The sequence below is a fragment of the Coturnix japonica genome, chromosome 2 (genome assembly GCF_054131305.1).
Source record: "Coturnix japonica strain WE chromosome 2, WE-NBRP24, whole genome shotgun sequence".
Lineage (NCBI taxonomy): Eukaryota > Metazoa > Chordata > Aves > Galliformes > Phasianidae > Coturnix > Coturnix japonica.
The window spans coordinates 26,602,586-26,674,674 of record NC_140664.1 but is presented as its reverse complement, the minus strand read 5'-3'; the positions used below and the strand labels follow the sequence as shown (position 1 = coordinate 26,674,674).

The 72,089-nt window shown below is 33.7% G+C and overlaps 1 long non-coding RNA gene across 5 annotated transcripts; it reads left to right on the top strand.

The window, feature by feature from the left end:
* The first annotated feature begins 34,944 nt into the window (after window positions 1-34,944).
* LOC116652975 (uncharacterized) lies at window positions 34,945-69,249 on the top strand. Of its 5 annotated transcripts, XR_014942508.1 has the most exons (8): window positions 34,945-35,050; window positions 39,048-39,197; window positions 46,655-46,797; window positions 51,054-51,162; window positions 55,895-56,061; window positions 57,167-57,266; window positions 58,630-58,907; window positions 59,027-59,718. It is a non-coding gene; the product is annotated as an uncharacterized LOC116652975 (long non-coding RNA). The 5 variants fall into 5 exon arrangements; XR_014942510.1 differs by lacking the exons at window positions 39,048-39,197; window positions 46,655-46,797; window positions 51,054-51,162; window positions 57,167-57,266; window positions 59,027-59,718 and adding exons at window positions 63,585-63,711; window positions 68,538-69,249 and having other exon boundaries at window positions 58,630-58,822; XR_014942509.1 differs by lacking the exons at window positions 39,048-39,197; window positions 46,655-46,797; window positions 51,054-51,162 and having other exon boundaries at window positions 59,027-60,162.
* Window positions 69,250-72,089: the final 2,840 nt, after the last annotated feature.

Sequence of the window (72,089 nt, the reverse complement as noted above, 5' to 3'; positions counted from 1 at the left end):
GAACTCTGAAAACACTGGTATGAAGTAAAATAAATAATTTCAGAAAAGCTTTTAAGCCCTATGTACATGTATCTTTTCTTCTACTCCCCTTTTTGTGCATATTTGTGTGTAGATTCATGTGTAGTTTCACTTCCATCTCTAGAGCTCTATAGTCTCAGTGAATTTGCATTCAATTATAATTCTTATTTTGTTTTCATATTATTGAGGCAATGTCCAAGGATATATCTGAAGATTCTTAATTAGAGATAAGCGTAGTCAGTCTTAGTTTTGTACCCAACTAGTAAGTTATCATCAGAGTTCAGTGTCTTGAACTCTGTGAATACTTCTCTCCAAGTTCCTTTCCAGTGAAGTTTTACAGCGTTCCTTCTAATGAATTGTAAAATGCCATTTAAAACATTCAAGATCCAAGTACCCAAAATTATAAAGTTTACCCTAATGTCCTGGAAGGGAATTGGACTTTTTTTTTTTTTTTTTTTTTTTTTAAATAAAACAAATTGCACAATGAATATTACTTATCTTAGCATCACTGCAAGAAATAAATAAGTGCCTTTCTGGGATTGTTCAGTGTGTGACTGTAAAATCTACAGAAGTAATAGCAAACGATTCTTGTTAACAAACATGCTCTTGCATGTTCATGAATGGCTGTACATTGTTTATCATTGGACTGCGGCTGTAAGATCTTTTGATTCAAAATCTAGAAAACAGCACGATATAAAGCAGTGTAGTAGATGAGAAATGCCCAGCAGTGCCCTGAGAACTGTAGTATTAAAGTGAATTTCACAGAAAACTATCAAGAGTTAATTTCAGACTTGCAGTGCATCTTGCCACCAACACATTTCTCTTTAATGGCTGTAGCTGTTCAGAAGCTAACAAGCCCTGCATGATGCTAGTTCTCTGTAGCTAATATTGCACAGACATATAGACATGGTAGAGGCACAGATAATTCTGAATATGAAAATAGTAAATCTTTTTTACTGTCATAGGATAGTAAACCACTAGATATCTTCGCAATATGGTGTCTCTACCTGATTCAGAAGTAATTCACCTGCATTAGAAATAGTGTGGCCAGCAGGACTAGTGAAATGATTGTCCTCTTGTATGTGGCACTGTTGAGACTGCACCTTGAATCCTATGTTGAATTTGGAGCCCCTGACTTGAAGAAGGATAGTGATTTGCTTAAGCATGTTCAAAGAAGCTGCTGAAAGGACTAGAAAACAAATGTTAGTAAGAGCAGCTCAGGAAATTGAGGAAAATGAGGCTCAGGGGAGGCCTCATCACTGTCCACAACGATGTGAAAGACAGCTGCAGCAAAGAGAGCGTCAGTCTCCTTTCTCAGGCGAAATTTGATAGGATTTGAAGGAATATTCTCAAGTTATGCTAAGGGAGACTTAGATTGGACATTAGGGAGAATTTGTTCGTGGATAGGGTAGTCAGCCTTTGCAATGGGCTGCCCAGGGAATTGGTAGATTTGCTTTTCCTAGAAGTAATTAAGAGATGTGTGAATATGACACTAACAGACATTGTTTAGTGAAGGAGTTCAGTAGTCAGATTAATGGTTAGAATGATGATCTAGAAGATCTTTTCCAACCTAGAAGATTCTATGATTCTACACACCACACTTCTCTTTCCTCTCCTTCTCATTCCTCACTGTGTTCCAGTATTATTAAATTTTAACAGAAGTGGGCCATTTTTGAAAAATACACAATCCAAAATTTTTGGCAGCACCTAAGTGTTTTTATCAATGACCAAATGCCACCTGCCATGGGTAAAACTATAATTGCGCATACTTGATTTTTATGACTTAATATAATGGCCAGTTAAACATTACCCAGTTAACTACAAAATAACTACAGATAACTATAGTTATCAGATATGTAGAAATGTTTGAGCGGTTTGAAATGTGGCTAACAGAATTGGACAGACTGTCATTGTAGTTTAAGCTTCTGGGATACTGATGATGCTTTCAGGCTTTGGCTATCTGTTACTCAGAAACTACATATTCCTTTTGCTGATTAGGTTTTATATGCTGAGGAATCTTCCTAATGGATTGGCAGGCATGTATCTGTTTGCATCCCTTTTACATTAAGGTTTGTTTCTATTTTGTACTATATACCCTGATTGTTTTGTTTGTTTGTTTATTTGTTTTTAGGAGGTTTACTTTCCCTAGCATTGAGGAAACAGAAGCACTGGAACATGTTATGGGTAACTGCAAAAACAGTTAGTAACCCAAACTTGGAAAGCCCTGGGCTGCTTCTGTTTGCAGGTTAAATCAAGCATGAAGTCATAGGAGCAAGAATCGTCTTTTCCCTGCACTGAGATATCAGAGTAGGAAGGAATTGGGCTGGTGCAGAAACTGGAAAAATCAAAGCAGCTGAGTTCCCCTAGGGTGCTCTTTTCATTATCATCCAGTGAGTAGCTCTGGCTAGAAATAATGCTGCTCATCTACTGTGCTTCCTCCTCCTGGCTATAATGAATCAGTTTGCCAGTGTGATGCATACACCTTGACTTTGGTACTAGTCCACTATCATAGCTACCTATTTCCTTCTAACACGAGAGAAGGGCATGTTCATCTAGAGTAGAAGTCTGAATGAAAGCACCATTTCTTGCCATCCTGGCAATGTGCCTTTGATTTCACACTGCTTTTAAACATGCACTTGGAGTCTAGTGATTGAAATAAGCTAGTGGTTGGTTCAGACATCTGACTGGCATTCTCACCTCCTTTACTCTTGCAAGATCTCGCTCTGTTTCTATAGAATTTATTACTACTCATAATTTCTGTTTCCCTCTCATTTCTTTCCCACATGGAATTATATCTTTTAACTTATTATCCTAGCTGATAGCAACCTTATTGCTGATGGCTTCACAATTGCCTATATATCTCGAGTATTTTTGTTATATATCTATTTATATCTATGCACCTGTATATTTTCTTGGTTAATCATCTCTGGCATTTTTGTTGGTGGTTTGGATTGGGTTGTTTGTTTTGTTAGTGTGTAGAACAGTAAGTTTTTCTGGTTAAGCTATCTGTGCATTTATATCTTAATTTTCAAAAGGAAGTCTTTCTTACTATAAAGAGAGTTAGATAAATAAGCTAAGAACGCAAAAAATCTCCCTATCATTGCAAACCAATTCCCCCATGTATATCATGTAAGACACAAAACCCGCCTTCTGTCACCACTACCTTGTTGTATCTAGTAATATTATCAAGCGGTTATAAAGGTTGTTGTTTAAAATATTATCAGCAATCTACTCCTAATTATGTAGGACTAGTGTAGTACATACAGTCTGAATGCAGTTCAATACACACAGTATACAGTGGAATGTAGAAGCAGAAAGGAACAGAAGAGGAGATATTGGGCACCCTATTTGCTTTAATTGCCTGGAAAAGATGAAGGACTTGACAATGTTCCACTGGAGGTGACTGAGATGTATCTTTATGATACCTGCTTGTAAATCTTGACATTTAGGTTAAGCCTAGTGATAACCTGTTGAGATATGTCATTCTCAAGTATCATTAGCCTGTACTAAGACTCAAGATTTCATTAGACTCTGTTTGCAGTTCTGTTACACTTGGCAAATAATCCTTTTAAACTAATAGAGATCCTTCAAATGAACCAAGATTCACCAGTTCCTATCAATATATATATGTATTATATATATAATATTAATATAATATAATTATAATATAATATTAATATATATATATAAAATAATTGAAAAAGAAAGAGCAGGATTTTCTAAAAAGGAAATGTCTAGAAAGAGGTTGATAAATATTGCTGTTGTTGTTTTAAATTAATTATTTTACTTCATCTATGTTAGCAACAGTCTAAACATACATTAGCAAAAAAAAAATAAATTAATAGTACAAGCCATTGTGCAGTTAATGTCTACTTAACTTAAAGGTAACAAATGCTGGAAAAAAAAAAAGTTTATCGCAGAAAATACAATTCCATGTCACTAGCAAATGCAGTGAAGAGAGGATTATATAAATCACGGTTCAGACTACCTTTATATGGAGTGGAGAGAGTAACAGAGCTCTTAGCTCTGTTGGTTAATGAATTTGTAAAATTTGTACAAGAATGCCAAATAAAAACTTGTGGCAGCATCTGGAAAATTTGCAATCATAACCATACAGGAACGTTATACTTCAGGAAAGAAATCAAATCAATTAAAGATTAGTCAATAGCATATAAATAATGTTTGTGGTAGTAACATTCATGTGAACATAAAGCAGAAATTGCTCAATAGCTTTTATATGTTAATTTGGCATTTAAAGAATTTTAAATTAGATTTAAATTTAGTATGAGTTTATTAGTTGATTAGAGTTGCATTTTTCAACAAATACATAGCAAAAGGGAAAAGTAGATTTTATTTTTAGCTTATAAGCTACTGAAAACTTTGGAAGGTATGTGACAGGTCTCTTGTCTAGTTCATAATCAAGATATGAATATGAAAATACAATGATGGGGTTTGCAGTAAACTATGGATTTTATTAACAGTGCTATGTTGTAGTCTGTATATACATATGTGAAACTGGAGTTGAGTTCCTGAGATCTATACGCTATACAAAATAATTTGAGAGAGACTGTCTTCAGACTACTTTGGTGAACAAACCCATTTCTGAAAACTTTTGTAAGGCATAGGAGGCACTCAGACCAAAAAGGTTTCTGAAACATCAGTGAAATCTTAGCCAAGCTTAGCCTGCTAAAAATGCAGATGAATATGTGACAGTTTAAGGAGGGAGACTGACACAGCTGTGAGGGTCAGCTAGATACTGAAGTACCTGGCAGGAAGAGTTTTAGAGAGCAAAATATGACAGCTAAGTAGTTCCTTTCTTTGTCTCTTCTGGCTGCTTAATAGCAACCCAAGGTCTTCCTCTCCTGTGTGTAAATTTTTCCAGTGTTGAAAAAGCCATTTGCAGGTCACAGTATTCATCCAGCATTGTAGGTGCTGTCTGTAGCTCTTTAATCCAGGCAAGCATTGCCCTATCTTTTTTCCTTGTCATTAGCTAGCATTATTAGTTGTCAACATGCTCTCTTCTTGTGATGTAGCACAAACATTCACATTCTTTGAACTTGAACATTCTCTCTGACTTTATTTTACAGATATTTACAATGAAGACTCTATTACACTTAAAATACACTTAAATCACCTATAGAAATTTTATTTGTGTAAATGCTTCCTGGAAAGTATTTATTTTAAACAGAGCCAATTAATTCAGGTAGTAAGTGTGTATACATTCATACAAATTGAGTTTATTTGTAAAAGTTGAACTGGTATATTTAAAAAATATTTTACCTAATGTAGTTCTGAAAATTATTGAACTTACTTTTTTGTATTCCTGATTTTAAGAAAGATTCACCCTCCTCAACATTTTTAATCGTTTTTAATGATAACTCCCATCTCTTTAGAAAAATAATTATTAAACATCATTGTTGACATTTGCAGTCTGTAGAAAATTCCAGAGTACCGAAGCACAGCTGTCCAGTCTGTTTTCTTGCTACATCGGATCTCATTTTCACCCTTGCAGCTGCTTGCAAACAATCCCAAAATTGGGCAATGTATTATTTTTGTGTTTGTTTTGTAAGGGAACTACCCAGCTGTAATGTTCTGTTACCTCTTTCAAAGTCTTCTAAAATAAAGTCTCTAAATCACAGCTACATGCATCATACTTCTCTAGAATGAAGCAGCTTGTCCCTAGCAATTATCAGATTATGACAGTTCATTTTTCAGTGCCCATTTCTATCAGTTTTGTGAACAGGGTTTTCTTCTCCACTGCCTTGATGCTATACTTTTTAAACTCATCATATTTTGTTATCTTCAGGTACTTGCAGAATGAGAACCTGCTTGAAAATTTCTCTGCGTGGTTTGCTATCCCTTTTGAATGACCACAGCTCCTTCATCTTGAGCACCGTCTTCTATTTCATTGCAGACCCACATGCTCTGGGCGTGGTGACCTCTTTAAATATCTCACCTATAAACCTTTCATTCTAGTGAATGCTGCATACTGTGGCAATTTGTCTGTTGGGATCATCAGACCTGCTCTGGAGGTTCACATATGCTCTCTTCAGATGTCTTCATCCAGGAAATGCCACATCTTATTCTGCTCACAGATCATAAGATTCCTCTTTGGTTTAGGTCCCTAATCCCTCAGACTGAGAGTCTCTTTTAACTTGTAAGAATAATACTGAAAGGGGGAAAAAAAGACAATAAAACTGAATGTAATGACAGCCAATCATTCAGTAACTCTCCCCTCCCCCCCTTACTCCTCCTTTACCCACTTACAATCAGCACCAGCTGTAGTGCAATTAAACTCAGCAGGTGTTCAGAGGAATTACATTTTATCACCACCATCCTTTCTCCTCCTTTGCTCCCCCTTCTTTTTTCCCCATTCCCACGAGACCCAACTGCTTTTCTTTATAGGTCTATAAAAAATAGTCCAAGTCAAATATATAATGGCACTAAAGTAAGCAAAGAATTAGTAAAAGAAGGTGAAGATATATTGAAGAAAATATGCTCACAGTCATGGGGAATGTTTGGGAAAAAAAAAATCATTAATATTTATTGCAGTGATAATTATAAACTCTTTAGACCACCTTTGCTCTCTTTTTGTTCTGTGTACAGCTCTTAACTTGGTTGTTCAAGTTTCTGAACATCCTTGCCTGGACTCTAATAATGGAATTCATCATGTGTTTGTGGAAAGCATGATAGTGACTTTGTGTAGGCTGCTCAGATGCTTAAAATCACCTATGCGTGCAAGTGCTTTAATGATACTGCTTAGCACCTTTCATAATCAGATGTTAAATAAACAATCTTATAAATTAATGCGAATTCTAACTCTGAAATGTTTAAATGAAAAACCTTCCCTTTTAATATTTCTGAGTAGTTCTATTTGTCTTTGAAAAACTAAGACAAAACTTCTTAATAGAAGGAAGAAAATAAATGCTTCCTCTCTAGTGCTTCTTTTGCTGATTGTTGCATAGTGTTTCCTCACATTCCTGTTTTAGTTTTTCTTTCATCAATCTTCAGTGTGATTTCTAGCTGATGTTTCTATTTGTATTCACTCAGTTTAGCAATGTCCTGACTCACTGTAAAGATATTTTCAAGGCAGATGAGAGTGGAGTTGATATTCTGTTATTAAAATATCAATACCTCAGCATGAAAGTTCATGCTCTGAAAAAAACCACACATCTTCCTTCAGGTCTTACTGTGTGTTACTTGAAAATTATGAGGATTTATAAGTACAGTTATCATTTTGAAAAATTCTGGATTTTGCTAACCACATTATGGAAATAATTATTTTTAATTAGCTATTTTAAATAATTTCAGAATTCCAAATTTCATTTTATACTTTTTGACTTTTCAAATGCTGTTGTCACTGCAGTATTTTTATGTTGTGATGTTACCACCTAGGAGTCTAATAAAAATCAAAATCTGAAACTCTGGCTAGTAGAAAATTTCTGGGATGAAAAACAGAATAGAATTAGGTAGTAGGATCAAATGCTGCATCACATAGTACAATTGTTTCGTTGTCTGTAGCCATATCTTCCCCTGAATTAAGTATTGTAGTAATGCACAATAACAGCCCTAAGATTTCAAATAGTTTATGAGCACATATTTTCAAAAAGTTTATAACTATTTTTAAAAATGTTAAAAGCATCTAGAAACTTGAGATTTTTTCATTCAAGTGGAGTTTAACTACATGCAGAGAACTCATTTATAGTTTATAATTTAATTTTAAATACGGCACCAAAAAGAGACCTCTTCAAAGGACTAAGTGCACAGGTTCAACACTGCTAGCAGAGTGAGTAGGTAGAAGTCCTATATGAAAGTTAATCATGTGTTTAAAACTGTAAAAATGCATGTACAGGTGGATTAACATTTCACAGCTGCATCTAGCTGCTATATTTCTCAGCTTCACTTAAGCTTGACTTAATATCCTTTTATCATCACTTTTTAAAACAATTCTCTAAGTATTAAAGCAGGAAACATAAGAGTAAAGAAATTGAGAGCTGTACTGATGCCTGTGTCCAGAATTAGCAGGACTGGAATCTCTGGAGGTAACAAAGCTTTTTAACAGATGAAAAAGAATGAAATAGTGAAGTTTGACACATTATATGGATTGGGTAGTATAGGGATATTTGACCTTACGCTACAGGACCAATTTACTCTAGAATTCATAATTGTTTCTCAAATCATAAAAGCTAAGTAATCATGGGTTCAATTCAGAATTTTACAAAGCAATGTATCGTTCACTCAGTCGCCTTCTTTTTCATTTATTTTTTTTTTTTTTCTCATTCTTTAGCCCCAGTCTGCCTCTTTTTCTCCCTCTAAGAATTCCGTAAATCTATTGGTTTGGCAGTCCTTTTCCTCCTTGTGGAGCTGAAATGATTCTAAGACCTACTTTATTGTAAAGTTTTCAGTTTGTTTTGGAGGATTTGAAAAGATAGACATTTCACCACACTGCTCACAGTAGTTTGACCTTTTAGAGTGGAATTAATAGAGTGGAAAAAGGTAATAGGACATAATTTACTTGCCAAAAAATATGACTCGTACCTATCAGTGGAGTCATATTAAATTCACCAAATACAGTCTATTCTTCAGTATTGTGTAAATAACTTCCTGGATATGTAGTTTCTTCTTTTACCCCATATCCCACTGGCTGAATAGTTCTCAGGCTTATGAAATTCAAGTTTCATTAAAGGGATATGAATTGCTGCTCCTCATTCCTCCCTAATATAAGAGGGCATTATAAAATGTGGAGAAGTAAAATGGCTCCAATAGATTTGATTTTTTTTAGATTAACCAACAGCACTGTTATTGGGGCACCTAATGAAAATTAATTAGCAAGGAAAATGAAATCTCTGCCTTTACTTTTCAGGAGTGTTGCTTGGGGAAAGGCAAATACAACTTTTCTTCTTAATATACATATTTCCATATGTATATTCCACACTTTCCATAAAAACATTGCATCAGGCATTCTGGAGTGGAATGTGTTAATTTCTGTTCAGCTAGTGGATGCTGCAAGCCAAAGATGTCAACGTGATCCTGCTGCTGTCTATTAAGTAATTAAACAAAGTATGGGATTTTGATTCCAAGAAGATTTTGGTCTGCCTCACAGAATATCCTGTAGAAATGGTCATCATTGAGTAAAAGGTTTTTTAATTATTTATGGAGAAAAAGAAAAAAAAAAAAAAGTCTGTGAACTATTTTAAAAATGAAGTACTTGAAAAAAATGCTCTTATTTCAACAATTTCTTGATTTTCTTTGCTGATAAAAATCTTTGTAAAAGAAAATAATTTAATTCTGTAGCTAAGACAGTGCTATGTACAGTTCTGGACTCATTGTTTCAAGAATAGTACTGTGGAATTAGAGAAAGTACATGGACGGGCAACTAAAACAATTTCATGGAGAAGCTACCTTATGATAAGAATAAAAAGGCTTGGATTTCAGATTTGTCATGGAGAAGACTTGGAACCAAGTGTGAGTTGTAACTGAGGGGTACACAATTGTAGAAGTACTGAACAAGCTGAATTCAAAACTGTTATTCCTGAATTCTTGCAACATGAATACTGAGCACTAAATTAAACTACTAGTTGAACAGTTTCAGAGTTAATAGGAAGTATATATGAAACTTGTAGGATTTACGTTCATAGGGTTTGGTAGAGGCAGTAGAAAATCAGTCAGTTCAAAAAGGAATTTAGAGAAATCCATAGACATCAAGTCCATAAATAGGTATTAAAAGCACTGAGTAGAGATGTACGCTTTTACACCTCTAACACAGTAATTGTGGGTTCTGGTGAAGAAGATGGACTGAAGAAAGTGTCTAGTCTCATGCATTCTCCCTATATAGCTTCTCATATTATCACTGTTGGAAACTGAAAACTGGGCTTGATGGCGTGACCCTTGAGGGCTTTTTCTTATGTTCCTATCAGTGTCTTATGTATGATTGCAAAAGCTGGAAGAGCTTGAGGTAATGCCATCTTGAGTGACTGAGAGGTATCTATGAGAAGCAAAAACTTCCATCTTCAGGTGCTTTCTTAATTCAAAAGTGAACATTTCTGCCTGTAATAGCTGCAATGTACCTACAGACTAGTAGCATTTTTCTTTTTGAAACGCAGTTTTCTGCTGTCAGCTAAAAATTTACACACTAAGCCTCTTTTAAGGTACAAATAACACAGTTCTGCATGACATGTTTGAAAGTTACACTGACTTGAAATTATTAGTAAGAATAAAAAGTTTGGACTTGATTAGTATTTTTTGTTTGTTTGTTTGTTCTGTTTTCTTAAAGGGGAAAAATAATGGTTGATACTAGCTACTCAGCATTGCTTGCCAAGCAAGCAAAGCATCACTTTGATAACGGACCGTAAGGATGGATTGGATTGAACACAGGGACAAGACATAAATGTGCACTAAGAATTAAACAGTAGAGTCCAATTTTAATATTATCACACAAGACACTTTAAAAACATTCACTGTGTGTATCTAACAGAAACAACTACAATATCCTTTTTCCAACAGTGAGGGCATACCACAAAATTCTGTGCCTGTTTAAGCAAAATATTAGAAGATCTGGAACAGAGAGTACTGTCAAGTATCTAATCAAATGATGGGTCTTTATTACTGTTCACTGAGGTAGTCTGAGTAGCACAGATTTTCTGGCTAAATATTTGTGTGTATTAAGATTTCCATGGAAATATGCCAAAATGATTGTTCCTTCTTCAGACACTGGCAAGCCTCCTAGTGACCCATCATTCACATTTTTTGTGCCCTCACTTCGTGTGTTATTATTAATAATTAGATTGCTTACTTCTGTGTCCCCTATTTCTTTCACAGAAACTATTCAAGAAAAGAAAGACAATAGTCTACCAAGCCATTTCCTTTTCTTTTCTGATTCCCAAAGTCTGACCTGTGGAAAGGTTATTGTTTTATAGAGGTTATTTGGAGTAAAGGTCTCTGTCTCATAATCTTGCCTGGACTGCAATTCCTTGGCTACTACTGCTGCTTTGTGTCTGCCTCCTATATATTTGTGTTGTCTTTCTTACCACTCCATTCTTGTACAGACTGTATACGCAGCACTGCATACATTTACATAATGTCCAAAAATATTTACTCTGTTAAAATATCTAGCAAACACTTCTGTAGTGTAGGAACAACCTCCTAGAATGCTTTCTAGGCCATTCTTGTCTCTAATCTACTTGAGAGGAGTCTAGGTGATCATTTACTTTGTCACTTGAAAAGGAAGTATTATTTTTCTCCCCTCCGACTTAAAGAGGTACTTCTAGACATTTTACCCAGTCAGCTTGCATGCATCTTTGGAACGATCTATTAGTCCTCCTCTGATTCAGATTAGAGTCAATTTGGTGCAGAATCTACTAGCTATGGTAATAAGGAAGCAAGTAACCAGAGAATATGTACAGTATAAATGTTCCTCTCCTCTATCTAAATCCATCGATATTTATCTGAGACATCTGTTATTGAAAATGGCATTGCTGGCCATATTGGCCAACAATACAATCTACTCATTGTATTTTTTAAGTGTAATTTACATTACTGTTAGAAGTAGTGTTTATGTCTAGTTTGTACTGTTTTGTTTTTTTAAAACTTTTAAATAATCTCTTCTGTAAATTTAATTCCATGATTTTTCAGATCAGTTTCTTCCATTAGGTTTTTGTTTGTTTGTTTGATTGATTGGTTGATTAATTTGTTTAAATGCATAACAATCATGCGTCCTTGGGTAGCCATCATTTTCCAGCTCAAAAAATTAAACAATCTTTATGTCTCTTGTTGAGGGACAAAATGCCCTCAACTATAACAGAAATAAAAAGTAGATATGTTAAAATAAATAAATAAATAAATAAATAAAATCATTTTACTGATAAATACTTTAACATTCATTCCTAATGAGCCACTTTTTAATCATTATTTCTCTATGTACAACTCACACAGTTTCTGCTTTCATTTTTATTCAGTCGCTAAACTGTAAATACAGAAACAATTTGTCTTTAATTCTGAATTTTCAATTCTGCTGTCTGCTAGTTTTAGTGCATCAATGTACAATTAGAAATCACAGCAAATTCTGCCAATTTTAGCTGAAAACATCCATTTTGTGTTGGTTGTTCAACAGAATTATCAGCTGGTGGGCGCAGCATGCTTTCAGTGGTGCCTGCATGTTCCACAGGTGGGAAACAAAACCAGGATATCACCAGGTGAAATGGCAGTAAAATAAGAGTAACAGGTTTAGTGATGATCATCAGCTGGATCAAACACTAAGGAGCTACAGTGACTTCTGAAACAAGATTCAGCTTGAGAATATGAGAAGCTTGAAGGTTTGTAGCAGGAAGGAGAAGAGGATAAGTAGAAATAACAGGGCAGTGGCAGAATTGATGCGTCCCTACAAGATATGGACATCTGGCACCAGGAGCTCTGCCTGGGCTGGGAGGCATTTTTTCCTGCTCCACAAGCACCAATACGTAAGGATATTAGGAAATTCATATCTGTATGAATTCTGTAGTATTGTGGTGTATCTGTTGTAGTGCTGATACTGATTCTAATATGTAGTTCAATGACTGGCAGTTAATTACATGTCAATAAGCCACTTTGATCCTTATTTGGTTGAAATTATATTAACTGAACAGATTTTCCCAATAACATATGCTATATGCATAGAGTGTTCAGTCAGTGTATATGCAAAGTCTAAACAACATCAGTATGCACAATCAGATTATTTTTTTGGAATTAAATTAAGCCACATTGGATAATCTAAATGCAACAAAAAAGTATTTATGGATTTAGGCATACAATCAAAAGTCATTGAGTTACCACCCATCAAGCAAGTAATTGAGCACTGGCAACTTTAAATTCATCTCTTTGTCACTCAAGAGCAATTTTAAATCAACTCACAAAGTGAAATGCAACATGTAATTCAAATTTTTATCATACATATTTAGTTGAAATGACATTTCCACTCATATCTGGAAAAACAACAACAACAAACAAACACAAAAGGAAATCATTTTAATGATTTTATTATTTAATGATAATGTAAAGATTTAACAGAAAAAACTATTTGTCATGAAAAGGATCTGTATTCCATTAGACTTTGACCATTAATGATCATTAAAGCCAACATCAATTTTTAATTAACCTTATTAGTAAACATTTGAATTTTGTTTATATGAATGTACTAAGTTAATCTGTTTAAGAATCTTTGTAAGAAAAGCTATGACTTTTAGAATGCTTTGGCGCTGTCTGATAAGGCAGACAACTCTGAACACACTAATTTCCCAACTCGTATCTGAAGATGGCAAAACTAACAACTTGATACCTACCTATTTTATGAGACCTCTAGCCTAGATCTGTAGAGAGACTTTGTCCCAGCATCACAGAATCATAGAATCTTTAGACTTGGAAAAAAACATTAGAGGTCATCTAGTCCAGCTCCCTTGAAATGAATAAGGACACACACAGCTAGATCAGGCTGACTTTTTTTTCCAGTCACCAAGGAATGATTATATTTTTAATATATTTTTAAAGAATATTTCTCTTTGATTTTACTTAGAGAGTTCTACTTTTTAATAAGGCTTGCAAGAAGACTTTTTAAAGGTTTATAATTAGATGAACTCCCAAATGAGTCTCTCCCCAAAAATAATTAATTGTAAGGACTTAGGAGGAAATAACCTTGTCATTGCTGACTTCTTTTGTTGCAAAATTTCATTATTTACATTTCATTAGTTGAGAATTTAAAAAGTGCCTTCTATTTCTATAAAGTGATGTTTGAAGTCAGGCTTCTGTCAAACTGAGCTGTGAAAATCAGATTTGTCATACATCTCAAACACTGTTACTATCATCAGATGATAACTTTTAGGATAAGATGTTAAAAATACTGGGTTCTTTTTAGTACTTTACTAAAGGCAGGAAAAGATGAAGTTATTTTAGCTAAAATCTGTTTCTAGGTCTTAAAAACAAACAAATAAAACCAAAAAACAAAAAACCATTCAACTAATCATTTAAACTTAAAAACACTATAAACTGCAAGCCTGAGATACCCTCCTCCCCACACACAAAACCCCTTAAAGTTTCAGATATAAGAAAAATATGAATTGTCCAGTGTATTGCTATTGTGAATAGTAGTAGTACAATATTAAAACTCTAGTGGAAATTGTTTGCTGGATAGAAGTAACCATAAAATTATCAAAAAGGTAATAATACCTTATATCCAATCGAAGTCTCCGCTCTTTTAGTTGAAACTATTTCTCTTTGTCCATTCATAGCAGACTTTGCTAAAACGTCTGTCCCATTCTTTCTTACATCCCCACTTTAGATACTGGAAGACTGTTCTCAGGTCTCTCCAAAGCTTTCTCTTCACCAGGCTGGACAACCTGAGCTCTCTCAACCTGTACTTCTGGAGAAGGTACTCCATCCCTTGGAACATTTTTGTTGTTCTCTCTCAGAGTGCTCCAACAGGTCTATGTCCCTCCTGTACTGAGGACTTCACACCTGGATTCAGTACACTAGGTGAAGTCTCACCAGAACAGTGCAGAGGGGCAGGATCAACTCCCTCACCCAATAGACCCTGCTTCTTGTGATAAAGTCCAGGGTATGGTTGGCTTCCTGGGCTGCAAGGGCACACTGCTGTCTTATCTCAAGCTTATCATTCACATGTACTCACTTTTGTCAGGGCTGCGCTCAATCCTTTCGCTCTTCAGGCTGTACTGATAGTGGGGGTTGCCCCAACACAGTCACAAGACCTGTTGAGCAATGTTAGACCCACTGCTCAAGCCTGTGTAGATCACTCTGGATAGCATCCAATTCCTCAAGCATGTTAACTGCAAGCATAAGACATGGCGAGGAAAGGGTTGTGGAAAATCAGCAACAGACTTTATAAGTAGACAAAATGTTGAGGAGAAAGATTAATTGTCTACTTGCTGAAATGAGAAAGATGATAGTAAAAAATGCTGGAAACTACAACGGCTTCATTGCAAAAAAATAACCTCTTACAGGATCAGGGGAAAAGTGTGAGGGGAAAGGAGCTGCAAAGAAGTGTTATGAACTGACTACAGCTCATTATCCACCATCCCTGTGCCGCTTGTTGAGTGAGATCTAGAAGAGTCAGGAGTGAAGATGAGCCTAGGAAGAAGGGGCAAGGAGACAGGGAGAAAGCCTTCATTCTTCTCTCTTTATTTCTACTCTATTTTTAATTGCCAATAAATTGAATTAATCTTCCCCAAGTCAAGTCTGCTTTCCCCTTGATGATAATTAGTGAACAATCTTCCTGTACTTAGCCCAGGGGAGCTTTTTCCCCTTGTCTTGCTGAGGAGAGAGAGAGTGGCTTGGAGGACACTTGACAGCCAGCTGAGGTTAACCCACTGCACCTGGGGAACAGATAAAGTTGTTTATGAGTAGAATATTTCAACTAAATTATACAGTTAATCTTGTAAGTCTCTACTTAGCTCCTCCATATTTTGCACCTTTAAAGAACCTCATGTAAAAAGGTCCTGAATTTCCAAAATTCAGCACAGGCTGTTTAAAATTTGTTGTTGTTTTTAAAGCTATATAATTGAGAAACTATATAATTGGTTTTCTAGTATTAAAACTTTCGTTATCTTTTCTGTGCTTTGTGTGGACATTGTCCTGAATGCATTTCTCTATATTAATTAATTATCTTTTTTTTTGAGAGAGCATGTGCACATTTTTAATTTTTTTCTATAGAATTGTTTCTCCTGTATACAAGTATATGTGATAACATCCACTCTTACTGATGTTCTTTAAGAAACCTTGGAAATGAAAAAAAGATTTTCCTTTGTAGGGGAATCATTTGTATTTTTCCTACGTGCTTTATTACAGAATATAATCATGCCAGCTTTATGTAATTATTTATTTAGTACACTACACAATGGTTTATCTAGTTGTGAACATATCACAAAATCACAGAACTTTTGGGGTTAGAAGATACCTCTGGAGATCATCCAGTCCAGCTCCCCTTCAGGTTTCTTTGAGTAGCTTGCACAGGAAGATACCCAGGCAAGTTTTAGTAACTCCACAGGAGACTCTATAGCTTCTCTGTGTAGCTTGCTCCAGCACACTCTAACCCTCAAAGGAAACAAGTTCTTGTTCACATTTGTATGGAATTTTCTGTGCTTCAGTATGTTCGCATTGCATCTTGCCCTTTTGCTCGGCACCACTGAATAGGAGCCTGTAACCCATTTGTTATTAATTAATTAATATATATTAATCAATTTGATGTTTAGAAGAAAAATTGTTATTTTATTTTTTTTCTTTTTATTACCTTTCATTTCTTCAAAGTACAACACTTGAATACTATCAAGATTTATTTTGGGGAAAAAAGAAAGTTAACTTTTTTGCAATATTTCAATATTTTAACTTCACTTTTAATTTCACTATTTTAATTTCACTTAAGTTCTAAACCAGTTGGTGTTCAAGCAATATGTTTTTGTACTGCAAATAGAAGCAAAAAATAAATTCTAAATACCAGAGTTCGTCATCTTAAAAAAAAATTTAAAAAAATATAAAATGGAATGTATGGCTCACATAAGTAATTTTAAACAGAAGCATTTTGCAGGTGCAGATATTTATTTTTCCTTAAAAGTTAATTAAGTCACAAGAAGCACTGTTTAAAAATAATTAAAAAATTCTAAAGCAATTGAAAAAGACCCATTGATCCTTTAGACCTCACTAATTAAATGTCTTCATTTTTAACCACTGAATATTTAAAAAGGCTTAGGTCAGTAAACTGAACAAAAAGAGGCAAAATCTAGAGTTACATGCATAAACAGCATCGTAAATACAATGAACAAAAATATCAACTAAACAAAGCAGAGAAAGCGAACTGAATCAGGAATCAGAGATTTATGTAGAAAAGGTATTATATACCATTTTTTGCTATTTAAAAATTTGTTAAGACATGGTGATACACCATGGTCATTAGGAGATTTTGATCCTAATAAAAGGGTACACAATATCATAGAAAAATTAAGATTTAAAGTTAAGAGAATTGACTTGGGTAGGTTTTTTGTTTGTTTTCTCTATTAGCAGAGTTTTTATATACAGAAAATTCTTGCTCCCAAATTAGCAAATATTTTGTCATTATATTTTATTGTTCACATATACGAGCCTGCAAAATATCTTCAACATTTGAAGAGAAAGCTAATCTGAAAATCGATGCTGGTATGCATTAAAATAGAGGTAATAACAAATGAATGACTACAATGTCCTTTCTTAGAAATGGTGGATGATGTTGTTGTTCTTTGTCCACTATTTTGGCATGTTCTGTAAAGTGTTCTTAAGCAATGAACTACCTTAGGATGTGATAGAGTTTGATACTTTTATATACTGTCCAAGCTAATTGTCCTGGCAGTAAAGATGGAAAATTTACTGGAGAAACTAATCTTAGCATAACTACTCATGGGCATCGGCTGTTATGTGCTTTACCTTATAATGATACCACAGAATAGTAGTTTCCCAAATAAAGTGGACTACAAATCTACAATAGATTCAAACATGCAGTTAGAGCTTTTAGGGAACAAATAGTCATGATGAATTAATTTTGTTTGTTTTTATTTTTTGTTTGTTTTTCAAGACTCTTATTCATTTTTGTATATGGAAAAATATAAAGAAAACATTTAAGACAAGAAAAAAAAAAAAAAAAAAGACCACTGGAAATAAACTACATGTTGTCCCAAATTACTCAGAAAGAATAGGACATGTTATCATTGATGCACATGGTCTCCAAGGAAGGAAATGTAGCTGTCAATAATGTCTGTTACAAATTCATCCATTGTTTACAGAGCATAATGTTACAAAAATGGAGTTTGAGTTACAAAACTAATTTTTTGTGAGGAAAAAAGAAGTGGGAGGTATGAGTTATACTGTCAAAAATTATATCGCAGTCATTTCTCACTTAAGAGATGGAAACACATACATGCACAAAAGCAGATTTAAAACTACCTTAAAGTTACACTGTTACTGGAGCCTTGAAAACTGTGTTTTAGAGTTCTGGTTAATAAAGCATGAGTTCTACAAAAATAAGTACAAGTTCTGGATGTAGATATCTAATATCAATTTCTAAGGATGCAAGAACATATATTTTTTAAATTATCCCAAGCCCCAAAATTGTTAACAAAAGGTAATAAGGACACTCCTTCCTGTAGTATACAGAACATCTGAAACGAGATGGGAATTTGGAATTACTGAACAAGAACAAGAAGCATAATTTTCACTTAAAAGTACTGGGGCCATTTCATTATTTATTATTTATATTACAGATGTTTAATTGCAATAAAATCTCTTCTAAATTCCAAATACAATAGTTCTTGTTACAAAAATACTTAGCACTTGTGTATTTTGTAGAATAGTTTTATTTCATACTGTAATTAATTGCCACAAATAAAATTAAAAAATTGATTTATTTTTTTTTTCTGTTGTGTATGTATTCATTGGAAGATAAAGATTTTCAAAATACAAAGAAAATTAAATATGTAGTATATATATTGCAGATATCAAATGTATTATGTGCACATAACAAATATATGTATTCATTATGAATCCTTATTTAATTTTACATTCAAGATAGATCTAAATAGTGGGACTTTTAACGCAGCTGCTATTATTTGATCCAAAAATATTATAAGCATTTGAGTTCTAGTTTAGAAACTATCACTGTTAGAAAAAGTTAAATGGTTGATTAATTCTTTTAAAAATTTTTATGCTTGGAAGCACAAAGGGGTGGAAAATATTGAATAAAGTGAACTAATTCCTCACTATTTCATATCTTGCATCCTATAGTACAACAAATCAGCTGAAAACTTGCATCTAGTCACTGTACACCTTCTACTATTTTTCTCCAAGATGTAGGTGATATTGTTAATAGTTCTTCTAACATTAAGATTTTTACTATTAGCTAAGTTCTGTAGTCTGGCTATGAAATTGCAATTACTTTAATACATGTCAAAGGAAATTTGTGTGTTTTTGGAAGAAATCTAGCACAAAATGAACTGATAAAATTATAGAAACACAAATTCTTAGCTGTCAGAACTATCCTTGTTCTAACTCACCATGAATTTAACATCTTTTTCTTATCCTTCTAAATTTTCCATAGTTCTATTATACTCATCCTGTTTGTTGTCATCATCTTTTCATTATAGTTTTCATTTTACATTAAGTATGGATTGTGACATTTTTCTTTAATGAGATTAGAAGGCACTGGTTTTGGATGCCCTCAAAATGTATTATACAAAATACTACATAGTTTCCACCAGCTATGCTATTTTTATTCCCATTTCCTATAAACCCCAACCTTAAAACTACAGCAGTGATATAGAGTTTTAGTGAATTTTCTATGCACATTATTTTCAAGACCATTTTGAAAAACTGGTTTCTGTACTGTGCTGCATTTGTTTTTGCCAATGATGGCCTCTTACAAGAATAGGGCAATCAGCAACAGCACGAAGATCAACAAAGGAAATGCCAGATGATGCACCTGGGATGGAGTATTTTGCGATGCTCTAAAGGGACACAGTGATCTGCCATTACACAAACAATTGTAAAAAAAGCCAAACACATATACCAGTTAAAAATTCAATGTGTATACATTGTAACTGTATTTGTAAGAGACAACATATATCTTTGGTTTTAATCTGATTTGCTTGCCATGCAGTGTGTTTTCTATACCATTAAGCAAACAGAAAACCACAACAAATGAAAGCAAGAAAAATTTTTAGAAATACATTAATAGGCTACAAGTGCCTATGTATGTTTGAATACTGACTACATATATTAGATCCTGGTAATCTTTTCATCTGCTTATGGGATCTCCTAAGCTGATTTCCACCTGAGTCACTCTGATCCTCATTTTCTGAGAAGTTAGACCATGTTCATGGTTTGAATATAACACACTACCTTTTACCATACTTGTTTTCCATGAAAAGGAAGAGTACAGACTGAGGGAGCCTGGTACAGACATAAGTATTACATACTAGGGTAATACTTACAACTAGGGGATGTGTAGGATTTTTTTCTGAAACCATATGTCAATAAACTCTCTCAAAGTCCATCGTAATCATAGTTCTACTACAAACTATTGAAAAATCAGGAGTACAAGTTCTAGAGACTTACCATTATGATTCTGTTTGTAATGGCCAGCATTCAGGAAGCCCACATTTACAGTGGAAGCCTTGATCTTAATGACCAAATTCCCTTGACCTTATGTTGGAAGAAAGAAGTTCCTCAGTTTGATTCACAACAGGTAGCAGCAAATAATGTTGTTTATGTTGATAAATAGGGAACGTTAGGAAAAGTAGTATACAGCCCATTCTCTTCTGCATTCCACTTATCATATTTTTCTACTAAAGCATGTTAGGAAGGAGAACGGGATGCTAAATTTTTGATTCAGTATTTGTTTCAAATATTACAGCTACTGATTTTAAATTATGATTGTAACAGACTGTTCAACTTCCCTTTAGTGAATCAGAGTGGAATAGACCTAAACAAGACCACCTGAAAGCAACAATATGCAAGTGGCAGAAGCTGTTACGAAAGCCTTAATAGATATCTCCTATCTGAGATAGAAAAATATGAAAAACTATGGGAGATCTGGTCTCCTGAAGAGGGTATGAGTTACATTTTCTCAAACACTGGCCTGAGTAGCAGCTTCTTTTGCAGAAGTTGCAGGGAAGCCACAAACTATATAGCCATTGCTGGTAAGTTTCACCACTGTGCATAAGTGAAATAAAGATCCAATAAAGGAGCATAACTGCTGCCAAGAGTTTAGCACCATCTAGTCCTGCAGAAATTAGATAAAAGGGCTTTCCAAATGTCTGTCATTACCTCTATTTGTATTTAACCTGATTTCAGTATTTGATAGATATTGAAGAGGGAACTTGAAGTAATCTCACTGCTGACATTTCACATTAATTTGTCAAAATAAAACAGGTCTCTTGGTTTTAGTCAGACTTCCTTGTGAGTATTGTGCATTTTATTTTTTATTTTTTTGCTATGTGAGATGCTATCAGATGACATCAGAAAACAGAAATTTCAGATGTCACAACATTTAGTTCCTTTTTCAGACCTTCTAAACCTTTTTGGAGGGTTCTTTTTAAATTAGTCTCTGAAGCACTTCACACCTTTGGGAGAAGAGATTAACAGTTGCTGATCTCCCATTTAAGTTTTCCTTCATTAAATCAAAATTTGTGTGAAATTGATAATTTCTTTTCCATTAAACAGATGTGATTATTTTTTCTTGAAGAATCAGTAATATCACTGATATTACTGATAGTCTGATAGTCTGATAGTATCAGAATCAGAAAGGAGTGTTTTTGTCTACAAAGTCATAGACACCTTTAAGAATCTTCAGAGGAACTTCCAAACTTCCCATAGAATTTCAGGGAGAGGAGCTGTCAGAAAATGTGCTTACTATGCACTCCAGCTGAGAATTTAGTTCTGCTATGTTATATACCCTTTTCTTCATTTTGGTGTCTGAAAAGTGAAATGCCAGCATAATCCTAACCATAACCCCAATAGTTCAATAGATAGGTGCTTCCAGACTAAATGTCTATATAATTGAATATGCTTGAAGATAACACTACCAGTATGCTTCACCTAAATTTCTCATCTTGCTACCAAATTTTGCCATCTCAGCAAGGTTTTGGTAATACTTGCTTACACTTGCAAGGGCCACTTTCCAGGCCCTTTTTAGGCTGTTTGTGTCTGTCTTAAAAGGAGCTGATTACTCTGTGAAAATCATTTTTAATTTTACTGTCTGTAAATCTTCATCTCCGTGTACTCATGGCAGTCACAGTAAACCTTGAACAAACCTTAATATTGTTTGAGAATGGGTTCACTCCTTTACTCAGCATTCCTCTTTTTATTTTTTCATATGCTGAAGTCTAGGCTAGGAATTCCACATTCAAAAATACTCTTTAAAAAAAAAAAAACAACAAAAAACAACACAAATTGATTTGACTGATTTTTGCTAATTCTTTTTTTTCACATGTACATTTACATTTGTGCAAGCATAGAAATATATTTATGTATTGCATTTAAACAGCACTAGAAAAGTACCTTAAGAAAGTATTTAAAACTTAGGTGCATACTTTCATTCAAATTATGGACACATAACCAAAAATGTTATTGTATTTCAGATCAATTGTGGAAAGTGTCTTTGTCAATCAAAATGTTTAATGTCAGTAAAGATGACTGAAACAAATGCATACTACTTCCATTTCGAATAAGCAAAGATGACACCTGCAATCAGTTGTGGTGTATCAATTGACAGTGGTAATCTGTCAGGCTGAGGTAACTCAATAGTGCTTAAGTATACAACCTTTCATTCATTATTTGGTGTTCTCTAAATTCGTGTATCTATATATCTACACCATCTTTCCATGCATTTAACTGTAGATTTATTTATTTTTTAACTACATGTACCTCCACAAAGATGATAAAAAAGTTTTAAGAACTACAAAGCTATGGTATTTATTCTACATGTTAAATACCTATCTCTGGGGCAATTGTGTAATATTCCTGTTTTTTCAGCACTTTCTGGTAGTAATGACTATAAAAAAATATATCTGGTTATGAATAATTTCTTATGTCCTCTATTGCATTAGTATTATCTACTTGGTAATCTGCTGTATCATCTTTCAGAAAAGTTTTTTCACCCTCCTGAGACCTAAAACCAGAAAGCTTTAGTTCTGCACTAATAAAAGCTCTCCTGTACCAAAATTTGTTCAATGCTTGCAAGTCAAGTATTTAATGACTACGTAGGATTAAAATTTGGAATTTGCTATTGTCTATTAGGGCAGTCCTCTGAGAACACTATAAATGAGTAATGGTAAATATAGCACCAAACACAAAAATGCTACACAAAACTCATACATATGAAAGACAGAGATATACAGTATAGTTGAGGTTAGAAGGAACTTCTGGAGTTGATTTGGTCCAAGCCACCTGCTCAAGCAAGAATATCTAGAATCAGCTGCCCAGGACCATGTCCAGTCAATTTTTAAAATATTTCCAAGGTGGACCAGTCTCCAATCTCTTTGGCACACTTATGCCAGTGTTCAGTCACCCTAACAGTAAATGACTGCTTCCTGACTTCTACATGTTCCATCACCACTGAAAAAAAAAGCCTAACTTCATCTTCTTTTCACTCTCACTGCTCTTCTCCAGGCCGAACAGTTCCATCCCACTCAGCCTTTTTCATATGAGAGATTCTCCAGTCCCCTGGCCATCTCTGCTGCTCTTTGCTGGAATCTCTCTAGCAGTTCCATGTCTCTCCTACTGGGGAATCCAGAACTGGTCACAGTACTCCAGGTTTGGCTTCACAAATGCTCTGTAGAGGGAATGGACCACTTCCCTTGGTGTGCTGACAGTGCTACTCCTAATTAAGGCCAGGACACCTTTAGCCTTATTTGCAGCAGAGTCATATTGTTATAGAGAAGAATTTAAATAAATAGCATAATTCTGAGCTCAGTATACAGCAAATTAATTTTACTGTTCTATTTTGATAGTTTCTTCATTTCCATTGGTATCTAAACCTTGAGTAGTAAGCATAGATAATTCTGCAAGATGAACAATAAGAAGGAGGACAATAATTATTTTGACTTTGTTTGCAAAAGATATCTAATACCGCTTAGCATATCATTTTATTATGCTTTATGCCATTTTCTATTACATTAGGAAATATCTGAATAACCTAAATCACATCTAAAACCACTGTTAGTTATGTTTTATAAGCATTTTACAAACAAGTATGATTTTGTATCCCCCTTTTATTTTCTGTCTAGTCAATGGATTCTCCTGGGATATGGGCTGACTGTAAATAGTAACTGGGAATTGTCTGAGCAAGCTTTTCTATGTGCCCCAAACGCACCCTCCTATAATCACAAAAGGAAATATTCATAGTTTACAAATCTCCTTGCTTAGAGTTGAAAAGCATGGAAATGCTTTTTCTGCAAACACTTGACGAACCAAATGAAGGTGGTTACTTGGAGAAACTTCAGGGAGAATAAATAAATAACAAATAAATAAATAGAATAAATACACAAACAATGAGGCTTATTGATGATGATGTTCCCATCCTGGTTCGTGGTATGGTCACAGAAACAGAAGTGTTTCCATAAATAATCCAAACATTATTTTGTGGTTTTGTGTCAAAAACAAGTTTACTGAAATGCCCTCTTGATAAGAGCCAGGAGGAATGCATGACATCTTGTCAAGCATCTGACACCCCACTAGATCTGCACCGAAAAGCTCACAGAAATACATTCGGTGATCATCAGCTTTAATTGTGTTCCATCCAGGACAATATTTTTCCCTCCTCAGGTAAGCATGAAAGGAACATCAGTGTTCAGAAAGCAGCAAGAAATCAAAAACGTCTATTTCAGAATAATCTCTGCAGTTGGATTGGAAGTCATCACCATACATAAAAAGGACTTTCAGTAAAAAACAGCAAGGCCTACACTTTTCAGGCCATTAAGAAGATTAGTTTTCATATTGAGTGAGGAGACCATATTAAGCAGTGTCTCACATCAGCATTGTTTTTCATAGAAAAAATATCTCAATATGTGTTTTAATTTAGTACAAAAAGTTGGTGAGGAATTCTGCTAAGCAAATTTTCTGTTTTTCTTTTCACGTTGTATCTGATAGAGCTGAATTAAGAGGACAGTAAACCAAAGTTCAGCAGAATGGGAGAGGGAAAGGAGGTGCAGAGCCTGCAGGAGATTTAGGAGGCTTTAGATTCTAATTTCTGTTATTTATGAGAATGTATGGGTCGTTCACATCTCAGAGGCATCTATTTGAGAAAGGCCTCAGCTTAAAATTCAGAGCTAGAAACAATGATAAAATGCTTCACAGAGTTGGCTTCAAATCATCACTTTGAGGTATGGTTCTGCTTGCATACCCAGGCACTGGCCCATGCAATTATGTAAGTACAGCTCACTGTGTTACCAAGAGTCTTTTTTTTCCTAAAAAATACATAGAGATAAGGTTAACAAGGAGTTAAGTGATGATTTACAAAGAAAATATTTCACAGTTTGCAAGTTTAATATCATAATAGTTGAGGGTTTCCATTAGCTTTCTGCACTAAATATTAGTAAATATTTATTTATTATCAATTATAGTGACTTATATTGAAAATATGTACAGATTTTAGTTAGGAAATATATTTTCAGTGAAAAAATTCCCTTTTCATCAAGGAATACCACATATATTCTGATTAAAAGGAAAACCACACAATCAGTATGTGGGATGCGTTAAATACAGTGGCAATAAACTGAGATATCAAAAACTGATAATTTTTTAAATATAACCTAATAGAGCATTTATAGTAAACAAAACGTTTTAGTTTTGATCATTTTTAGTGGTGAAGAAGAAGATAAAATTATTTCTGATACAGTGCGCAGAAGAAACAAAAATGCTGAAGTGATACGGAAAAAAACACAGGTCAGTTTTCTGACTGTTTTACAGGCAGACATACATAAATATATGCTTCACTCATATACTCATATATCACATAAGCATGCAAGTTTAGGTTGGGTTCTTCAAACATATGCTTTTAGGATGAGAGATGACTTTTTGAAGTAAGGATGGGTAGGATAATAAAGGTCTTAAATACTTTCACTAGAATACATCATTAGAAGGATATTTGATCTATAACCATGGAAATTTTGAACACTGTTCCAGAGCTATTACCATTTTTTGTATGAAGATAGAAGTTGTTGTTACTTCCATACTGTTATTTAGTGATTGCCCGACACTTTGAAAAGTATTATAGCAAGCAAACTGATGGTTTTAGAAGTTTTTACAATAATCTCAGGCCAGAAAGCTAACCCATAGAAAGAATATCTAAGTGAATTTATTTTTATGAAATTGAGTTCATGTTTACACAATCTCTAGCAGCTGCTGAAGTAGAAAATTAGTGATAGCAGACATCTCCTAATCCACGAGAAGACAATGTATTTCAGTGATGAAAGATAGAAAAATTCGTATTAGAAAAAAAAACAGTATATGTTACTGAATCCTTTACCAAACTATCAGGGAATAGAATAGATTCTTTCTACACCTGCAGTTTAGAATATACTAAATTTATTCTAAATAGTAAATATTAGCTCAAAGAGAAGATACAGGGCAGAAATTATACTTGATGAAATTCCTAGTTCTGTGTAGAAGAACAGGTAAAATTTTCATTCCCAGGGTGAAAATATTAGTTTGTGATTCTGAGTATCATAACCATACTTTACTCTTATTAGACATAAAGGGTCATTTTAAAAATATTGGTGATATATTATAATCTATTAAAATCTATTAAAAGCAAGTTTAGACAACCTTTAGGGGTAAATGGATACCTATGAGATCCTAACAAGTTTTTGCTTCTGAAGAATAAATAATAAGTTCTCATTAATCTTCAATTTTATTGTTTTAAACTCTATATATAGTGTTCTTTGAACAAAGGGTATTCTGTGAGATTGATTTCAAAAGAACTCAGAAATGAAATGATCAAGTAACTTGGAATTTCTCTCTTTGTGGGAAATAAAAGAAGTGAAGGGAAGGGGTAGGAAGGGGAGGGAAGGGGAGGGGAGGGGAGGGAAGGGGAGGGGAGGGGGAAGGGGAAGGAAAGGAAAGGAAAAGGAAAAGGAAAAGGAAAAGAAAGGAAAAGGAAAAGGAAAAGGAAAAGGAAAAGGAAAAGGAAAAGGAAAAGGAAAAGGAAAAGGAAAAGGAAAAGGAAAAGGAAAAGGAAAGGAAAGGAATTTGACAAAAACTTGCTGCAAAGGTGGATACAGATTATAGATTGACAGAACTGCAGGAGCTGGAAGGGACCTCCAGAGATCATCTAGTTCAACCCACCTGCAAAGTAGGCATATTGGTGTGGAACTTCCTATGCTCCAGCTTATGGACACATATCCATAGCTTAGAAGCAACTGCCTAGAAAACTGACTTAGTTTTGAAGAAGCTTTATCAGATCCTAGATATTAGGATTCCTGTATCTTAGGAAGTGATCACAAAACAAACAAACAAACAAACAAACAAAACCAACAAGATAATTCTAAATTGTTAGAAAATCTGAGGCATTTATAAAAGGTTAGAAAAAAAGTCTTTTTAAGGTCATTTTATAGTGACATAGGAGTTTGAATATGAACAAAGTTTAGGAGCAGAACAGCTATGTTTATGCTTGTTTTTATTTAGAGACTGTTCTCTCTCAGTAAAGTACTTTTTATATTACTATGTGATATTGACTGGACATATTGTTGACAACTAAACCACTGAAAGTGAATAATGTTGACATCCTTTTAACTAAACTTACAAATAACTTATGATAAGGAAGAAAGAGTTTTAAAATGTGATTGACCAGCTGACAGAAGAGCTGCCTTTATCACAGAGGAGTTAAAAAAGATGTAGAAACTAAAATTCCTCAAGTCTACTACAAATATTCTGTCCTAGAATTCCTATGGAGAAGGACTGAGTTGTCTGTCTTCACAAGGTGATAATCATTTTGGAAAAACAGTGGCCTGCATTGTGATTTTTATTCATTTATTGATAACTGTTTTTCTTATCTATCATGCATATCAGAAAAACTTATGTACTTTTTAAATATTTCTGAAGAGGATGTCATACTTCAAGTTTAATCCTATTTGACAAAATATCAATCTAATATTGGGCATTTCTTATAAAGGTTTTGGACTTTAATTGTTATAATATATAAACAAATATATTGCAGAACCACAGAATTTAACTAACTCAACTAATTCTAAATAAATTTAATTAACTACTTAAATATATAAGTTGTGGGATAAAATAGCATTGTTATTTTGTCTCTGCAGGAAAGAAAGATTCAATTCTGCTTTTTAGTAGAATGCAAATTAATACATAATACATTTAATAACTATTTTCAAAAAATATCAAAACTGATATACAGATCACAAGCATCATCATGGTCCACATTTTAAATCTGGAAATAGAACTGTCTCTTATGTTTATTAAGTGATAGATAACTGAAGCTAAAACCTGCTAAAATGTGCAATAATTTCTAACTTAAAACATGGGCTTCTGATCTTGAAAAATCAATGCAGTGAAAAATCCTCCAGATTTGAAGAACATAAGTAGATCTTACGGGAACAAAAAAGCTGAAGCTGCTAATATATTTAACCAACAGGAAAAAAAAAAAAAAAAAAAGTTCAGTTCTTGAAATTGAAAAACTAGGAAAAACCTTGAAGTCTCTGCATCTGGATGTAATAGCTTCCCAGCAGAAACACAAAGTGAAACTTGCTCAGCTAGAACATCAGATAACACAGCTTGAAAGAGATCTCGCAGATGCCCAGGAAACTTCATAGTCAAAAGATCAGGTATGCTCTTGCTATCAGAACAAGCAAAACAGCTATCATCTTTTAAAAAATCACCCTGCAAAGTAGAATGTGAAGGAGTTAGTCATGCAGTACTTCACATTTACTTGTTAAGATTTCTAGACAAAAACTATTTTATCACAAACTTTCTAAACGGATATTTCTCTGGTGTTTGTCTATACAGATATGTTAGAAGTTGTGATAGAAATGCTGTTGCATGCTGATATAAATAAATGGGGAACATTAAAAAGAGCACAGCCAGCAGGTTGAGGGAGGTGATCCATCTTCTCTCCTCTGCCCTGGTGAGGTCACATCTTGCTTACTCTGTCCAGTTACAGGCTCCCCAGCTCATGAAAGACATGGAGCTTCTTGACAGAGTCCAGCAGAGGGCTGCAATAGAGATGAATGGCTGAGACCTGGGACTGCTCAGCCTGGAGGAGAGAAGGCTAATGGGGGGACCTTACAATGCTTATAAATAAAGAGTGGGAATCAGATGGATGGGGACAGGCTCTTTCAGTGATGTGCAGCAAGAGGACGCAGGTCAACAGGCAGAAACTGGAGCACAGGAAGTTCCATACAAATCCAAGGAAGATCTTTACTGTGAGTGTGACAGGGCACTAGAGCAGGTAGCCCAGATAGGTTGTGAAGTCTCCTTGGAGAAATTCCAACACTTCCAACTTCCACAATTCTGTGTGAATATAGAAATGTGATCTCCGTCATGTTTGTAGATAACTGCAAATCCCCTTATACTGATTTTGAAGGTGAGAAATATACCTTGTTGTACTTTTTCTTGCTATAAGATGTGAATAGGGGTTTTAATTACTCTTTTTACCTCGGTCAAAGGATGCTTCCTGTGAAAAAAAGTTCATAAATCAAAAATGTTTGGGTTTTATTTATGGTATAATACTTACATGACTACACTTCCTAATAGGCTAAAATAGTTTATGGCTCTTTAGAAACTTTCTTAAATTCATGATTTTAATTACAAATTACAGCATTTGAGATACTGTTTTTCTACTTTCCAAAATCATTTTTTTAATCATATACTGAAAATAGAAAAATACAACCCTTCCTCATTTTCAATGAGTTTTAGAAAGAGACGTACAAGATACTTACAATTATAAGCATTTCAAGAATCAGCTAATGAGGAAAAAGTGTTGTTTATATTCTATTTTTTTTTTTTGGTGGGTTTTTATTTTTGCTTAGGAAAAAAAAAAAAGTAAGAAAAAAAAAGTAAGAAAAAAGAACAACAGAAGGAATTAACCTCCCAGCAAAACTCTTTCTTGTAATTAGAACCTTTTTATTATTTACTGAATAAACAGAATGAAATGGAAACATATTACTGTGGCAGGGTATTATATGGCATCTATTAAGTTTTACACACCTGAAAAATGTGTTAATACAAATAACTGTTGTCATGTTAACAACACGGGTTTCAAGCTGTCTGAAACAATTTTAAATTCTCAAAAAAAGAATGTTTAACATTTGAACCAAAAACAGTGCTGCACGAATAATTAAAGGCTTAAGTTAAATACATAGACAGTCATTTAAATTTAGATCTGCAATAACATTTACTATTATTCTCTAAGGCTTTGACTGTGCTTGACAGAAACAAAGTACTCTGGGATTAATTTCAAGAAATGGTGCCAACTGTGTGCAATTTGCTGTAATTAAGACATGAAAGAGTACTAAATATTCAGATTAAAAGAAGCATGATGGAGCATGATAGAGAATCAAGGTGTGGCATCAAGCCAATAACACACAGTCAGTCATGAATACTCAATAGTGATTGATACTTTTATCTATAAGCTCATATCTATAAACTTGCAACACATGCTTAAGATATGTGCATATAGAAATTAAAACTATCGCTCTGGATCTCAACAGAATGGGCACTTCTAAATCCAGACTAAGTTGTGTATGACAACTTCAAGCAACAATAAAATACAGTTGAGTCATTGTTGTTTTACACAGATAAGAACTTTAAACTGTGAGGAAACCCTCCCCCCCTTCACCCCACGCCCTTCCCCCCCCCCCAAAAAAAAAAAAAAAAAAAAAAAGAAAAGAAACGAAAAGAAAAGAAAAAAAGAAAAGAAAAGAAAAGAAAAAAAAAGAAAAGAAAAGAAAAGAAAAGAAAAGAAAAGAAAAGAAAAGAAAAGAAAAGAAAAGAAAAGAAAAGAAAAGAATAACAACAAAAACCAGTAGTTTGATATCTTTATTTTCCAATGGCTTTGGGATATCCCTTCGGCCATATTAACCCAGGGCATTTCCTTCAGTACCAAATGAAAGAGCTCTGAGGCAGTTGGCACCAAGAGGTTAACAATCCCCCCTTCTTATTTTATTGTACTTTATTTTTTAATTCATCAAACATTCTTCCTTTTTTTTTTTTTCTTTCTTTTTTCTTTTTCCCCTAAGAAAAATCATTCATTTAGATCAAACTGCATTTCTCTCACAGTTACATGGAATATATATATATATATATATTTGCCTTTGAACTTATAAGTATTGATTAATGATGCATTTATTGTAATACTGAATCTTTTTTTCAACAGACTATTCTAAATTAAAGTCCATGTAACTTTTTGATCCTGGAGGAGATTGTGGATACTTGACCTAGTTGCTAATGAGGTGCTGTATAATCTCACATACCCCATAGCTCAAAATAGCAGGATGCAGTATAAAAAGTACATCATAAAAAGCACTATTGGAATGCTTTTTGTCTTCACAGGCAATACGCAAAAGAGATGACCTTCTGAGAAAGTCGGAAGCTGACTTCCTGCAGGCAAAGAAAGGAATCAAAGCAAAAGTGGCTGAGGTGGAGCACCTTGGCAGTGTGGTCAAGAAACTGAAAGCCAGTATCCAGGACACACAGAAAGAAAGGAATCAGACAGGGACAGAAACTGCCATACTGAGAACTAAGATTTAGCAGCTAAATCAGGAACTGCAGGGTGTGCATTAGCAGTACAGAAGGACAAGTAATAACGTATAAAAATAGTAATATTACAGAAATATAAATTTAGAATAGTCTAATTGAAAATTTTTCCATCTTATATATATAATGGATGCAATCAACTGAATACTGAAAGGTTTCCTGTACTGCTTTTGGGCAAATGCATGATACAGACTTTGTCCTCAAAACTAAATAAACACAAATGTTGTTTTCTATTTCTGCCACATGGTCTTTGTATTAATTTGGTAAAACATATATTTCTGTAATCTGTATTCTGAGAACTACTCTTTTACAAGCAATGCCAAGTATGATTTTAACATATTTGGTATTGATATTTTAGGTGACTTATTAAACTAGAATGATGAACCCTTAGTATAGACAAATTAACAGCTTTTGCAGCAGCCTACTAATAAATATAGATTTTCTTTTGCAAAAAAGAATAGTATATATAAAACCAAAACAGATAGAAAAAAATAAGCAATTTTTTTTATTTTATCCCAAATGTTATTTATTTATTTATTTATTGTAATTTTGGTTTTTACACACAACTACTGTAAAACAGCAACTAGTTTTCAAAATAAGCAAATGCAGAAGGAAATTGCTATATGAATATTTTGAAGTCACACTATAGTGGAATTTGAAGTATACTACTTTTAGCAAATAAAATATTAATGAAGTCATTTGGAACATAATAGACAGCCTATGTCAACCCCTTAATTTTCTCTTCCACTATTCACAACATTGCCAGATACGTGTTTCTGGATAAAACCCCCTAGAGGTCTGCTGCAAATTCTTTTTCAATACAACCAGATCATTGCAGATAATTGTATTACACAGGGTATTGATCCAAAATCGTTGTGCACCGGAAACATCTGAAAAAACATGATTATAGCTTTCTGTTTATTGTTCGTACATCATATAAGCAGGCTTTTGTGTGAATCACCTGTAAGAAAGGCAAGGTGGAAACATCAGAGAAATTACCTCTTTACAAGAATCTATTGATCACTTTAAATCAAAGAAGTATGTTTGACATAAGATTACCTGCCAGTTTGAACATTAGGTACACTATGTTATAGCCTGGGGCAGTTGTAAGTCTGACAAAGGGATTGTAAATAAAGCATGCAGCTGCTAGCGCCTCTGGCTTGGGATCAACCAAGGCTCAAGTCCAAGGCATAGGTAAACTTAAAATAATTTAACCCTTTTTTATCAGGACACCGTGAGTTAAAACAGATTATCAAAAATAGTGACGAAGTAACCTTTTCTTGTGTATAAGTAGGTGAGTTAATTGCAAAATATGCATTGTTGGCTCTGTTTACAAATGAAAACTAATGTAAATAAAATAAATTTTTGAATGCACATTGGTCTCCAAGCAGCTGGCAACATCTCTAAACAACTTCTTAGAAGTTTTATAACATTTTAAAATGTCTTTTCCTAGATAATACAGAAAATATTATTTCAAATAAAATTCACAGTCTCTTAATAAGTTCTGAAATTTGAATACATTTGATTTGAAATACAAAGAATATTCTTTTACTTAAATAAATCAACAACAAAAAGTACTTTAAGGGGTAAAGGTATGTATTGCATATAAACTATTTACCTTCTTTTTAATTTCAAACTCAAATACTAGGAGCCTACAGATAATAACTGTATTCAAATAAGCAGTCATATTGGTTTTAATGAAGTCATCTACCTCAGGACCATTATATATAAATTTATGACAGAAATGGGTCCAAAAATCCGTGACACATAGAGTTTTGTCATATATTATATTTCTCATTGAATAAAGGCAGCTTAGTTTTATACATACCAAAATTGCTCTTGCCTAAACAGCTGTATTTTAAATATGAAAGAAAACTTGTTAGAAGTTGATTATTTTACTGTGTTGTTATTTTATCATGTTGGCATTACTAAACATTAAAGTCATTAGTTCGCAGAGATTCAGATGTGTTTGAAATCCTTCAAAGGTGAGATGTAGGTGATGCTGCTTGTTAAAAATGTAGCAGTTCATATTTCTGTGCCTTCTGAGGACAAATTTAGACAATTTATATACAGTATTTTATTTATTTATAGTAATGGTGGCTATTGTTTTGTTTTGTAAGAATTTTAGTTCTGTTTCTGTCAATAAGAAACAAACAAAGTGATTTTTTCTTTAAAGAAATTAATCTGGATGTTCTGAGTTCATAAATGTAGATGTGATAGCTAAGTTTAGATCGTACGCTTATGGTCAACATTGTTGGACATTAAAGACAATAAATGAAGAATCATTTTAACAGAACACAAATGTTTTTTTCTTGAAGAATTCTATCCATCTAAGACTAAAAAACAGTGTTTTCTGGCTTCATTGACACTGGGTGTACTTATCACTCTCTAATATATAATATGGCAACATGTTAAAAGAAAAACAAAATAACAACACTTTTTTTAGTTTATGATCAATTTATGATCAATTTATGATCATGTGAACTGCTCTGTTATGGTATTGCTATGAAATGCTATTACTAAAAGCTTCTTCAATTCTTAAATTTCCTATCGTCAAATTTCAAAACAATTTAAATATTACTTACTGATGAGAAAGCATCCTGAAAAATGTTTGTAGTGAAGCACTTGCTTTAATGATCAGTTTGATTCCATTATACCTTAAAACTAGTAACTAAATGTGCTGATGTGCTTGAAGCCATATATTTAGAGAACAGTATAAAAACAAATTCATCTGTGTGTCTGCACATGTATACACATACATCCATACACCATCACAAACTTGTACATGCACACAGTAAGGGTCAAAAATTTAAATTAAAACCTATGAACATATATCTTTAGGAAAATGGTCAACAAAGAACAAAGGAAAAATGTCTTTGTCTTAAATCACTTATTTTTCTGGAAGAGCTGGCAGTGTACAGCTCTCATTTCTTTTGGTCTAAGGAAAGATTGCCATCTATTGGATGACCTTGGAAAATAGCATGTTTTTACTATGTATGTACTCCGTAATTCATTAAAAAAAAAAAAAAAAGAGAGAGAGAGAGACAAACAGCATACTGAAATTAAAGACATTGAGCAAAAATTGTATGTATTATGATCATAAAATGGCACAAGCTATTATCTTCTTAAAACTATGATTTTGAGTTCCAAAAATACTTACATAAAAAAATATGACAGAAATAGATATTTGCTAAATACTGAATTTTTATATATACAGTATGATTTGGTAGCAGTTTAAATATTTTCCGAATAATGAATCCAAGATTACTTATTTTTACTGGAATACAAGGAAAGAGTCTTACATGAACTATCAATATATCTATATTATATAAATATATATAAATATAGCTATATTTTTCACTAATGATTTGGGAATAGAATTATGCTGTTCTCCTGAAAACAATATTTGTCCAGCCCTTACAGAGTTGCAATGCACTGTATTACTTTTAGAACAAAAATATCACTCAGCTTAGATTTAAAAAGTAATGCTTTTCTGTTTTCCTTTTCCTCTCTCTTTTTTTTTTCCTTTCCCCCCCCCCCCCCCCCCTTTTTTTTTTTTTATCTTTCAGCCCAAGAACTTGCCAGTCAAGATGAAAAACTTCTTCTAATGGAATCCAGCTTGAAAGCAACTCAAGAGCAGCTAAGTGAGCAAACAGCAGAAACAGTTCACCAAGAACAGAACAGTAGAAAATCAGAGAGAGAGCTGAATGAAGACCCTGAGAGAACGTATTATAGCTTCTGAAGAAGAAATTAGTGGTTACAAGTGAGTTACTGCTTTTATAGTATTTAATAAACAGAAGACATTAAAGACAGCAGCTAATTCTTTTAATAAGTATCATGTCAAGCTTTTATTTCAGGTGAGATGTGGTGTAAATTTGCTCTATAGCTATTGAATAAACTACTAAATCTAAAAGATTAATATGTACTTTAAAATATATTTTGCACTAAAAAATTTGAAAAAAAAAACAACAACTGTTGTTAGTGGTCTATTTTACCTTTGGAATGAAAAAGAAAAAAAGATTCTGTGGTGTTGAAGTAGAATAATATTTGTTACTTCTATCTAAATGTTATTCATCATCTTCCTCTTTTTAGAGACTGATGTTTAAGTACGCATTTTATTTCCTTTATTTTTTTAGAAGCTGTCTCTAAACAAGATACTGCCAAATAAAAAGAAATTTAGTGTTTGAACATTTAGTCACAATAATAAAGCACATATGACATTGCATACTATACTTCAGAAAAGTTTAAACAGAAAGAACTACCTCTATTCTCAGAAAAAAAAAATAGTGTTTATAAGTTTAAATGTTTTAGCTCTGAAGATTTTAATTAACAAATACTAATCTTCAACATATAGTTTTTTAAATTATAATGACCTTAAATGTATTTTCAAATTGAGGCACAAACTGATTCATTATTCAGATTTTTCAAGATTTACAGTATGTTAAAAATGATTCACTGCTGTTTCTTTTTGCCTTATTGTATGCAAACTGTTACAAATATTATATTAAGAAACTGCTAAATACAGAGACAGAAACTCAAGCTGTTTTATAATATCTTAGAGCACAGAAAAATGCTTTATAAAGATTGCATGACTGAAAAAAAGTTTATTCATTCAGTGGTAGACTGAACATTTAAAGCTAAATGTTTTATCTCAGATTTGTAGCAAATATCAAAGACTGTCTCTACAAATCTCCTCTGACAGAAGCATTGCTAGGTTAAGATGCAATAAACATAATGTTTCAAAATCAGAATATGACAATGTTATAATTTGCATGCTCAGTGTAAAAGGATTCTAGGCTGAAACTTCACTTTCTGCATTCAAAAACTTAACGTCTGTTTTTCTGCTGAGGACTGGGAAAATCTCTATGGGAAGAAAAAAAAATGCACAAGAACAAAAACATTGTCTTCAGTAATATGTCTTCATTTCTTTAAATAAAATAGCTTGGTGGTTTTCAACCTCCAGTTATACCTCTAAAGACCTTACTACTACTTCTCCAGGGAGAGTAGTGTCACTGATTTGCTTTCCTAACCTATCTTGACTCCTTTGCTACAGTAAGCTTTCTTAACCATTTCAAGTGATTCTTTAGTTGCCAAAATGCCATGTTATGCAAATTCCTGTAGATATTAATTTCAAAATTAAAAGGTTAAAATCTTCTAGGACTACTGGCTGTAACTTTGTCTAATAAAGTGGTAGAAGGGGTGGGGGATGTGGGAGGATTGAAACCTCCAGCTGTATCTGATCAAATGTGTGATAAAATACAACATTTGATAGAGCAGGAATTTTGCAAAAGTGAAATGAGTTACTCTATTGTTGAAACATTAAGTGAAATGATAAACATTACAAGACTTTGAGAGGGATTTTTTTATGATTTCATAGAATACATTGTGTGAACAAATAAAAACTTGAATGACCGTTAACAAACAAAAATTAACTTACCCACCTTTTTCTATTCATATTCGATTTTCTTTTATGTTCTATTTTTCTATTTTTACTTTTACCAAACTAATATGTTTTTTGGCTTTGAAATTTGTTAATTTAGTACATAAGTATAAATGTATTTTGAGTTTGGGTAGTCTTCAGGTTATAATAGCTCTATAGATTGTAAATATTAATTTTTATAGGCTCTTAAGTTTTATGTTTAAGTTTGTGACACTTGTTTTTTTAAAAGTACTTGTGATATTACTGCAGAATTATAGATATGTATTTGTTGAATTAGGAAAATTAATGCTGTAAATTTACAATTCTAATAAAGTTGAAATTATAAAGATAAAAACTGAGAAACAAAATTGAACATTTTAGATATTATATTCCCCCTTGAAGATAACATTTTACTGAATACCTGAAAACAAATACGTTGTGCCAAACAGTACCTGCTGTGTTCTGTTCCTTGAGGGGCAGAAAGAACAATGGATCTCTGTCCCTTGGGTGTTTTGAGACAGGGAATGTCGTAAAGGTTATGTTCATTTACTATGAAGAGTACAGCACGTGTTGTAAAGAGCCATCCCTTTGGTTCTGATTTACTTGAAGTCATGTAGTCCTGGACTTTACCTACCACCCTACTTAGTGATTCTGGCAAATGCAGCTGGTATCAAGGTGAGAGCTTAGGACCTTGCAAAGAAAAATGCAGTGCAGCATAATTTGTTGGATGTTAACTATCAAGAGAGTTAAGATTCTACTATAGCTGTTTTGATGCCTATAAAGAGTAAAGTGCATTTTTGCATGCTTTTATTTCCTTGTTATGTAAACGTATATTAAAGGATATTTCTCCTGGAAGTGGTGTGAAAGGAAAGAAAAGTACTAAAGAGCATTTAAAAAACAATAAAACTTGCACTATTTTTTGTTAGTTTACAAAAATAATTATTTCTAAAATAGAATAAAAATAGTTTATGCTAACTGTACTGGATTCTCAAGATGTATGCATTCCAGGTGTAACCAAATGTTTTAAATAGTCACAAGCTTTGTTTGCTATATACTTATTCTGGATGAAACAAACCTAAAGTTACACGCACTCCCCCCCAGCCTCCAATATAAGCCTGTTACACTTGAAAGATTTGTTCGGAATGTCCAGTGGGAACCTGGAAATCGTAATAATTTGTAGTATCGATTGTGTGAAGCTATGCAGCTGGGGCCTCCAGTGAATAGACAGGAATAGACATTTTATTGATTAACTTTTACAGTCATATTTTCAAGACTCTGCTGCAACATAATTTTCACTTCCCAGCTTTGTGCTGCTGCATCATGAAACTTGAATTCTTCTCTCTTAACATTTGCCCACCTGAGGGAAACAGTATGGAGTTGTCTCTTTTAAGCTGTGCTCTGCAGAAATGCATAACACTTGACACAGTGAATTCTTCAAAATTTACCCTCTGCTGTGTCAAGAAAATGAAAAATATTCAGAAGTGATGTTAGTATTACCTAAGCTGAACTGCCCACCCCAATATATTAGACGATGTTGTTTCATACTTTGCCGTAATTTTATCCACCTTTTTATTTTTATTTTCTAAGGGGCTAAGATTGTGGCAATAAATAAATGATAAAAATAAAAACAAAAAATGAACAAACAAACAAAAAAAACCACCCTCCTCACACCACAAATTCCAGCAGTACTTAATGGAATATTTCTCATAAAATGATTTTATTAGTTACTGGATAAGAATAAGTTCTCCCCTGAAAATGTGAACTATGAATAAAAAAATATTCATTTTTAATAGTGACAGCCTTTATCAAATAAAATTCCTTGCAAAAATACAGAAAGGGCAGTATTTCAGTACGATTGTCAACCTACCATTTAGAAATGTAGAAATACGTACTGAAATAATAAATGAACAAATCTTAGAAATCATTTCACATTTCTGAAGTTATTCATTTCCAGAAAAGAAAAAAAAAAAAAAAAAAAAAGGCATTATGCCATCTTGTGAATGCATAATTGAATGATTTTCATTCTAAATCAGATGTCCAAGCCACCATTCTTTTATGCGGGTAAAACTGCTAGCTAAAATCTCAGTCTATCATTTTTTTCATCTAGCGACTGTTTATTTTTTGTTACTTTACATAGTAACATTTACTTGGACCACATTTGTAATGTAAGTTCAATAGCAATTTTCACAAAATAGGACAAATATTCACATACATTGCTGCCAGTCCTCATATGATTTAGACCTCTCATTCCACTATTTTTCCTAAAGGTGTTTTATTAATGGTGTCTTCTAAATATCTAAATGTTTAAGACATTTGTGGTCATGTTTCCTTTTATCCTCAGATGCATCCCTGTGTGCACTTTATGGAGACACTGCAGCAGAAACACCCGCATAGATTACAGAAGGTTCATCTTATTTACAGTTGTCTATCCTCTTACAGAATAAATCCTTTTTCTCTTAAAAAATCGGAAAATTGTGTGGAGGACTTTAAGGTAAGAACAAAAGGATCAGAGAAAGTTGGAGAAGAGGTGCTACTCATGACCTCACTATCCACTGGACCTGAAATAACCTTGAAGCAAAATCAGATGAATAACTAGAAAATTTGTAAAAAGTGAATAGAATTCTATTTTTCTAATGGACAAACATTATTGTATAGCAGTATGAGAAAAGAAATATCACATTCTAATGGCTTCAAACATATACAGATGTCAGCAGTTTGATGAAACCAATTACCCCATAAACGTGAAAAACTGTTCGTGAGTTTGCAAGATTCAAGATGAAGATTGTTTTAACATTAAGGATTACTTAATATTTTATTTAGTAGTTGCAACTAATAGAAGCAATGTTGTGAATCATGATGACTGTAGAAAATACGTGAAACAACTGATCACTTTTATTTTAGATTAATTTAACAGAAATCCAAATGAATGTGATTTGTGCATGTGAGAATGCACGTGCGCGCTCATGGTTTATTTAAAGGAGGAAATCATATTCCTTCTTCTGATTGTTTGTAGAGTTAATAAGAACAAAGTAGTAAGTTAGTAAGCTTTTTATGTCCTTAGTAGATAACCACCGGAGTAGTCAGACCTCTGTGAACAGCATGTTAGCTTCATTGCTCAATTCCATGTCTAGTTTCCTACTTTTTAAATTATCATTATTATTTTGAAGTATGCATGCTAAGGCTTCTTGTAGTTATAAAACAAACAAACAAATAACCCAAAACCTCTTTATTGTGAATTAAAGGAATGTAATTTTAAAACTTATAAGATTTTTTTAAAAACTTGAAATAATTAAGATATTTATCTATATTAAATAAATTAGATATCATATATAGCAAAATGTTTCGCAGGAAGTGCAATTGTACAAATCCACAACTAGTTTTATATCTTGCATTTGACCAGAGAAATGTGGTTTAATCATAGCATAACTAAAGGCCAGATAGCTCCATTACTTTACCTGTTTCACCCTCAAAATATGAAAATCTGAACCATTTTGATTGGCTTGTATTGTTCAGCTGGATTTTAATGCATAAGGCATAGATCATCAACATAAAAGTATAAAGGTACAGCTAAGAAACAAAATGTCCATGAATTCTTTGCTTTTTTAAAATTACTGCAAAACTAACGACTTGAAGTAAAAATTTGTGTTTATTGAATTTCACAGTATCTCTAACACAAATAGATACATAAATAACTGAAATAATAGTAATAATATTGCAGATGACTATCCTAGAATAGAATATGATCCTGAACATTTGTGTCTTCATAGGCAGTAGAGTTACTACTGGGAAAAGCTGAATTGATTGCAACGGAAATATACCTGACAGTAAGCATTTACAGTGGCAGGCAAAATTATTTAAGAAAAGAGAATATAAAATTAAGAAAGACAGATGGACTCATAAGAGTGAAATACAAATAGTCTGAATCAGGATTGATTTCAACATAATGTGGTGGAGGAATCCCCATTTATTGATCAACTTTAAAGCCCATGCACAGCACTTAAAAAGATAAAGTAAGCAAGGTCAGATAATCAAAGCATTTAAATAGTAAAAACAGCAACTGCCACTGTAGACTGCTAAAATAAATCCATAATACAAATTGCTTTAGCAAAAAGTGGATGAGTAGCTGATCTTCCTATTGAACTTTATACTGTTCAGTGACCACACTGGGAAAAGGATTGGGAGAAATGCCTTGAAGATCAATATTGAGTGAGATGTAGCAGGGATTCATTCTGAACATGAAAGAATTACAAGTATGAGAGTAGAGATCTTGAAGAACTGTCAACAGGAAAGTACTATTCTTTTAATAATATCACACATTACAAAAACTGACATTAGTTGATATTCTGTCATGATTTCTGAACACTGAAAGCTTATTAAATCAACTATTTACTTATTACAAACCATGAAAACAGCAAAAAGAAAAGGAATAATATTACTAAAATTACTTAATATATTAATTAAACTGGTACATGTGCCTGCAATTAACATTTAAGTATAATTATTTCAAAATATTTATCTAAAAAAGACTTTTGCAGATATATTTATTGCTTTATAGAAACTAGGGGAGTCTATTGCAAATGCTCCAAATTTAAAATCCACCTAAGCCTTCACAGGCTTTCCATTAAAATAAATAAATAAATGAATAAATAGGTATTTAAATAAATAAAAATGTGCTACCACTTTCATTTCTACATAAATTTCATCAATCACTGTTTGAAAAGTATTATGAGGTAAGAATCTTAGATGTAGCAATTTTGCAGTAGCTTATTGTATTATATCTATTGAATTAATTGACACTTGTCTATATTATATTATCTCATGAGAAATGCTGCATTTTCATGTACTGTTGCATCTTTTAAATATAGAACCCTAGTTTGGTTGGTTTTTTTTTTTTTGTTCTTTTCTTTTTTTTTTTTTCTTTTTTCTTTTTTCTTTTCTTTCTTTTTTTTTTTTTTCATTTCATAAAAAAAAAAAGGTATTACTGTCAGAAAGTTATTATTATCAGGCTTTGGAAATATGGGGCTGCTCTGAAATCAATGCCTTTGGTTTTTTATGTTGGCCTACAACATTGAACACAAATTTGGATGGTATGGCAGTAGAGGTAGAGGTTGAACCTTCCCACCAATATTCTGTTACATGTTGTTGCTCTGTGACAAATGACAACAGTGCCAGCAGCCTGTCAGAATGGTGTCTGAGATGCAAGTGCATATGAAGGAAAGGTATGTCACTGAATTCCTCCATGTTGAAAAGATGGCACTAACTGACAGTCACTGGCACTTCCTGAATATTTCTGGAGACAATAAATGTGAGCACAGTGAGGTTGTGGATGGTGTGTTTTGCAGGCAAAAATGCATAGTTTGTCGTGGTAATTATGTTGTAAAATAATGTTTTGTAGCTGAGAATTTGCTGTATCAAGTACTGATCAAATATCAAATATTGTTTTACTCTTTGTCTTTCTTGGAGTTTCCATGGAAATAAATACAAGGCATTACTTTTTGAGTAACCAAGGTATTTGTATTTCAGACAATAATACACACACAATTTGAAGTATTTTAGAAACATATATATAAAGTAGATACAGTATTCATATATTCTTTGAACATCTAATTCAGCAAAATGTAGTAGGAAACTGAGTCCAAAAAGCATGAAGTTTCTTCACTATTGTAAATCTATAATATTCCTTCTTGTAATAAATAGTTATTTACAACTAGTATTGGCTCCATATTTACAGTAGGAATTGCTTATTACAGCAATTTCAATAGTAAATTTGTGAAACAATATTCAGAGTTGTTAGAGAAAGGTCAGCTTCTTTGCATTCATTAGGAACTTGGAGGACCATTCAGCATATTTTTCCTTTAGGGTGCTTGCAGTTATTGATTTGTATACATCTATAGGAAAAATTAATTACAATTATTTTTCATTTACCACTGGAGGCTGTGTAATAATAATTATAACAACAAAGTTCAGAGCGTGCAAACACACACACACACAAAGAGCCAGCAAATTAAATAACAATCATTTTTTAAAATTTAAATTATTAGATTTAACTTATTTAAAATAATATCTTCTGAATTGCCTCAGGAAACCTCTTACAGAATTAACAGTTACAATGCTTTTATTTTCATGGAAGTGCATAGAGCACTTATAGTAATGTGATATAAGTTATTCACAACTTTTCTTCCTATGAGTGAACTGTAAAGATGATTATAAACTCAGAAAACATTTAATCACATGCTTAATTTTCCTTACAAAGGGAACTTAAATCATGTAACTAGTATAATTATTAACTTCAGAATGTGATTTAAGTGGAAGAGTAATCCTGGCATAAGAAATGAACTTATTTACATGCTTACATTTTTTACTCTAGTTCTTAAAGTTCTTTCAAGACCAAAAACTATATAAAACAGAAAGGAAATGCTATAGTCATTTTGTGCTAACTTCTTAGACCTGAAAAATGTGAGTAATGCCTTCAAAACAGCTTAAATGGGAATCATGCCAACAATGTGGGACCAGGAAAGTCAAACTGTCAGAATGAGACAAAACTTTGTGGAAATGGAAAGAGAAGTAGAGAACTTAAGATTTACACCTAGCAATGATGCTCAGATGGTATGCATTGATTTATTCAAAATCCTGTTTGTATTATATTGAGAAATACTGTACATGATTAGTGCATATTTCTGTGAACTTTTAACACTTCAGATGGATTAGAATGTCTTATTTTGATCATATCCATATTGTTCATTGTGATAAGATTAGGTCCTGAGTCATTAAAAATTGTTTGGCTTCTTTCCATTACATCCAAGCATGTTTTAAGTAGAAAAATATAGAATACAGTTTTCCATATTGTGCACATATTACACATGTTTGAGATTAATCAAACCATAGTCACCTCTAATTAACAGCAGGGAACAATTTCAACATGGGACAGAGCCAGATGACAAAGAAGCAAAGCACATATTTAAAAGATACAGCATACTAAGAAAAAAAATAAATGAAGGGAAGTACTATGACTTAAGAACACTGAAACGTTTTTAAACCTATGGTTCTGTGGGTATGATTAATACAACCTGTCAAGTAGACAAGAGTGTTATTTTATTTTGCTTTGTTTTTTAGCATGAGCAAATTTTTGCAGAACCAAACTGTTGCAAGGGTAAATATAAAGTATTCTAAATTAATATTCTTGCCCTTTACCTTTCAATAATTACTAAACTGCTAAAAAAGTAGAGGACAGACATAATGGGATGCACTTCTTTGGTCATTTTTGACCACCTTGACATTTTCATCACCACAAAAAAAAAAATTAGGTCTGCCTGGAAAAGTAAATAAAATAATAATTAATCTTAATTATTTTTTAATGTTTAAACCAGAAATAAAAATAATAAAAATAAAAATCTTAACAAGGTACTACCTTTTCTTGAGATGTCAGGAATCTTTTTTTTTTTTTTTTAACATAACGCATATCAGAATTCAAGGTCTCCCCCTTTTCTCCTCTCTGCATACACTCACACACACACACTCACATAGATATTTTACATCTCATTCTTGGAAAAGACCATGTTATTTTCATTTAAGCTTTCCAAGATAATTTGGCCTTGAGCAAAAACTCAGCAAGACAAATTTCAATATAAACAAATGAAGTTTGGCAAAGCTCTAAGCAACTGAAAACGGTATCTTATAATGGAAAAATTATGATAGGCAGCACAACGATATACCAAGAAATTACCATCCTGCCAACAGAGGAAAATAAATCAACAGAACTTCCTGACAACATCATCTTGCTGAAACTGATGAGAGTATGCAAAGGCTTTTTGGCTCATAGACATCAAATGAAACTTTGAAGACATCAGGTAAAATCCATAATGGAAGAAACTTAAACTTGAAACATTATGTTCCCTTCATTATTATTTTCCCAGCTGTACTGTATGCCAGTTTGTTAAGGATAGAAGTCTGTGATAGCATACAAAAATGTGGGACATTTTTTTAAACAAGGAAAATATCCTGTTCTTATTCTTCCATTCTTTCAATATCTTACTCAGATTTATAGGAAAGGCATTGTTATCCATCATTATAGTCAATAAAACTATTCTTCTTTGAAAACCAAGAGCTGATTCTTTCCTTAATACTTTTTTTTTTTGTTTTGTGTGAGTTGTTCTTTAGAGAAGGCCTCAGTTCTGTGAGATTTGAGTGTAAGTTAATTTATTTAAGTTGTTTACACTTCAGTTTATGTGGATATTTCAGCTGTCAAAGTTCATAGTACCAAAACGTGGTTTTTCTAAGTCTAGCAATCCCTCAGATTACAGGAGGGCCCTTAAGGAATTTATAAGTCTTTTAAGGCCTGTAAGAAAACACAACAGAAGTTATTTTCATAATTTCCATGCCTCTGTTCTTATATCCTGTTTTGTAGAATAATTTTAAGTAGAAATCTCCATGAGCCTCACAATTCAAGCAGTCGGTTTGAAGTAGAAATTTTTAGTGCAGGATATGTCCATCACTGTCCTTATAGCTTTCTCAGGAGAATAAATGTTCTGTGGAAGATATATTGCTAACTACTGTTTTAATACAATTTGTCAGAATGACTTTATTGTTTTCTTCTTTTCAACTAGAAAGCAAAATCAGCGAGTCTAATGGCCAAATAATTTCTTACCATTTTTTGTATGGATCCTCCATGTCTTTAATACTTCTGCTCACCCCCCCTCCCCCCCCCGCTCCCCCCAAAAAAGAAAACCAAACAAACAACAACATAAACCTATTAATTTAATTTTAGTTAATAATGAATTAATCATTAATACTTTATTACTTTAATCAGAGGCAACTCCTTGATCTGATATACATTGGTTGTTTTTCACTCATCCTCTTGTTCCATTGCTTCTAAAAGCTTGTGTATTCTTTTATAATTATTTCATAGCTGTTTTGGTAATTAAATTTGCTTCTATTTTATTTTGCCATTAATAGAATGCAAGTTTGTTTGCTATTCAACATAAAGATTTCTGCCAACTGTCTTTGTTTAACATCACTGAACAGTGTAAGCAAGATTTGTCATAGTATCTTCATCTACTTTCACCATGTTTTGTAAAGAGACGTACATAAACATATCAGGTGTTTAGCAGAATTGGCTTTGTATTTCCATAATTTGGAGTGAATTGTCATGCTGTGATATTGTGGTTGCTAAGGTTTTGCAGGATGTTGAATTGTGGTAGCGTAGTAATTAATATAACAAAACCCAGAAAAGGAAATGATGTAGCCTGGATACCCTAATAGCCAACCTAACTCCCTGTGTGTGCCCCGGTGGCACAGTGGTAGGAATGCCGCTTTGCAACACTGGGGCCCGGAGTTCGAATCCCCCTGTGGTGCAAGTGGTAGAAGTGCCGCTCTGCTACACAGATGCTCGAATCCCGGGGGTTGGACTCAATGATCTCTAATGTCCCTTCCAACCCGCACGAGACTATGATACTATGATAAGAGGACTGTATTTGCTTATGCCGCTGATGGTTATGATATCTCAATATCTCAATATCTCAATATATATATATATATATATATATATATATATATATATATATTTTATTTCCCTGAAGTATTTCAAGGTATGTTTTTACACATTATGGCTGTTTGAACAAGTTATTTATTTTCTTTAAAACTGGGAAATTTCCTAGCAAGGCTCAGCCAACCCCAAACTTTTTAGAGTTCCTGTTTCAAGTATTCATAGAAAGAGTCAGTGAGAATGTTTTCAGATATGATCATCAATACTGCATTGTAGTTGTTGTTTTGTTTTGTTTTGTTTTGTTTTTTAAGTATCTAACTTGAAAAAAAAAATTCTTTCTGCATTTCTGGAGTCTTTGGAAGGGCAGTTGCTAGTGAAAAATGAAATGTAGTTGCTTGCTTGATAATGAGTTCTTCATATTTGCCCATACAAATTCCACAATAATTCTCTCATTTCCATGCACCAAGTGTTTTTAGTTATACAAGACTGATAACTATCGGAGTACTCTGAGGAATGTGATGAAATTGTATGAAGACACATAGGACGGTATTCAAATCGACGGGAGTTTGAATAAGAACAACACAGTCCAACACTGCCTGCTGACTGTCAGGTAAGACCCCTTATTGCTTTTAGATAACTGTTTCTTCTGTTATGTTTCTTTAATAGATATTAAGTCCTTGAAGAGAAATATATTTCTGTAGCATTTTTTTGCAGCTTCATTTTCAAATACTAAACTGAAAAATTGTGTAGGAATCATAGTAATTTTATCATAAGAAATAATCATCATTTTTTAAAGAGCAATTAAAAATATTCTCTTGTGCAGCTAATGTTCAGGTGAAGAAGATGGCATCAAATTTTTCAGTACTGAAGTGTATAATTTCATGTCTTGTTTTCAGCCTGTGCAAAGTCAAATAACCTGTGGACAAAGAATACTTCATTTTCTAACTCTATGAACTGAAAATAGAATGACAGCAGTGCAATTTCTTGAAAACTAAAAAAAGAAGAAGAAATAATAAAACAAAGATTTTATTTTATTTAACCATAAGTACTTATGGGAAAGAAAAAAAACACAAAAAAACAAACAAAAGTAAAACAACAACAACAACAAAAACAAAACAATCAATGGATACTGCAAATACAAATGATGCACATTAACTCTCATAATTACTAAATCCACTTTCCAGATCTCATAACACATCTATATACAATATAAAAAGAGCTGGAATGGTGATTTTCTTTTTACTGTTTAAAAATTGAATTTTTATCAATTAGTGTATTGAAAGCTCTAAAGTATGACTAAAAAGTGAAGTTTATTAATATTTGGACCTACTATCAGAAACTCCTTAAGACTGTGACAGAGCTCTTGCAATAAATACTTGTCTGCAATATATATGTAAAAACATACAATATTGAAAAAAGAAAAAAAGTATTAGTTTGAATAAGAAACACTAATTTGTGACAGATTTGCAGTAATACTCTAGAAAATATAATTTCAATTTACACTTATGTTTGTGAAAGAAAAAGAAAGTTTCCTGGCATTTTGTAACACTTCTGTAGATCATCAATATTACTTCAGTTCGTACCGAGACACTGCCAGTTTGAAGAGTTAACCATGTGATACTGCTCCCTTCCTTTGAGAGAAAGGGGTTAGCGAAGGAAGTGGGAAAAATCCAACTGAGGTAGGAGAAACTAAAAAATAATAGGAATATGAGATAATAGAGAATAAGAATAATAAATCAAACCAAAAATAAAACTGGAGGAGAGTCCATCCGAATCTTCATCATTGGTCCCTCCACTGTTTGATTCCTAAAGAAGACAAGAGAACTCTTCACCTGTAACCTGGAATTGTGAACCATGTGGAAGCTCCTGGAAAATGCAGTCCATCCCAGTGCATCTTCCTCCTGGGGAGTCAGAACTCACATGAGACTGATAAACAGGAAACACAGCTCTGCAGTGCACTTTCTGTATCCAACAGCCTGTTGCATGATGTTATGATATGGAATATTGATAAAACCAGGACAGAGATACATTTGCAGTATTTAATAACTTTGAATATTGGATGAAATAAAGAAGCTGTTTTGTGGTAGTTTTTGTTTGTTTGTTTGTTTGTTTGTTTGTTTTGTTTTAAATGCCTGAATACTAGTTGTGATAATAATTCAGTTTTCATATGGCAGTTTATAGTCAAATATTTCATATTTTCAGAAGATGTGTAATGATTTTTATTTCTTATGCTAGCATTTTAATTGTGTGTAAATAGTTATATATGTACTTTGAAGTATAAAATTGATTTTTATTTAATGAATTGAATCACAGGACAGAAAATTGTCTTTGGTAGCAGCAAGTAATATTAACAAAAGCGTATCACTTGAATAAAGTGTGCCTCGGTGGTGCACGTGGTAGGAATGCCGCATTGCAACACCGGAGGGCCTGGGTTCTACTCCTCCCTGTGGCGCAAGTGGTAGAAGTGCCGCTCTGCTACACAGGAGGCTCGAATTCCAGGGGGTTGGACCTGATGATCTCTAAGGTCCCTTCCAACCCACACCAGACTATGATACTATGATACTATGAAATGCATTTGAAGAAGCCAAATGAAAAAAAAATTAAATAAAAAAATGCTATCTCATCCTTACTTTGGGAAAAAGACACACAAAAATAAAGCAAAAAATGCCTTACTGACTGCATCTGTGCATTCTGTACTACTTCACGATAACTTGTTTCCCACTCTGAAGATTTAGGTTAAATTAATTTCTATTAATAAAGACAAATAATCTGCAAGAGAATTCTCTCTGCCTTCATCTTTTACATGTATATTTACACATATGAATGCTCTTTTGTTCATTTATTTTTACTTCTGCCTTGACAAAGCTGTTCAAAAGTAATGCAGTTTGATTACTCATAATTTGCATTTTTATAATTAATAGGGAAGAAAAGGATTAAAATCAGTGTTGAAATATAGTATTTATTTGTTTAAATTGGATAATTATGGGAAAAATATTTGGCAGGAATGAAAGCTTTTCCATCTAAATTACATCATGTAATCTAAACTGTTTTACTTTTTAAGCTTAAAAAAATTGAAAATCACAAGGCAGAATTGGAGGAAGACACAAAAATACTGCCTTGTAAAGGAAGAACCTTCAGAATAAGGGTTTCAGCTCAAAGTTAGCTAGCTGTTCCATGATGGAGTGGGAAAAGTGATAAAATGCCGCAATACTCAGGTAATAACCTCGATACAGTATGTGGAAAGGAGACTTAGTGTTTGAAGTAATATCAGTGAATGTGTCAGAGTCCAATCTTTTTTCCCAGTGGATAAGAAAATATTTTTAAAATGATACTAACTGCAAAATTCACTCATTAGTTAGTGAGAAAACATGAGCAATTTTCTTGAAAATATCAATTCAGTATAACAGAGCATTCCTTCTTTTAAAAAATATTGTGGGTGGGATTTGCCTCATCGAACTGGAGGCAGGAATATTTGAGATAGATGTCTAAGTTCTATTACTGTCATTAGAGACTTAATCAACTCAGTGAGTGAAATCAAGGTCTATCACTACAATACCATTTAGTACCTAAAGTGGACCTACAGGAAAACTGGAGGGTGACTCTTTATCGGATAGCATAATCATAGGACAAGGGGTAGTTGCCTTCAACTAAACTAGATTAGACAATAGAAAGAAATTATTTACTATGATTTTTGTGATTCTATGAATAAGTATTGATCCAATCAAATATTAAGGTTTTCAGAGGAGCTGAAAATTCCTCTGGCAATATTATTCATTGTAATAGAATACATTCACACACCAAAATTCAGACATCCAAATGTAGGTAAGAATAATTAGACTGGAAAAGTTAGCCTTTTTGCAGCAATTCATTATATGATACAGAATTATTTTATTTATCTATTTTTGTTATTAGCATGAGTACTAGATATTTCACTGGCAATGATACCTGTCAATGATCTGAGCAATATCCAGTATATAAATACACAAGTTAGAAGGAAATGATTAGTGCCGGAGAGAAATTAAAGTTAAAATAATACATACTTTTTTCCCCATGTCTGAAAGAATGGGAGTAGATGTGAAAGTAGGAAAACCAAAAGAATCCGTAGTATGACAAAACTCTATTAGTACCCTAGCGTTGTCAAAAGATAACAAAAAGATTCTCTGATTCTCTGCTGTATTATTTCACTAGAGTAGTGTGCTAATTTTGGGGCTTGGCTGGACCTCATTCAGAGTATAATAGAGTTTACTGAAATTTAGTTTCTTATCATCTCCATGCTGTGTTATCAAAGTGTTTATACTGAAACAGCCAAATGTTCAGTTAAAAATATTTAGAATAAAACTTCAGATTGTCAAGGATACACTGTAAACAAATTCTCTGGAAATATTTGAATGAAATTTTTCACTTTTGCTTTGTGTGAAATATTTTGCACTTCAAATATTTGTAACACAATGTCATTAGAGTGTATATCTTAAAATTATAGTAATTTCCTGATGAATTTCTTGAATAAATGCTTATCTAATAATTTGAGAGTATAGAAGAATCTAATGTAAAGATAAATACACAAGGAAATCCTAATCAAGCAATTGAAATAGTTACTCATGATAAAACTAGGATTATCAATGTATCAGAATAAAAATTATTCCATTAAGCTTTTGAATTAGTCAGTTCTTATTTTCTGAAGGTAAGTAGCTCAGGAAAATACGCTCTAGGTTTCATCTTTCTGAAGACTATATTTATTACTTATTTATTTACTTACATAGAGACCATTAGAAAGAATTTTACAGTGAAATATGTTAATTTTTAGCCTGTTTTAATGCAGTCACGTGAGTCTTTAATAATCTGACATAAAACTGCTTAATTCTGCAGATATTAATGGATTCACATGCCAGAAGAAACAGTTATTGAATCTGATATGTGGCACAAAGCAGGCCACAAGACTTCATTGAACTAAGTAGTACACCGTGTCTAAGTAAATGTGAGTAAAATGGAGCATATTAAAATGGAGTATATATTTTTAATACTTTTTAATATTAATATTTTTATTCTTGACTTTACATATATACAGTTTTAGAGAATTCATGATCTTTCAAGGTTGCTTCAATACTTAGTAAAACATATAGCATGCTGACTGTTCATCATTTTAGCATCTTACTCAGAATGTTATACAAATCTCAACATATGTAAAAATTTTTGTGTCATCTTTATCAATAACATTTGAAATCTCATAAAACCCAAAGAGCAGATAGTTTGACAAGATGTGTCAAGAGATAAGTAATAACCCTCCTTGAATTACTTGAATCACCATCTTAAAACCTAAGGAATATTAGCACAGAAATAACATATAATTAAATTAATCTGCACTGTTTTAGAAGATTTCAAGTTTGCCAAGACCAAACACTGTAAATATGGTCTAGAATTTTTTTTTTTAAAAGCACCTAGATATGTTTTATGTAAACAATTTGAAGTATATTTGTATTTATGTGATTACAGTCACTTTTATCCTAAGACTAAATTACCATACATTCTTTAGTTATAATAGAATAATTCACATGAAGGGGTCTACAAAGATTGTCAAGTCCAACTGCCTGACAACTTCAGAGCTAACCATAAGTTAAACATAATATTGAGGGCATTTTCCAAATGCATCTCAATTAATGTTAGGCATGGGACAGCAACCATCTCATTGTGGTGAGATAAAAGCCTGTTCCACAGTTTGATGGTAAAGAATTGTCCAGTTTCGTCTGAAACTCCCCTGGCATAGCACCACTGTGTTCCACTCCTGCACATCCTGCAATCAGCACAGAAGATACCAGGGAGCAGAGACCAGCTCCTCCCTCTGTACTTCCTCTCCTCAAGGACCTGCAGAAAGCAGTGAGGTCATCTCATAGACTCGTATTCTCCAGGCCAGACAATCCAAGAGTCCTCACCCTCTCCTCACTAGACATGTCTTCCATTCCTATTACCTGCTTTGTTTCCCTTGTCTAGACACTTTTAGGTATCTTAATAATGTTTTTATGTGTGGGGCATACATTATTCATGGTGAGACTGTACCAACATCAGATAAATCAGGACAATCACCTCTTTTGACTAGTTGGTTGTATTTTGTTTAATGCATCCCAAAAAGTAGTTAGCACTTTTGGCAGCAAGGGCACACTGCTGGTTCATATTGAGCCTGCTGTCATCAGCCCTCCTAGATCACTTTCTTCTGGGCTACTCTCCAGCCATTAATCTCCAAGTTGGTATCTGCATCCAGCACTACTCTATGCCAGGTGTAGTACCTGACATTTATCTTTGTTGAACTTCACACCAATGTTGTTTTCTCAGTGCTCCAGTCCATCCAGATTGCTCTGCAAGGCCTCTGCAACACAAGTGACCATCTACTAGCTAAATGGGTCCCTGTCACAACACTATGAGTTCTGCTGTTGAGTCAGTTTATCACCCTGCATAGTGTGAACATACTTATCTCACAGCTGGGAAATTTGCCCAGGAAGTTGCTGTGAAGGATCATACCAAAGGCTATACTGAAATCCAGGAAGATGACATACACTGTCTTCCTTCATCCACCAAGTGGGTAATCTTATCATAAAAAGGAATCAAACAGTGAAGACAGGGCTTTCCCTTCATGAACCCATACTGACTATGCCTGACAATAGCTTTGTTCTTCAAATGCCTTTCAGTAGCACTCACTACAATCTTCTCCATATTTTTTTCAGGTACTCAGGTTATTTGTCTGTTACAAATTTGTTACTTTTATTATTTTGTTTTCAGTAAGTTCTTTCTATTTTTTCTTTGTTTATTTTGCTTTGTTTTGGGAAGAGGAGAGCTTGCGGTGGGGAGTGGGGTTTCCTCATCTACATAGCGCTATTGAAGATAATACTGCTTTTTTATATTTAAATATTTTATCCTCAGAAAGTTTCATCCTATTCTTTCATGTTTACGAGATTTATCTCACTTCAGATACATTTTTTTTGTTTGTATGAACATTTGCAAATGAGTGTGTGAATGCATATCAATGTCCATGAGTACATTTTTATGGAGATTACTTGTAAAATAAAACAGAGGGCTTATTTGTTCCTCAAAAATATGACTTGGTCAAAATTGCTTTTACTTTTACTTTTACATAAAGGACAACTGAATTTCAGCAATGTAATTCTTTCCTATTCATTAGGCTGAAATTAATGTGCAAAATTAAATTAATCAGCATTTTTAACTGCTTTTTTTTTTTTTTTTTTTAAAGTTATTTATCTGTGAAGGTATTATATATAATTTTTGAAAGTTAATAGATACATTATTAAGCATAGGGTAATAGCTCTAAATTACCAGAATTATTTAAGTCTCTGAGTAAAACTAAGATTTGTCCCTTCTGAGTCATCATTAAAATTCTGTTTTAAATGTCTTTGCAAAGTTAATTTTAGATGTTTAAAAGTCAGGTAACTTAAAATGATTTTTCTGCTATTCATTCCTCTTCTGTTTATCATGTTTTTGAGAATGTTGTTTCATTAGTGATGTAGAAGCCAGTGACATTAGATTAAGTTATTTAATTTACTAGCTTTTGTTGTTGCTGCTGCTGTTTTGTGTTGTTTTTGTTTTGTTTTGATTTTCCTCTCATAAAAGTAATTAACTGGGGTAGTGGTTATTGGAACAGAATTCTGCAGTCTTTTTGTTTTGTCTCAGTTATAAATAATTTTATATCAGAAACATTATCAGTAAACTTCTTTGTACATATCTTACTCAATGAAATGTTAATGCCAAACTTTGAACAGAAACTGTACTGAATGGTTCTATTTTAAAACAGTCAGTACCACTAGCTGATTGTTTTATTTTTGCTTCCTTTTAGCAAACAACTCTCAATTCTGAAGGTGAAATTTTCCTTTTCTTCTTTTTGATGAAATTTCTTTTCATTTTTCCTTTCTTCTCGTGGTTTTACAAATGGGCACTTTCACATTTTATTATAACATATGTTGAGGCACACGCCTAGAAGATGTGTGGAATGGCATGCTCCATCTACTTGTGTCATATATGCATATTAAAATTTGGAAAGCATATTTGCCTAGGTTTCTGATGAACTTAGTCTAACTTATATGACAGTTTTAGTAACTGTAAAAATATATATTCCCCTCATTTAGACTTCATGATTTCTTCATTTTTGCATAGTGTAGAGAACCTGTTTTTTGCAAACAGTGTAGTAAAAAACTTGTAATTGAGAAGAATCAAATAAAGTGTCAGGTCTTCAGAGTGGAAAAAAAAAAAACAAAACAACAACAGGTTGTGGTTTATATATTATTTTAATGCAGAATAAAACAATTCATAATAAAACAAGGTTCAGTTATTTCCTTGTTGTTCTTTACTGTTACTGCTACTGTATACTGTACTCAATATCTATTATGTTGTATATAAATTATCAGATTGTTTCTAAACCATATGTTTTAAACGTCTTCTAACAGCTTTAGCTGCTGTTCATTTCATTTTTTCAAGTTCACCTTTATTTTTTAAGAAAAAGCACCTCAGTTTTATTGCTAATCTGACTGTTGGTTGAAGTGCATTCAGTTGATGTTGACTAAGGCTATGTTGCACTCATTTTCTTCATTGTGTTCCTAATGTTACTGAAAAGTAGGAACACAGGACTTTTGAAAAATTAGTTCAGTGCATCAGAGAGTCATGTGTATGGAGACTCCTTCTATTGCTCCTTTATCGGAAGTATTGCCTCTATGTCATGAAAGATCATTGTCCCTCATTCATGTTCTGAATAATTTATTCTTAATTTGTTATTATCTCAGGAAAAGTTCAATGCATCTGTGTGATATATATTATATCATAGTATTCCATATGAGAAGTATGCGTGTTTGTGTACTGTTGTTCTTCCTGTCCTGCTTATATAGCATTTCACGCTGCATACATAAAATACTACATATATTATAGTTTCTTTGCTAATACAAATTATTGTTTTCTGGGATAATTGGTCTTGCCAAGGATAAGGCCATCTCATTGCACCTGAATCACTAGTAGCAAGAGCTGTTACATATTTTTCAGGAAGTCCATCAGTATAAGTATACTAATAATTTTCTACACTATACCAATAATTTAATTAGTTGTTTTTCTTATTCTTTCCCTAATTAAACTTTTCCTGGTCTTCCTTTCTTCTTCAGTGCACTATGTGTGTTGCACTATGTTTGATGTGGTATATGAAGTCATGGCAGTAGTACAATATAGTATAGACAGACTTGAGTTAAAATTATACTTGATTACATTGTTTTCAGCATCAGCCTGGAAAGAATATTTTCAGTTCAGTAGCAGCTGTAAATTAAACTCCACAAAAGGGGAGGTGGAAGAGGCCTTGCACTGTATTTTGTATTTCAACAGATATCCTGTGACTTTAACTCAAACAATTTGATTTAAAACTTAACAGTGTTCTCTCAGTACTACACTAAAGAGACTTTTATCCATAAAATTGATGAACCTAAAATTAATGTTATGAATTCTCTTGTTCTATTTTAAGAATATATGGTTGTTAGACTGATGTCTCACATCTGTGCAAAGAAAATGCTGTTTCACCACCTGCAACATCTCTCTATATTTGAAGAGATGTCTGGTTTTCTGAAGTAAGCAAAGATGTTTGATTTTCTTTACATTAACATAACCTTTGTTCTTCTCTTTTCAAGCTGAGTTCCTTGCTGTACACATGTAAATTTTATCTCTTCTTTACTTAGCACAAGAATGTCCAGTCATGGACTTCTGTATGTCATTGAACCAACTGGCTGTATACTATATTACCATGACAGAAAACAGTGCACTGGCAGCAGCTCGCAAACACACAGAATCCAGAGGCCTTCCAAGTGTCACTATAGCAAAGTTTACACAGCCTTTGGACAATAAAGTGAGTGGATAGGTTTCTACTGATGTTAAGTCTTCCAGATTAAAGGAAAGTACTGTGTACATTTGGCATAATACTAGAAATAGAAAAGACTTGTTTCTCTTATTAGAAATCTTATTTCCACTCTTGTTTGTGTGAGAGTTTATAGAACATATTTTATATTCATCTTCAATTATTTTTAGAATAATAAGATGAGCTAATTGAGCTAATTGAGCTAATGCTTGCTGTTTTTCAAGGTATTTGAAGAGACTAAGGAAAAATGAGAAGAGTAATTTACTATATATCTATTTACAAAATCTCAGCATAATTTTCAGGTTTTATTTTACTACTTTTTTTCTTTGAGATTCTGGGTTCATTATCAAAGAAAAAATAATTACTATTTTTAAAACCTAATCACTGAAATCTCCTACAAATGGTGTCGAGTAACTCTTTCCAGGGACATCCTAATTTCTTTATATTGTTTAATTTGTTTTCTATTTTAATATTTTGTATTCAGTCTGTGCTTTTTGTTTCTTTTATTATCTGGTAACATATTTGTTAGAGACAACATCTGTTTGATTTAGATAATGTATAACACCTTCTCTGTTCAAAAATGTTATGATGACTGATTTGACATTTATTATTCCTTCCCTCAAAAAAATAACAAAACACCAGAAAGCATCTTTAGTGCACTATAGATCTTTAGCTGAATTTTGAGACAGAATGCATCTATTTTTCCCCACTTGTAACATGATTCTAATGATTGCATTTATAAGCATTTACCAGTATCAATCTAAATACTTTTTTGTAGTTTATTCTGAGATACTAGTTCTTCACTAAGCTGTGTTGCTTCACAGTAAAGGGCAGGATCACCATGGTTGTGTAGTACACATGGTTTTTGAGGGGCATACTTGACAGAAGATAAGGATTTCCTTATTTATTTGGAAATCTCAGTTCTTGACTTTTAGTAACTGCTTTCACATTAAAATATGTAAAGACTTGCCACTGGGTGACTGAGACTTTACAGGTGACTATATGTTTTCAGACATAATTACAGAGTTCTATGCTATATTCTACTCAGTGATCATTCTTACATAGTTGTCACAATGTCTGCTGCTCCACTTCACAGAATCACGGAATCACAGAATCACGGAATTGTAGGGGTTGGAAGGGACCTCTAGAGATCCAACCCCCCTGCCAAAGCAGGCTCCCAACACCATGTCACACAGGTAGGCATCCAGGCGGGTCTGGAATATCTCCAGAGAAGGAGACTCCAACCCCCTCCCTGGGCAGCCTGTTCCAGTGCTCCGTCACCCTCACTGTAAAGAAGTTCTTGCACACATTCATGCGGAACTTCCTATGCTGTACTTTCATCCCATTACCCTTAGTCCTGTCCCCATGCACTACTGAAAAGAGACCAGCCTCACCACTATGACTCCCACACCTCAGGTATTTATAAACCTGAATCAAGTCCCCTCTCAGTCTTCTTTTTTCAAGGCTAAACAGACCCAGTTCCCTAAGTCTCTCCTCACAGGGGAGATGCTCCAGGCCCTTCACCATCTTAGTGGCCCTCCGCTGGACTCTTTCCAAGAGATCCCTGTCTTTTTTGTACTGGGGAGCCCAGAACTGGACACAGTATAACAGATGAGGCCTCACCAGGGCAGAGTAGAGGGGGAGGATCACCTCCCTCGATGTGCTAGACACGCTCTTTTTAATGCTTAATGCTCTTTTTTACTTGCTTTGCAGTCTTTCCAAAATCAGAGGGAAATGTGTTAAATTTAAATGGTATGGAAATATTTTTAAAGTCTACACAACCCAGATAAGACAGCATTACTTCACATAGTATAAATACAGAGTCTAGAAATTAATAGAAAGCTTTCTGAAAAACCCTCTGCATATCATTTGATATAAGCATGCCTTGTCCACTCATTTCCTATGTTCTCCATATATTAAACCATTATGTATTAACAATACAAATAAACTATAATAATACAAAGTATATACCAGTGTAGCCACAGTTCTACTGGTTCTATCTACTATTTAGATATCTTAGGTCCGTTTAGATAGTAAGACTTTATAATCTTGTCCCTGATGGTCATGACCAAATTTGAAAGTACACTTTCCTTTCCCCATATTTTCTGGTTCTTTTCTTCTTTCCATTACAAAAAATATATATATTCTTCAAACTGACTGGAGTTGACAACTTTTTCTTGCTATCATATTATCTTTTAGGTTTGCTCTTGATCTAGTCCAAGTTTTCTCTTTGAGCAAAAAGGTAACAGTTTGAAAGATGAGGACAATGTAATAATTGTCTCTTTCTATGGAACTAATAGTAAAATGTGAGACTTTGAACTGTTTTTGGCTGAGATGGACTTAACTTTATTCATAGCAATAAGTACATCACTGTGCTTTTCACTTGTGGCTAGAATAGCGTTGAAAACATGCCAGTGCTTGGCTACTGATGAGTAGTGCTTGCATAAGTGGGAGCTATTGGTAGTAGGTGAATGGTTGGACTGGATGATCTTTTAGGTCTTTTCCAACCTTGGTGATTCTATAATTCTATAATATCAAAGCCTCCTCTTTCCATTCCAGATTCCACAAAAATGAGGACTGGTATGTGGGCAAGAGGCTGGGAAAGAATATAGCTAAAATAACTGACCCAAACTGACTAAAAGGATGCTCCATACAATATGACACCATGCTCAGCAACAAAAAGCTCAAGGAAAGGAGTAGAAAAGGAGGATATTCGTAGCTACGATATTCATCTTCCCAAGCACCATTCAGGGTAAGATCCTGTACCCCAGGAAGAATGTGAAAATCTACGTGTTGAAGAGAAGAGCCAACTGAATATCACCTTTTGCTTTTCTTGTGTAGGTGGTTTCTGCCTTTTCTTTTTGAAAGTATTTTAGTTTTGGTTTTAGTTTTAGTTGAGATGTCATTATCTTGATCCACAAGACTTTTTGTCTTCCTTCTGTTTTGTCTCCACCAGAGACTGGAGTAAGCAAGAAGCAAAGATGAGTGTCTGTTCAATGACCAGTGTCAACCCATGACAGACTTCAAATGATCAAATTGTGGAAGTTTGTATAAGTAGCTACTTATGGATTTATTTACATATATAGAATCGTGTTGAGTTCTGTTAATTGCAGACAGTTTTTTTTCAGTGGACCACTTCCTGAAGCAAGTTGTACTGAAAATTAAAATGCATAGAAATCAGATCCAATTTTTTTCATTATGGAAAAAATAATATTTACAATCCTTTTTTTTCTACATGAAAAATCCGAAACCTGAAAAAGGCACTCATTCACACTGTGGCTGGGAGATTCTGAACAGCATATTTTAAGCATCTAAAGCAGCCTTCCATGCCTTTTTGAAATAGAAATCCAAAATTTCCCATAGGAGATATCATCAAATCAAAAGTAGGACATTAACAAATTAAACAAGTCAGACAAGACCTGAACAGTCAGACCACACACTCTAACCATCAATAAAATTCTGAGTGTATATGTATAAATCAAAATATTTATGCATACATATGTGCATTTATTATACTACCAAAAATGATTCTGTTGCATATGTTCTCTCAGGTTAATAAAATGGAAATTTGTGGGAAAGGTGAAATCTGTGTGACATATCTGTCAAAATATTAATTACAAATAAAATTCTTTATACTTTTTAACAGTAGATGTTATTTAATGCATAAGTTTTGATGTCAGCATAATTATCCCTTTGTCTTTCTCAGTTGTAAGCATTCTTCTTATTTAATCTGACAGTATTCATCCTTTTTCTCCAACTTTTTGAAATTGTATTTCTTCAGAAAAATTAACACTCTGCTGTCAAGTAATTCTTTACTCTTTACTGATCTTTCCTAAATTGTCAACAGTGCCCTTTATTTGGCATAATTAGCAATATCTTATACATTGACAATCTTTAATTTCAAAGTAGAATTTAAATACTGTGTAATAATTAAAGGAAGTTTAGATTATTCTGTAAATGCCATTTGTGTTTCACATATTTACTCCTTTCATTTTTTAAAATTTTTATTTTTTCCCTCTCATTGTGTTTGGGAATTAAGAAAAAAGTCATTCATAAAGGAAGCAAAATAAACGAATATAATTTCTTTAAAAATTTGTTCTGAACAAGCTTCTTAAGACTCACCTTGTGTATGAGTTGTTGAAAGGTTAGCACAGAAAAGCATTTTGAAGTTTTCCTAATGGTTTAGTTTGGGATAGTATACCTAAAGTTGGACTGAGCAGTTATTTTTAAAAGCAAAATGCCTACTCAGTTAGATGTGTGGTACATTATATTAGAACTTTGAATTTAATCAAGTCAAGGTAACAAATGAGTGTAATAATATTTATTAAAAAAAAAAAATATATATATATATATATATAAAAGAGGTAAACAAATATTTTTGAACTCAAGGAAACACATTTTAGAGCTTTATTTGACAAAATGGCTCAGCACAGCTTAAAGCAGTATGAGAGGAGTTCTGAAATAGCACCTGCCTACTTATCCATTTGTATTATTGACAGAACATAGATTTGCAGTATGCAGAGTTGACAGTTTCCAACCGGATGTTGAAGCACTGATCTACATGACAGGAACTGTGATCATTAGTTGCCATGCTTAGAAAGGATGTGGACAGATTCAATGTGGTTAGGTGTAATCAGTCCTGAAATTAATGCATAAATGGAAGAGACACTTTTTCATTATTGCCTACTTTGGGGGAAACAGTGGGTGCAGTACTGTCAGAGTTCAGACTGATAGATATTGATACAAATCATTTTTATATGATCTGCCTATTTATTAAAATTGCTTTTCTGCTCTCTATATGGAAGTCTATGATTCATTACATTCTGAACTTCTCAATGTTCAGATTGCTGTTCTCATTGCAAGAAATAATGAAATGGATTCATTACTTTATTCTTAAAATATTCTGATTTATTTTAGGGTAGATTGTCTTCAGTGATTTCATATACCTACTTCTTGTCCAGTTCATTTATTTTGCTGTGGAAAGGAACACATAATACATGTTCTGAAGAGAAAAAAACAGAAACAACAAAAAGAAGATGAGATAATATGATATGAAATGGTATAAAGCTTTAGGGTATTTTAAGTATTAGGTGAAATTTAGGATGGTTAATGTCACAAAAAACACAGAGGAATTATGATTATGAGCAACTGATTGTTGCATAAGAACCTATGAAACAGAATATTTTTTAATGCAAAGTTAAGATGCAAATTTTAATGCAAAGTTTCAAATTAATACTTTGGAAAATCAGGTTCTCTTACAAGACTAGACGTTTAAAAGGATGATCCAGGACACTATTCAAGTTTACTGGGAATGATAAAGTTAACTGACAGAGAAAACTTAGAATGATCTATTTCTTTGGAATAATTTTTAGATAGTAGTTGAACCTAGAGCAGCTTTTATTTGTTTGATTTTTAATTCATGAAAAGAAAAATGAAACAGCTATATTCTATGCATAGATTTAGTTAAAACAATACAAGTAAAGTAAAAAGGAAAGACCATGATAAAGCCAATCCAGTGAACATAAGATTTCTCATAGTCCATTTGAAAGAATCATTGGTTTTGCCTTGTAATGTTTTCCAAAGCTGCTACAGCAAGAGGTCATATTTCTCCAGCATCTGCTTTCATAGAGAAGAAAGTTAGTGTAAGTTGCAACGAAATCTATTCCATGTGACAATACATTTATCATCAAGATCAGGAATGAGCAACCTCCTGAGCTGAAAATGATTTTGATATGATTTAAAACAATTAACACCTTTATTTAGAGGGAGAAAATGGATGATAACAGTTACCTCAGATTTTCAGATGATACGGCCTTCCATAATAATATTTATTTTAACATATGTCTTTCTTTCTCCTAAAATAAGTATGAATATTCAGAAAAGCTGTATAAGATTCAATCAAGGCTGAAGGGGAATTAAATTGAGATATTTAAAAATAAACAAGGAATTTTAATTAAATTTAAGTTTCTACAAGTCATTTTAAGGCATGTGGAAACTAAGTTTACCAGACATATTTTATATGCAGAAAGTGTTTGTTAAAATTACATGGAAAATCTATTTGATAATATGTAAATGAAAATGGAATTATTGAAGCTAGATACTTTTAGTGTCTTATGTTTTCATCTACATCTCTCATTGCCTTTTTTATGTTACCCTCTTGCAAACATTTCTTGCCCCTAATATTTTTAATAACACGTTATTGCACTTACCATATAATCATCCACCCTCTTTTGTCTCCTCCAATGAATACTTATTGCAGTGCACCACACTCTGGAAAATGTCATAGAATCTTAAAAGAATTTATGTTTAAAGGTGCCTCTGGAGGTCTTGTAGTCCAATATTTGACCCAAAGCGATTCAGTAACAGTTTTCTAAAGACAGTATCCAGATGTGTTTTGAATACCTACAGATTCCAGTTTCTCTGACCACATTCACAGACATGAAAAAAATTCCTTACTACTACTCCACATTCTCCATAATAAGCATTTTTTCTGGTTTTCGTTCTCCTAATACTATGCAATCTAAAGAAGACTTTTCACCTTCTCCATACCGTTCAACTAGCAGAAAAGTATCCTGATGAATGTCTGAAAAGACTTGACCTCCTAAATCTGAATTAACTCTTAACTCAGCTTATCTTCTCTTGTTGTGTAACCCTAAACATTTTATTGCCCTGTATTAGATGTGCAATGCTCTTCTCTTACTGGAAAGTTCATAGTGCTCCATATTTGACTTTACAAGTGTGAAAAATTAGGGGAAATAATGCAGTACTTTACCTGAAGGCAGCGTCCTTGTTAATCCAGCCCAGAATACTGGCATTTTTTGTTGGAGGTACACATTGCTATTTCATATTCAACTTCTACTAACCAGATCACTCTGAGTATTTTCTACTTTTCTGCAAAAAGCTCATTTTTGCACTTGATTTTCCTGAATGTGATGATGGTTCTCTAAGCCCCTTTCTCCAGGCTGTCAAGGTCCTCCAGAACAGCAGCTCTACACTCCAGTAGAATGATTAATACAGAATTTTGAGTAGGATGTTTAAATGTAGAGAGAAATATTCTACAGTCTATAATTAATAGTTTCCTTGATCATTTTACACAGAGGTCTGGTTCTATTTGTTCATTTCTGCCACTATGAAAGCAGATCATTAAACAGAGATGTTTATGTCTCTTTTGACTACAGATTGGTTCTTTAAATATAGAGTTTGTTTTGTCTAGTAGGCCAAAGGCCTAATCAGGGGCTCATTTGTTATTGCTGTGGATGGAGAAGCAGATATAAGTGATGGTACTTTTTGTCTTTCCACGATTGTTTCTGCTTCTGTGTAGAGTCCCTTCAGAAGATCTTTAACCAGTCAGCACAAGGTTTTATTTCCTGTGCTTCTGTACATATTTTGATGTAGCACAGCTGCAAAGTCTTTTCTCAGTTTTACTAAAAAAAAAAAATCTTGAGGTAGAATAAGAAAGTAGATGAGCTTATCTACTCAGTATAAAATGGGTTTTTGTTTTGTTTTGTTTTAAGACAAAGGTGTAACACAGCAATGGAAGTCAAACTTTCCCCACCTCCTGGTAGATGGCAGCTGTCTGTGTGACCAAGCTGTTTTTTCTAGAATATATCAGTACTAGACACATTTTCTCAGTACCAGCCAGTAAGTATTTGTACTGTACTTTTAAGTTGGGTTTATCTTGCTTACTGTGTCTATGTTTCTGGTGACGAATGCCCAAGGAAATAGATTTAATGGAAGATTGTTGCAGACTGTCTAAATGATCAGTCTGAAAATTCTGATATCCTTTAAAGAGGGAGAAAACATGACAGTACATGCTCTATGACTGCCCACACCAAGGAATATCCCCAAGACAGTTGCTTCCAGCTTCTTCTCACCTTGGTTTTATTTTCTATAATAAGAGTATATTACAGCTGGCAATACCAGCAAGGGTCTTGTTTGCTAGGTGTCTAGAGCAGAACACAGTTCTCACCTTCCTGGAGACAGAGTTCTCAGATAGAAGGTGTAAATTTGTGTTCCCAAACTCTAAATTGTTTTCATTTGACTAAATGAAACAAGTGTGCCTCCAGTGGCACAGTGGTAGGAATGCCGCTTTGCAACACCGGAGTCCCGGGTTCGAATCCCCCCTGTGACGCAAGTGGTAGAAGTGCCGCTCTGCTACACAGAGACTCGAATCCTGGGGGTTGGACTCGGTGATCTCTAAGGTCCCTTCCAACCCGCATGAGACTGTGAGACTGTGAGACTGTGAAGAACAACAAACAATGGAAATGTCTGCCAGTGATAGGAAAAGGGCAAGGATTTTAAACTAAAAGAGAATAGATTTAGATTAGACATTGGGAAGAAATTCTTAATTATGAGTGTGCAGTGGGAGGTAAGGCACTGGAACATATTCCCCAAATAAGGTGTGAATGTCTCATTTCTGAAAGTGGTCAGTGTCAGGTTGGATGGGTAAAACTTATACTGGGTGGTAACCCTGCCCATGACAGAGGCAAGGAACTAGACCATAGAATCATAGAATCACAGAATCGTAGAATGGCTTGGATTGGAAGGGACTTCAAAGGTCCAGTTCCAAACACATTGTCATAGACAGGGTTGCCAACCATTAGGTCAGACCTCCTACAGCCCAACTAAGCCTAGCCTCTTTACAGTTGAGGTATCTGCAACTTCTCTGGGCAGCCTGTTCTGGTACCTCACTAAAGTCTCAGTGAAAATTTTCCCCTGGGAATCTAATCTTAATCTCTCCTCCTTTAGTTTAAAAATATTCCCCCTTGACCTAACACTATCAGACCAGTAAAAATTTGGTCTCCGTCTTGTACATAATTAAATACTGAAAAGCTGCAATGAGATCTCCCTGGAGGCTCCTCTTCTCCAAGCTGAACAAGCCCAGATTCCTCAGCCTTTATTAGGAGAGGTGCTCCTGATCTGATCACCTGCATGATCCTCCTCTGGTGCTATTTTTTAAGTTCCACAAAAGCTCCAAAAGTTCCAGATAATCTTTAAGATTTCTTCCAATGCAAACCATTCTATGATTCTATGAATCTTCAGAATACTCATTTATCTGTTGCAGTGAGGATTGATCTTGTGATTATCTGTACTCCTGCTCTACGGAGACACAGGAGCAAGGAGAAAGCAGTCCTCTAATTTCCAACAGTTTTCTTTACACGTCAGGAGTTTACCTACTCTTGTCCATTTTCTTTACAACCAAGCACTCGGAACTGTACAAAAATAATTTTAAGAACTGCAAGGAAATATTTTAACTATATTACTCATATAAATGATTTTTCTCTTGATTTATGTAATATCCTAAAGTGGATGATTTGTTTCATGAAGATCACTGTAAGGAAAACAAACAAACAAATAATGTTAAAATTAAGCATTAATAATTCTTACATTTTTTAGACATTTGTATCAGTTAAATAAAATAGAAATGTAGCCACATAAAAATCCATATAGTTTTAAGCTGATTAGATCAATAAAGTATGATCTCATGAAGCATTATATTATTGTTCTTCCTTTCTATGCTGACTTCAGAAAAGCAATTTCTGTACAGTTTTGTTTTATTTTTTTTTCATTGAATACTGCAGAACTCTTAACTGGATTTAAAGAAAGATTGTTCAAAACTGTGTTAGTTCAAATTAACCTCTTTGTTAAGACTGAACATTATAAATAGTTACAAAAGTAATTTTTAAAAAAAGCATAAAACTAAAAATTATCTCCATCTGGTATAATTTAGATAAAATATTGACATTAACCTTCATAATGATATATAAGGTTTCAACTTTGTTTTCAAAATCTAAAAAAACAATAAAAAGTGTCTCTAGAACTTAAACTACAGAGAAAATCATGCCACATTATCTATTTGAGTCTATAAAGACTTGGAAAAAGTACTTATGAGGCATGAAAGCTACTTTGTGCATTTCATCATCTGATGGTCCAATACTTAAGAAAGTGCTACAAGTATGAAAACACCACTAACTTTTTCAGCAGTGATGAGATACTGCACTTTCATTTTAATGCATATTTGAAGAAAAACAAGACAAAGACAACAAATAACTCTGACACTATAAAAGAACAGAAAAAAAGAACATTAAAAGCCCACATACTCATGTTCTGGACACTACTGTCTATTGTCTGTGTCAATTTATTTTGTCATCTCATTAGGAAGAGTTTAATCTTAGAGAGAAATTAGGATAACATCAGTAGAAAGCTAAAAAGACATATGGCCCTTTCTTGCAAAATTTGGAGCAAAATTCACTAGTGAAGTAACAGTGCATATTATAGGTGGAAGCTGGCATGGAGAAGCAGATTCTTCCAACAGAGGAAATCAATATACAGACATGGAACAGTGGAACACAACTAAATTGTCAGGGAAGACCTTATCACGATAGTCCAGTACTTTTTGTACAAAGAGAACAAAGACCCACATGAAGACAACAAAGGGCAGTGGGTGTATATTGCATTCGGAGAGGATTTATCTTGGTAGAAGAAGTATTTGTTTCACAGTGAGAGTAATAATCAATGGAACGGTCTCTCCAAGGGCATACCAGAATCCCAACCAGTGGAAGTTTTCAAAATGTTATTTTACAAGTTGCTAGAGGTTGGAAATCTTGCTTGATAGCCTCAGCTCAAGAGCCCTTTTCTCAAGAAAGGTTGGTCCTCAGGATCTTTTGAGGTCCCTTCCAGCCCAGAATCTTGCATGGTTTTGTGACTGTATAACCTATTGTAATTCTCATTAAAGAAAAATGTAACTGTATATATATATATATATTATTATTATTATTATTATATTATATAATATAGATATATAATATTATTATATGTCTATATATATTATATATATATATATAATTTGAATATATAGTACCATATGCACACAATGATGCATATATTTACAACTGAAAAACAGAAATTGTGCTTATTGAAAATGCTTTAACAAAGGTATTATATACATTCTTGTTCTAAGACAAAAAAATTAAAACAAAAATTATATATGCAAGTTCCACATTGTTCCAGCTCCATTAATACTGAGAATGGGGAAGAATGAACAGGAAAATCCCAGCAATAAATAAATAAGTAAATAAATGAAAAAGAAAGAAAGAAAAAAAGTCACCTGAATTTGAATTAAAAATGTCCTAGAATTGTAACCATTGTAGAACTGAAGTCACAATTAATTTTCACATAGTTAATAAAGGCTGCTCACAAATTAAAATAGGGAATACAGGCAAAAAAAAAAAAAAATGGATTTGTGATGCAGCTTTAGCTGGAAGGCAAATTTTATTTATTAATGGTATCTCCTGTAGCTTCCTTTTCGTCTCATGAAGTGTGGAGACAGCAATTTCTGTGACTCTGCTGTAATTCTTCTATAACTCTACCACATATGTTTTTATGTCAATCAATCCTATATCTCTGTAGAAGCGGACTGTCCCTCTAGCACTGCAATTCTATTCATTCAATTCATATGGAACTCTATTGCTGCATTAAAGGGACAGTTGACTAGCATGGGGATGACAGGGTTGATTGACTATGTTTCTGTGCAAGAATTACAGTAGAATTACAGCACAGACTCAGAAATTGCAGCCTGCTGCTCCATGGAGAAGTTTGAATGGATATGGTTCTGGGAGAGAGGAATTGCACCTGACAGATATATTGCTAATTGTAGGAAAGTATTCCTTAGATTAATTCTCATCAAAAAGCAATTTGGAAAAGAAATTGTGAAACTGAACTTCATTTTGAAGTACAATGTTATTAAAAAGTTTAAAATAGTAAATTTAAATAGTTAAATGTGTTCTACGAAACGTAGTTTGGCATTTCCATCCTAAGTCTTCATTCCAGTAGCAAGTTAAGATGGATGTATACAGAATTTCCTTAAGCTGGTACTGCCAAGTTTAAGCACAGATTAAGTAGATATTTCAGGGGAATTTCAGATATTTTACTAACATGCACAGTCCACTATCACTTTATAATCAGACAATGCTTCATTTTTTCTTTTCCCAAATGGCTTCTGAAAGTGATTTAACAGAATTTTAATGTTTCTCAGTTGACTTGTTTGTGTTATCATAGTTATATTTCAAGATATCAAGATCATCACCACTTATGGGCACACAGCATAACCATTCAAAAGACTCTCTATTATCTTTCCTTAATTGCAGTGTGATGAAATTCACAAAGATATTGCATATGCTATGAGAGATACTTTTGGTAAAAGATTTACATTATACATCTATGTCAGTATCTTCAAAGTCTTATTACAGTATGACATAGCTTTCAGTTCTTCAAAGTCATTTTGTGATAGAGATCATATATGAAATTATATAAAACATACATTATTTCAGTAGATTCTTCCATCTAAAGTTTTCAGTCTAGAATAATTTTTCTTCAACTTGCAGCTTATTACTGTTGGTTATGTTATTTTTTTACCTATTTGTTCCCATTCCAATTATTTTTGTAACTACTTATTTTCTCTTTTTTAGTTTCAGACATTTTTCCTCCCTGTGTGCTATATAGTCAGATCAACAGATAATAAAACATACCAGGATTTACTCTTCATACAAAATACCTGCCTCAGAGCGGAGTTTGTGTATGGATTTTATGGGAAAAGGAGCACAGACTTGGATTAACTGCATCCCAAACTAATAGTTTTCTAGTATGTTGGCTTGTGCTTTTTATTATAGATATGAGTTATGTTAATATTATCAATAGAACCACAGAATCACAGAATGACCCGGGTTGGAAGGGACCTCAAGGATCATGAAGCTCCAAAACCCCTGCCTGGCAGGGCCACCAAACATACACATTTACTAGATCAGGTTGCCCAGGGCCCCATCCAACCTGGCCTTGAACACCTCCAGGGACAGGAAATCCACAACCTCCCTGGGCAGCCTGTTCCAGGGCCTAACCACTCTCCTAGTAAAGAACTTCGGTTCTTCTGTGATTCTGTGGTTCTGTTATCTGCTTCTGATGAGGAACAAAAATCTCAAGATCATAAAATGTATATTGTTTTGACATGAATATATGAAGCAAGACAATGTCCAGCACTTGTTTGTTCTGGATTTTATTTACCCTTATTCACAGATTACTTAGTCCACAGCTCTGGAAACATTAGTGTTACTTTGTTCTATTTGTATGATTTGTTTTTAACTGTTCAAATATGATAGTTCATCAGGTGACTCTACACCACATGATATTTGCCTAGTCTGTGGTCTGAATTATTTTACCCTCTGCAGTGCATCACGACCAGACAGAAATAGTGCCAGACCAAATGCTGAGTTAACTTGTTTCCATGTTTACACTTCAGGCAATCCAGAAGGCACACATCAGCTCACTTGATGCGGTAGGTCTGCAACACATGGCTGCAGACTGAAAGAACCACAGATGTTGTGGCTTTTCTAATGCTGGCAGTTCTGTTTACACTTTCCCTTCTTTTTCTCTGCCACATGCCTTGTCTCCACACATCTTAGCTACTTCTTCATAACTTTTCCACAGATATTTCTATTGTCCTGATACAGCTGTGGACTTGAAGCGAGAAGAAGACTGAATAATGTCCCTGCCCTCCCATTCCCTCCCCTCCCCATTCCTTCCCCCTCCTCCCTCCTTCCCTCCTTCCCTCCCTCCCTCTCTGTCTCCCTCCCTCCCTCCCTCCTTCCTTCCTTCCTTCCTTCCTTCCTTCCTTCCTTCCTTCCTTCCTTCCTTCCTTCCTTCCTTCCTTCCTTCCTTCCTTCCTTCCTTCCTTCCTTCCTTCCTTCCTTCCTTCCTTCCTTCCTTCCTTCCTTCCTTCCTTCCTTCCTTCCTTCCTTCCTTCCTTCCTTCCTTCCTTCAGGTTGTTTTTCTTCCTTTCTTTCCTAGAATTTAGACCTTATTTTCATTAGTTCTGGGACCCAATATTTTAGTGTATTCTCTTCAATTTCCTGTATAAATTCTGTTTTTCACTGTTTGATTAGTACTTTCTTTTTCCATTTATTTCTATTTTCTCCCTTCAATTATATTAAACTTTCATCAATTTTTTCCTGATTCTCCAGAGGCTTTTCCTATCCATGGGACATTTTTGAACTGGATAGCAGTTCTTTTCTCTAGGAGATATCTCAAAGAACAGGTGTAAAAAATTCTTGCTTTTTCATTTGGTTTCTCAGAGGAATTATGTTTAACATATAAAGGAACTCTTTAACATACAAAGAAGGTCACTCAGAAGTCTAATGAGAAAGTGCATGGTATTATGCTTTCAGTATGCATTCCCATCTTTATTGGAAATTTTTACTTCTATGAAAGTTACACTGCCTTTGCTATTTGAACACAGGTAGAACTATGCAAGACCTCTAGTGCAAATGCAAATATAGCAGTTGAAAATAGTGCATATTTATACATGGTAGTCTTTATTTATACATGAAAGGTTTTTTCTGTTTTGACTATATATGCTGTACAGAGTAATATTTCTCTTTGATAATGATAGTGGGAAGGTGTTTCAGGTTTACAAGTCTATGCATTGAACTCTTCACTTTTCTAATGCCTAGGTTTGGATCTGTGTCAGATTTTAGGACATAAACTCCAATATTTAATGAAGTTCTGTGTTCTAATGTAACTCTGGCAAGCAACAATACACTACACACCCATTCACTCATTCTCCCCAAATAGGATAGGAGAGGTAATCAGAAAGGTGAGAGTGAGAGAGCTCATGAACTGAAATAAAGACAGTCCAGTAAGGAAAGCAAAAGCCTCATCTGCAACCTAAGCAAACAAGGAATTCAGTCACTACTTCCCATCAGCCACCCTCAGGAAAGCAGGGACCATCATGTGTAATGTTTTCTTAGGAAGACAAACACAATCACTCCATGACTCTATCCTTCCACCTTCTTTACCCCCATTTTATTATTCAGCATGACACCATAAGGCCAAGTGCAAAGTTTTGCACTTGGGCCAGTGCAATTCCAGACATTTATACAAACTAGGGGAAGATCTTGAGAGCATCCCTGCAAAGAAAGACCTGGGGGTCCTGGTGAATGAAAAGCTGGACATGAGCCAACAGTGTGTGCTTACAGCCCGGAAGGCCAAATATGTTCTGGGCTGCACTGAAAGAGGAGAGGCTGGCAGGGAGAGCAAGGTCATTGTACCCCTCAGCTCTTGTGAGGCCCCACCTGGATTACTGCGTCCAGGCCTAAGGCCCCCAGCACAATAAAGACTTGGAACTCTTTGAGGATAGCCACTAAGATGATCAGAGGGCTGGAGCACCTCTCCTATGAAGAAAGGTTGAGGGAACTGAGCTTGTTTAGTTTGGAAAAGACTCTGAGGAGATCACATTGTGACCTTCCAGAATTTGAAAGGAGCATATAAACAGGAGGGGAAATGACTGTTTACATGGGTGGACAGTGATAGGACAGGGGAGAAATGTTGTGGATGCCCCACCCCTGGAGGCATTCAAGGCCAGGCTGAATGTGTCTCTGGGCAGCCTGTTCTGGTGACTGGCGACCCTGGACATAACAAAGGGGTTGAAACTAGATGATCATAGAATCATAGAATTATAGTATTGCTCAGATTAGAAAAGACCTTAAAGATCATCAAGTCCAACTGCAACCTAACCATACTATCCTAACTCTAACAACCCTCTGCTAAGTTATCTTCTTGAGCACCATATCAAAATGGTATTTAAACACATTCAGGGATGGTGACTCAACCACCTCCCTGAGGAGCCTATTCCAGTGCTTAACCACCCTTTCTGTAAAGAAGTTCTTCCTGATATTGAACCTAAAACTCCCCTGGCAGAACTTGAGGCCATTTCCCCTCGTCCTGTCACCTGTCACCTGTGAGAAGAGACCAACCCCACTCTCGCTGTAAGCACCTTTCAGATACTTTTCTCTCAGCCCCCTCTTCCCCAGACTAAACAGCCCCAATTCCTTTAGTTTATGACCATCATTATAGTCCTTTTCTATCCAGGCCATTCTGTGATTCTATGATTCTATTAATGTCCCTTTGTCTAGTTTGGGTCCGATGTTTGGTCCCTCACAGATTCTTTTTCATCTCCAGCCTGCCCACTG